The sequence below is a fragment of the Cantharellus anzutake genome, assembly GCF_015039405.1.
Source record: "Cantharellus anzutake strain C23 chromosome Unknown EI90scaffold_20, whole genome shotgun sequence".
In the NCBI taxonomy this organism is placed as follows: Eukaryota; Fungi; Basidiomycota; class Agaricomycetes; order Cantharellales; family Hydnaceae; genus Cantharellus; species Cantharellus anzutake.
In genome coordinates, this window is record NW_024066970.1 from 912,557 (window position 1) to 973,504 (window position 60,948).

The 60,948-nt window shown below is 49.7% G+C and overlaps 8 protein-coding genes across 8 annotated transcripts; 6 read left to right on the plus strand and 2 right to left on the minus strand.

The window, feature by feature from the left end:
* Positions 1-23,267: 23,267 nt before the first annotated feature.
* EI90DRAFT_3289076 (uncharacterized protein) lies at positions 23,268-24,380 on the plus strand (the record flags this gene model as incomplete). Its single annotated transcript, XM_039067146.1, has 5 exons — positions 23,268-23,309; positions 23,387-23,459; positions 23,511-23,748; positions 23,909-23,968; positions 24,112-24,380. 5 exons carry the CDS (start codon positions 23,268-23,270, stop codon positions 24,209-24,211), a joined length of 513 nt encoding a protein of 170 aa, XP_038916811.1. The 3' UTR covers positions 24,212-24,380.
* A 1,333-nt stretch (positions 24,381-25,713) lies between these two features.
* On the minus strand, positions 25,714-27,191 carry EI90DRAFT_3015957 (uncharacterized protein; the record flags this gene model as incomplete). Its single annotated transcript, XM_039056945.1, has 5 exons — positions 25,714-25,845; positions 25,951-26,082; positions 26,138-26,578; positions 26,826-26,849; positions 27,042-27,191. The coding sequence occupies 5 exons, from the start codon at positions 27,189-27,191 to the stop codon at positions 25,714-25,716; spliced, it is 879 nt and encodes a 292-aa protein (XP_038916812.1).
* An 809-nt stretch (positions 27,192-28,000) lies between these two features.
* On the plus strand, positions 28,001-29,198 carry EI90DRAFT_3055392 (uncharacterized protein). Its single transcript, XM_039060140.1, is given in 4 exon segments — positions 28,001-28,593; positions 28,613-28,788; positions 28,852-29,042; positions 29,048-29,198. The coding sequence occupies 3 exon segments, from the start codon at positions 28,457-28,459 to the stop codon at positions 29,040-29,042; spliced, it is 504 nt and encodes a 167-aa protein (XP_038916813.1). The 5' UTR covers positions 28,001-28,456; the 3' UTR covers positions 29,048-29,198.
* Positions 29,199-39,085: 9,887 nt separating this feature from the next.
* EI90DRAFT_3015958 (uncharacterized protein) lies at positions 39,086-41,132 on the plus strand (the record flags this gene model as incomplete). The annotated part of the gene is made up of 9 exons (XM_039056946.1): positions 39,086-39,148; positions 39,205-39,407; positions 39,495-39,603; positions 39,641-39,785; positions 40,203-40,284; positions 40,308-40,527; positions 40,570-40,621; positions 40,713-40,734; positions 40,910-41,132. 9 exons carry the CDS (start codon positions 39,086-39,088, stop codon positions 41,130-41,132), a joined length of 1,119 nt encoding a protein of 372 aa, XP_038916814.1.
* Positions 41,133-45,244: 4,112 nt separating this feature from the next.
* On the plus strand, positions 45,245-46,311 carry EI90DRAFT_3154232 (uncharacterized protein). Its single transcript, XM_039065919.1, has 2 exons — positions 45,245-45,675; positions 45,757-46,311. The coding sequence occupies exons 1-2, from the start codon at positions 45,598-45,600 to the stop codon at positions 45,895-45,897; spliced, it is 219 nt and encodes a 72-aa protein (XP_038916815.1). The 5' UTR covers positions 45,245-45,597; the 3' UTR covers positions 45,898-46,311.
* A 2,078-nt stretch (positions 46,312-48,389) lies between these two features.
* Positions 48,390-50,765, plus strand: EI90DRAFT_3015959 (uncharacterized protein; the record flags this gene model as incomplete). Its single annotated transcript, XM_039056947.1, has 10 exons — positions 48,390-48,627; positions 48,690-48,853; positions 48,992-49,178; positions 49,239-49,562; positions 49,727-49,827; positions 49,883-49,961; positions 50,125-50,215; positions 50,337-50,361; positions 50,607-50,621; positions 50,679-50,765. 10 exons carry the CDS (start codon positions 48,390-48,392, stop codon positions 50,763-50,765), a joined length of 1,311 nt encoding a protein of 436 aa, XP_038916816.1.
* Positions 50,766-54,703: 3,938 nt separating this feature from the next.
* On the plus strand, positions 54,704-55,786 carry EI90DRAFT_853365 (uncharacterized protein). Its single transcript, XM_039068166.1, has 4 exons — positions 54,704-54,976; positions 55,027-55,102; positions 55,163-55,293; positions 55,347-55,786. Exons 1-4 carry the CDS (start codon positions 54,860-54,862, stop codon positions 55,728-55,730), a joined length of 708 nt encoding a protein of 235 aa, XP_038916817.1. The 5' UTR covers positions 54,704-54,859; the 3' UTR covers positions 55,731-55,786.
* A 2,635-nt stretch (positions 55,787-58,421) lies between these two features.
* EI90DRAFT_3055441 (uncharacterized protein) lies at positions 58,422-60,018 on the minus strand (the record flags this gene model as incomplete). The annotated part of the gene is made up of 4 exons (XM_039060141.1): positions 59,719-60,018; positions 59,581-59,656; positions 59,396-59,526; positions 58,422-59,342 (listed from the first exon to the last, which is right to left on the minus strand). Coding segments are annotated over exons 1-4 (1,315 nt in total), but the record flags the coding sequence as incomplete, so codon positions are not given.
* Positions 60,019-60,948: the final 930 nt, after the last annotated feature.

The window sequence follows — 60,948 nt, forward strand, 5'->3', positions numbered from 1 at the left end:
TTTCTGCTCAGGGTGTGAGAGGGGGAAAGTTTTCCCTCTGGGCAGTTTGGCGTCCGGCACCAGGTCTATGGCATGGTCCCAAGGCTTCCGGGGGGGTAGTCGGTCGAAAGCCTCTTTCGAAAACACGTCCCGGAAGTCTTGGTAGTGACCTGGCACTAACTCCTCGAACGATGCGGGCTCTGCATCCGGCTCATGAGCCTCTTGGGCCATTCACTGGGAGGGCATTGTAGTCGCCCTTAAGTCATGGCCCCACCCCGAGGGGATGATTGCAGCATAGATCCCGTCCCCGGGTTCTATCAGAGGGTCCTGGTCGTCCGGCACCCGTGGTGACTGGCAGGACGATGGTGTCAGAACCATGTGAATCTTCACCGATGGTAGCCGTAGGCGACCGAGCGTTGCCTGCTAGTGGAATAGGCATCCTACACACGACCGAGCTTTAGCGAGGAATAAACCCCACCGATCTCGAGGCCGAGGCTACTTAGGCGAGTGAGCCAGGATTTCGGCTTCAACGACTCGAGGAGGAGTGTTGCGCCTCGTTCTCGATGCGGTCCCGATACTTCAGAAAGTCGGAGGTCTCACGGGGGACAGAGGTAAGCTTAGGGGGTGAATTCTAGTTGATTTCGAACTACAGTACAAGCATTAGTTACAAGCTGTATATAAGCGCTAGGGAACTGAATGGGGAATAAGTCGCCAGATCTCGCGGAGATTGCGGGCGGAGAAAAGAAAGGGGAAAACAAACAAGGAGCACGTGTCCAAGACAGCGAAGGTCAAGCGTGACCTTCGCCGCGAGGTAACAAGGTGCGGCGAAACATGGAACAACAGGTCGCGGCGCTCTGCGCCGCTAGGTCGTTCAATGACAATCAAGGGAGGGGTTGTGGAGAGGTGGCAGGAAGTGGATAGACGGCGACGGGCGGTGAGCGGAGTGTGCGGGGAGTGTTCGGGCATGGGAGAGGGTCAGGGAGGAGGTCGTCTGGCCCCGGGGAACGCCGGGTCGTGACAGATGGGCAGCGGGACATGACAACCCTCTGTCATGCCCAGTCCACTTCCGGGTTGTGATGGAGTAGCCACGAGTGCCCTATGATGAGGGATTGTTGTCCTAGGTTCGCAACAGCAAAACAGGCCCACTCTGTGTGTCTCCCAAATGTTAGGAGGGCTTCTAGCTCCTCAGTTATAGCTCCATTCTCATTTGGGGTCCCATCGACATTACGGACAGGGATGGGCTGTGGGAGTGGGGTCGTCTCGAGCTTGTGCTTCTGAATGAACTCGGGGCTCACGAAGTTCCCGGTGGCCCCGGAGTCTAGGAGGGCGGACACAGACACAGAGGCGAGGGAGGTCAGGGTGGTCAGCTTCACGGTAAGGTTGAGTGACCTGGGGGACTGCTTCAAGAGGACGTAGATAGCGGGTGGGGATACCACTACTTCGGGTGCTACCCTTGAGTCTCTCTTGCTTTTATGGGCTGAGGATGCAATAACTCGGTGGAATTTCTGCATTGGTGTTGGCTCACATGCGCTGCGGTATCTACACGAGTTGTCCGCTACAGGCGGCCAGGATGCATCCCTCACCGGTCGCCCTCCTGAAAATCCTCTTGGGGACCTTCCTCTGGCCCTCTCTGCTCCATCTCTGGCTCTCCTGTCAACTGGCTCCTCAGTCCTTCCATCAGCGCCCGGAGGTCTTCAGGGTGGAGGTGTCGTACCCGACAGACCTTGGGGTGCTGGCACTCCTGGGCAACATGCCCTGGGGCATTACAGTTGTAACACAGCCTGTTCCTCCTCTGGTTGATTCTTGAGCGATCAAGGTCCATTGGCTGCAGGCCTGCTCCACTCGCAGGGTGGGCTGTAGGAGTTGGGGGTAGGGGTGCGGGTGCGGGTGTGGGGCGTGCATGAGAGGGGGCAGTAGTTGGTAGGGGTCGTCCCAGTGGGAGTGGGGGTCTGGACAGGGGCGTGCAGGGCTGCATTGCCTGGAAACGTCGCCATTGGTTATCTAGGAGGGTGGCTTCGCATTTCCATTCAGCCCAGGTGGTGGGCATGGGGCGGAGCCGGTAAATGCTCTCACGGAGCCAGGCATTGATTGCTTGCTCGAAGCAGTCGACTAGCCCAATGTCACCCAACCACAAGGTGGGTCCCAGTATTTCAAACTCCTGGATGACTTTATCCATGGAGTCACTCCCTTGTCGGATGTTTGCCAGTTTCTGCCGGGCTGTGGCTTCCCAGTTCGGATCCTGGAACATGGCATCGAGTTCTGTGTTGAACTCGTCCATGGTGAGTGCGGGTGAGCTGGCCGTCAGCAACGTGAGGGCCCTTCTGCCAGGCGATACATCCAGACCCCCTCTACCCCGGATGCATCCCTGACAGAGAATCCGGATATCGTGATGGGACATTCGATGTGCAGGGTGAATGGTGTAAACTGGAGGACGATGCAGGAAAAGCTAGGTGGCAAGTCAAATAGGAAGCGAAGCAGACACGCCATGCAGGGACGGTTGTCGATAGCAGGTAAATATTCGAGTGACAGAGTGAGATTTCACTACACGACACTGCAACCAACCGGTGTCACATATGATGTGGAAGAAAGTCACATACTAAAACTTCGGCTAACTCCGGTACATAACTGTTAGAGATGGGCGGATTCAGACGACTCCGGAGTGGAATCGGAGACTTAGCGTGGAGGGACCTTGGCCTCAGCGACTCAAGCAGAGCGCTGTGCCATTGCTGTTTGTCCATTTGGTCCTTAATTTCACAGTAGGTGAGCAGGAAGTCTCTAGGGGGCATTTCAGGTCGATTTCGGACTGAACCCACGAGTATGTACAAACGCCGATATATATAATGGAAGGGGCGAAAGCACAAGGAAACAAAGGGGAACCGAATCGGAACGAAGACGTCCAAACGGGGACAAAGGGAAGAAGGAGCGGAGCGGTACCGAAAGGTCATAAGGAAGGACCTGTGATACGTCCGAAAGGAGGTAGGGAGGGCAAGGCCCAGAGGGGCAGGAGGATGAGGAGAAGTGGGGATGATGACTAACTGGCTAGAATGGGAAGAAGCAGTAGTCCAAATAGGGATGAGATACATTACAAGCGGCGAAAGTGCCAAAGGCGATCCATGAAGCTTGGGGGTTGCAGAGCTTACGGGGGTTACGGAGGCGGGGTTGAAAGTCCGAGGGATATTGGCAATGGTGTTTACGTAGTATGAGGTCACCAATGCAATGGACTAAGACCGAGGTGGAGTCAAAGTCCGAGGTCAGGACTAAGACGGAGGCTCGGAGCGAAGATACGATCAGCATCCGAGTAGGAAGTACGGGACAGCAGCGGAAGGTCGTAACTTGGCGGAAGGGTGGCGGAGGAGTACCGGAGGGAGGAGAGAGGGGAAAGGTAAGGGGGAAGGAGTGGTGGAGAGGAGGGTTGTCAGGTCTGAAGGCGAGTATCAGAGCGGACGGGGGAAGTGTAGGAGGATTACGGGAGGGTGGAGGCGTTGCAGAGGGGGAGTGGAGTAGGAGGAGGGTGGCGAGAGGGGCAGTGTTCGGTCTGAGGTGAGTATCGGAGCGGACGGAGATAGGGTTGGAGAGGTAAGGAGGAGTAGAGGTGGCGTGGGGGGTAAGGAGGAGGTGTGTTGCCAAGACCGAAGGTGAGTATCGGAACGGCAGCGGTAGGTTATGACTCCGGAGGTGAAGAGGGTGGAGGTCCGGAAGTCAGGTCGGGGTCGGGTATGCACGGATATGACAATAACAACCTGAATATAAGTCCCGGTATAGGGAGGGTGCGGAAAGGCACGGAGTTGCGGAACATCTAGTATTCACTGGCACTACTTAACAGCTGATTCACTATGGAACAGGGAACCCAGCATTGGACTCAGCCCCATCAGCAAAAAATTGTTATGCTCCTGAGTGCTCTGGAGTATCAAGAGCACTGGGAGAATCAGGAGGAGATTGGCTGGTCCAGGAACAGCCCATTTCCTCCGGAGTTGGCTAGGTACTCCAGGGCTGTCAGAGGCGGGATTATTGTCGGAGTCGGAATACTGTCAGAGATCTGGGATGCTGTCAGAGACTGGGAATATTGTTGGAGTCTGGCAGACTGTCAGAAGATGGATAGACGACGGATTGGGTTTCTGTCTGAGTCAAGGTCGGAGTTGATGCAGAGGTCTGTTGGAGCATGTGCGTGGATATGCGGGCGGAAATATGCGGCGCGTCCGGAAGCGCTGTTCAAGGTTAGCAGAGTGGGATCGCGGCCTCAGTGACTCAGGTGGAGCGCTGTGCCCTGAGCTTGACGTTTGGGGGAGATCCCATATTTACAAACTGACACTTACAGCGGACTTCAAACAAGACTTGCGGGTGGAGCGGACCTGTAGGAGGAGCGCGGACTCCACGAGCACGGACTCAGAGGGGGGGAAGCCCCCTTTGCAGAAGGAGGGACTCAGAACAGACAGGGGGGGTACTCTAGTTGATTTCAGACTAAGGTCCCCAAAAGTATTTACAGGATATAAATAGGCAGGAGGGAAACAGAGAAGGACCGGTCAGTCCGGTGCGGTCCGGCACGGAAATAAGCGGGGATTGTCAACTGAATGAAGGACAAGAGCCCGGGAAATGGAAGGCAATGAACTAAACAAAAGTGGATCAAGTGCCAATATTGGCAAGTTAAGCGAATGAATGGTATGTTGCCGAGTGACAAGATGGCCAGAGAAAAGCGGAGGTCAGCGCGCGGCGCCAATACAAGTCCGCAAATAAGCGGGGTCGGTGCGGTGCCGACACAAGTCCGTGGAGGGACATGGAAATCAGCGCAGTGCTGACAAGTCCGCAACAGAGGGTGGTCCGTCAGTGCCATCACAAACAAGGGCAGCATGATGGCCAGCAAGGTCGGAGGGGAGTGTTGGCCTGACCACAGGGTGTGGAGGGCAACCAGGAGTGGCAGAGGTCCAGAGGGTGTGGAGGTGGGCAGAGGTACAGATGTGGGTGGAGGTCTGGATGCAGTGCATGGTTGATAGGGCAGGGGGCCAGACATCGGATTGGGGCTGGTTAGATTGGGTTTCGGATCGGCAGATTCGCCTATCGGCATTGATTCGCCGCTGACGGAGCCCCGGGATTTGTCAGTTGTGACAAGGGCACTCCCAGGAGGGCCTGGAGCATTGCTTTGTGCACAAACATATCCAGTAAATACAATATAAATGCTTCAAAGTGTATAGGGGTGAGAAGCTTCTGGGAGCTCCTGGAGCATTTGAAAATGAAAAGGAAAAAAAGAGGGAAGATCCCCCATGAATACCTCCTACCACAAGACTAACACAACAAGACACTGCTTAACATTTAGATCAAACACTATACTATATATCAAGGACACTGAGACTCACCAATACACAATCAAAATTTATGGCCTGATAGACTAATCTGGCAACTTAATCACTTTCGGGCTGGCAGAATATGGGGGAGGGGGAAATGGGGGAGAATGAGGGGGGAAATGAGGGGGAAATGAGGAGGAGAATGAGGGGGGGGATATAGAGGGAAATGAGGAAAATTGGGACTTCTAAAAAGTTGAAAAAAATAATTAGGGAAAAAATCAAAAAAAAAAAAATCAGGAACTGTAGTGCCTTTGAAGTGCTTTCAGGATATATAATTATTTGCAAAATCGAGGAAGAAATGATGGAGAAAAATGGAAAATACTTTCGGAGACCCAAGAAATAAAGAGAACTGAATTGATGGGAAAGTCTGAAAATTGAATAGGGAAGTGAGGGGAAGCCTTGTAGCATTGTTATTTTCTGCTGTTCTGATTTTTCCTGATTCTTCTTGGTCTCATTCCCAGCTGCTCCTCAATACTCCTGGAAGCTCCTGAAAGCTGCTGGGAGGGTGTGAGGTCTTAGGGTTGCTCAGCACACAAGGCCATAAGTGATACAAGATAGTGTATTTTATGGTGGTGTGTAAGCAGTTACCCGGAGGTTCCCGCTTGCCCACGTGACTATGTGTATCTAATTTACATGTGACTCGGGGTTCGGGGCTATTGCCCTGACATTCTCCCCCTTGCGTTGCATTTGCGATGCATACAAGGTTGATAGTAAAATAAAACAGGGTTTTTTAATAGTTGATTTACATTGAGTTTGGAATTATCAATGAGTGTTTTGTTATCGCCACTTTAAAGTGGGCGATTTTGTACATGTCGGTGAAAGGAAGAGAGGGGGTTTAAGGAATGAATGAGTGTGGGCCGTTACTTTGAAGTGAACGGCGATACATTGGTATCGCAGGGAGAGAGGAAAGAAATGGTGGAGTTTGTCGAAAATGGATTTCAACCCAAAGGTTGTATGTCTTTGGTGTTCCTCACTTGTTCTGTGAGGGTTCATGTGTAAGTGGTGTTTACACACAAGCGGTGGTGGATGTGGGTCTTTTGATGGAGTTGAGATTTCCACAATTGTTACTTGCGGTTCCTCGCATACAGTATTGTGTGCGGGGCCTCGAGTTGGGGGAAGGTGTTTTCACGGGCGCCTCAATGGCATATTACCGTGTCACTTTCCCTTCTCTCAAGGGTGGGTTCATTGCCCCAGAGGAGGGTTTTCCTCTGGGTTGTTCATCTGGACATCCGATTGCTGCGTCGGATGCGATGACATAGCCTGGGCTACATTGTCGGGCTGTGGGCTCAACGAAGTGGGTGCTCCCTGGGTGGGAGCGGGCTGTTGTGTTCCTGAGCTGCTTGGCTCAGGTGTAGAGTACGGTAGGTCTACCATTCTTCCTGTGGGGAAGGATGGTTGTTGGGCTGGTTGTCCAGCACGGAGACTTGCATCTCTTTCCCGGTATTTGGAAGCTTTCGCTTCCCGTTCCGCAGTTCTTGCAGCACGTTCCTCAGGAGTCCTGAGTGGTTTGAACTGGGACTTTAAGTAGGCAGCTTTGCCTAGGCTTTCCCAGGAGATTTTCCCCTTATTCTCTGGGGAATTATATTCCTCCACAAGTCTTGTGATACTTGGGAGTCCCAAGAAGTATTTCTCGGTTTCCTTCGCTTTTTCGTGAAGGACTCTGTGTACCTTGCCGCTTTTGAAGGCGGCTTCAGCCTGTTCGTACCAGTGTACAAATTCTTTCCCACTCACGCTTGTCCACCAAGCATATGTGTTATGGAAATGGGAATTTCCCATTTTAGACTCTTATGGGCTCTGTGCACAGCCATATCACATGATTTGTAAAATAATTAGCTCTAACCAATCAATAATTAACCAAAAACCCGCTGTGCTAACATCTGTTACAACTAATGTTAAACTGCCTGTGATAACATCTGTATAACCATATGAACCCCATTTCCCAACCTTTCCCTCTTCCTGCGTTAAGGACGGACGAAAATGGGCGCCTCCGGCCCCATTTTTGTAACAGTATGCAGCGTCATGCGCCGCTTCTGACCCCACTATTCTCCTCATGGGGAAGTTGGGGTCGATTGTTATGTTGACTGGAGCTTCGACTTTGCCGAACTTGTTGAGTTTGGCGGTCTCGTATAGCATGTGGACACTTCCCTGCAGGGTAGCTTGCCCATAGGGTGCTGAGGTACTCAGCGGCCCGCCGCCTCTGGCAGTGGTCCCCGTTTTAGGGTCTGCCATCAGTTGCCTACCGCTCTCCCTCTTCCCCTCGACATGGGTTTGCCCCTCTGAGGGCGGGCCCTTATGCAACCCGGACAGGGTCGCCTGCCCATGGGGTGGCGGGATAGTCGGTGCCCCACCCCTTGATGCACTAGTCCCCATGTGGGGTCGCACCTCATGAGGCCCGGAACCGTATCCCCTCCCCCTGACCTGGGAGGCCCCTGTCATGATGGGTTTGGCAGCAAGGTCTGCCAGTGCGCGTGCCTCTCTGAGCTCGCATTTCAGTAATTCGATCTCTCTTTTTTGGAGATCAACTTCTCTCTCTGTGTCTTTCAGAGAGCCAAAGATGCCCTCAGCATCTCTTCGTGCTCTGTTGTATTCGCGCCTCCAGTGGGCGCAATGGTCGCAGGCGTCTTCTGATGCCCTCGAGTTATCAGACCGTGCCCGTTTGGACGGTCTGGACGAGGAGCCGCTGTCGCTCCCTTGTCTCCCTCCTACGAGGGACTTCATCTCTTTCAGCTCCTCACGGAGCTGACCTGTCTGAGCAGCTACCGCTGATGTGATGGCTGATTCCCAGCCTGCATTTGGCTGGGGTGTTGTTGGACCTGGGCCGAATTGGCTAATCCAGGGGTTGATCTGGCCAGGGAAGTTCCCTGGGGAGTATGCCTGGGGCTGCAGCAGCAAATGCTGCCCCTGGAATGGCGCTTGTTGCGCCATCGGTGCAGTTTGCACCGCGTATGGTTGGAAGCCTCTTTGGGGAGGCTGGGGGTATGCGGTGCCTGTTAGCAACATGGATGGTTGTTGGTTCGCAGCACTCAATTGTGCTGCGTGCATTGTGTAATCCATGGCGCTTATCTGCGCCTGGTGTTGTTGTTGTTCCGGGGAGCCTTGCTCCCCGGGTTGTCGTATTTCGATATCCGGCGGTTTGTTTGGATCGAACCGAGGGTTGCCTCCCCCAGAGAACGACATTTCGTCGTTATGTTACTCGTGGTGGTGGGAGGGGTTTTTGTTCTTGCGTGCATGGGATTCGCTGCAGTTGTGTGTTCTTTTTGCATGTGAGCCTGTGGTTCACGTGGTCTAGGTGAGTTGCTCGCCTAGCCCATGTGATCTCTAGTACATGGTGTGGCTGTCCGGGCGAGTTACTCGCCCAGAACTTTCCCACGCTCTTGGCTGTGGGCCATCGTCCCTCGGCTTTACTTCCTCCGCCTCCGTTTTTGGGGGCATAGTGATGCCGAGAGTTCCCTGTCTTCTTTGATAGGGAGTTTTTCTGGTTCCCTTACATTTTGTAAGGTGAGGTACTCGTCCAGGTGGACGAGGTCGTTGCAATTTCCTAGGGGTTCCCATGTGGTGTCCCCTAGTTCCCATTTAACCTTAAACCAGAGTTCATTGTGAACCCACACATGGTTTAGGATTTCGCAAACTACTGCTTCGCGATCGGGGTCTTCCCCAAAGTCGTAGCATATGTTTACTTCCCTATTTGGGAAGATTTCCTGGTCATTCGGCTCATGGGGTGCGAGCCGGGATACATGGAATCTTGGGTGGATTCCGCGTTGTTCAAGTTGTGGTGGCAACTTGAGGACGTAGTTTGACGTTTCTGGAAATGTTTCCAGAATTTCGTAAGGCCCTATGTATAAGGGCTTTAGTTTTCCTGCCCTGCCTTTGGGTAGGTTCAGCTTATCCATGGATAAGTATGCGAGCTCGCCTTTTTTCAAAGGCGGGTCCGGGCGTCTTTTCTTATTCGCCTGGATTGTTTGAGCAGCGCAATTATGTATTATCGCGTCGTGTGCTGCCATGAGGTTTTCCTTCGCTTTTTGAGCGAAGTCATTTACTCCTGGGTAGTCCGAGAGTGGTGCTGTTAGGCACATCTTTGGCATATGGCCGTAGATTAATTCGAACGGGGCAAATCCTGTCGATGTGTTCGAGCTCGCATTGATCACGAATTCTGCCATCAACAGTTTTGCTGCCCAGTCACGTTGGTCTGATCTAACCATCGCGCGTAGTATTTGTACTACTTTTTGTATCATTCTTTCCACTTGGCCATCGCCTTGTGGGTGGAATGCAGTTGTGAATTTCAACTGTACACCGAGTATTTGGTGTAGTTCGTGCCAGAATTTTGACGTGAATTTTGAGTCTCGATCTGATATGATCGAGTGTGGTAGACCATGGAGTCTTACAACTTCACGAAGAAATACGAATGCTAGTTCTAGTGCGTTCGTTGTTGTTTTTATTGGAATTAGGTGGACGTTAGACGTCAACCTACAGATGATTACCCAGAGGTAATCATATCCCAAGCTTGTTGGGAATGGGCCTGTGAAGTCCATGGCTATTGATGACCATGGTGTCTCCGGGGTTGGGAGTGGGTGGAGCATTCCGGGATTTCTCCTGGTGCTGTCAGAGACCAGACTCGAGACGAAGGAATGTCTCCGTAACGGAGGGCTTTGGCCTCAGCGACTTCTGCCAAGAGCGCTGTGCCTAGTGACACGTCCGTGCCCTAACTTACTGACTGGCACTTAGAACCTAGGGGGGTAACTCTAGTTGATTTTTCTGCTAGGGCGTAACCTATGTACAAGTGGGGTATATATATGGTTACAGCGGAGATGGTTCCGCAATTGGCGGAGCCGAACGGAGCGGAGCTAACGGGGTTAAGACATTAGCCGACTGAATATTACCGACGAGTCGGTTCGTGGGGTTAGCGGAAAGGCAGGCGTTAACCCAGAAACGGAAAGGAGGGATAGGCCTGAAGGTGGGCTCTGCAGGGCAGGCGAGTGTATTGCCCAGCGGAGGTGGGAGTGCGCTAGCGGACGTCAGAGCTGTCCGGAAGTCTTCGGGGCTCCATACTTGGGGAGGCGTAGGTAATAAATTGAAATGAGGGGGTGGTGACCATCAAGGGGTACCGAGAGGTTTGCGGAATACGGGGGCTCCGAGGTTGGTGAGGGGGAGCAGAGTTAGAACGGAGGGATTGGAGAGACCGGAAGTCGATGGCCGGGGATGGATATGACAGGTGCTTTTCTTTGTCATTTGACAAGTTCCACAAGACCTGCAGAACTTGTGTGTATCCTTTCTCATCGACTTCCACCAAAAGTGTCGATGGAGGGTTTCCACTGTTTTCTTGGATCCTAGGTGTCCAAGTGTTTCGTGGATGTTCTCGAGGATTATTCCCCGAATGGACTTCCTTTCGTAGTTCCCTTTCGGGACTACTATTTGGGTCGTTCCTCCTTCTCCAAGTCGGGTTATCAGCCCGTCTTTTACGGAGAAGTTTTTGAAATTCCCCAGGTTCTCTAGGATTTCCTGGTGGATCTGGCTTTTCAAGTATCCAGATTTTATTGCCTCAATGAGGTCTTCTTCTTCGAATTGTTTTCGAAGGTTCTCTTCTGGAGTTATGATTTCTTCCAGATTTTGGGCGCTCCCCCCTAGAGCTTCCTCTAGGGTATTTCTCGCACGTATTGCTGCGAGTCTCTTTTTCTCTGAGTTTTTACTCAGGGTACTGCTTAGTAGCAGTTCTTCGTATTCCTCGATTCTGTCGGGGATGATATCTTCTGCATTTTTGTCCAGGTGGATGTCCGCTGACACATAATCGTCGAAATGCAGATCCTCGTCCGTTGACGAGTCGTAGTATCATGAGAGTGCATCTGCCACTTTATTTTTGTGGCCTTCCACGTATTTTATTTCGCAATTGAAGCTTGCAAAAAAGGCTTGCCATCTCAGGTGTCTCCCTGAGTTGTGGTTTTTCGCTTTGAAATATTCCAAAGCTTTGTGGTCCGTGATTACTGTGAATTCACGGCCTCCCATGAGGTCGTCTTGCCATCTCATGAGCGCTTCGAGGACACCCAGTGCCTCGAGCTCGTAGGTGAAGTACCTACATTGTGTGTTGGTGAACTTTTTGGACATGAATGCGGCCGGGCGGCAAGTCTGCCACTTTTCGCCTTGTCCAATTAATGCACCCATGCCCGCTGGGCATGCGTCTGTTATGACCCAGACGTGGAGTTTGGTCCTCTCTTCTTCTGAGAGGCTTTCCGGTGGGTTCCACTGGACAGGCTTCAGGATCGGAGCCCTGCATGCTAGACGTTTGATTTCGTCGAAGCATTTCTGGTGGAGTGGTGTCCACCTGAATGTCTGCTTGTTTGAGCAGATTGTTTGCAGTGGTCCTGTGTAACCGCTGACGTTTGGCATGAATATCGATAGATATTCTACCATTCCCAGGAATCTTAGGACTCCTGTGTGGTCTACTGGCTCTTGCCAGTTGCGGATTTTTTCCATTTTATCCGCTTGAGCATGGATGCCCTGTTCGTCCACTCGGCTTCCTAGAACGTCTAGGATTGGGGCAAATGGCTGGAATTTTTTCTGGCTTATGTAGAATTTCGCCCCTTTTAGGCGAGTGAATAACCACAATAGTGCTTTATTGTGGTTTTCCACCGAGCTTGTGCTGGTGAATATATCGTCGAACCAGACGTGTAGGCGTCTGCCTACTTCTCCTCGTAGTTCCCAGGTCAGTGCGCGCTGGAAGGTGCAGGTGTCAGGGGACGACTCCCGGGTCCCCATGACCCTCCCCTATGGTCCACAGCCTCTGGTCTGGCCAGCCCTATCCAGGGCACAATCCTACTGTGGGTAAGGAGATGAGATAAAACAAGGGCAAGTATATACACTTGCCTACTGTAAAGGAGATGAGAAGGAAGCTAACTTCTCATCTTCCCACAGTGGCCACAATATCAGCAAAACTTCCGGGGATACCCGGAAGTCACATGAAGGGGTGGAAACCGGGTCCGGAGCATGCGGCGCACGGAGCGTGCGTGCATGTGGGAAGCGCAGCGGGTGGAAGCGGGTCCGGACATGGGTCCGGGTCCGGGCTAGTCAGGATGTGTGCCCTGACAGCAGGGAGCGTTGCAGTCTCCTTGCTGCATCGTGTTCGAGTTGTACGTCCCGTGGGGCGTGGAGAATGTCGTCCTATGGACGTCGTCTGGATCTACGCGTATTTGTTCGTACGCGTCCGACATATCGATTTTAGATCGGTATGTTGCTCTGGCGACTGATTCCTGGATCAGTCGCATGTCTGGCACTGGTGTGACGTCGAAAATCGTGTTTGAGTTACGGTTCCTCGCGTCTATTACCGTGCGCAAAGATCCATCTGCTTTGCGGATGCACAGTAGCGGGCATGCTCGCTTGCTGTTCGCAGGATACCACCATCCTGCTTTTACATAGCGATCTATTTTGGTCGCTAGTGCTTCCTGCAGTGCTGTGGGACATCTTGGGGTGTTTTCCCAAAATTTCTTGTTCGGATCCTTCAACGGGATTCGATGGTTCACTTCCCTCAGGGGAGGCATTTCTAATGGCACTGGTGCCATTACGGTTTCAAATTTTTCTCTCCACCACTCCCTGAGTATTTCGAACTCGGGGTTGTTCATGGAGAGACCTTCCAGGTGTGGTACATCTGGAAGTTCTAGTCCTTCCGGACTAGGATTGGGCCAACCTTCAGGGTATTTTCTTGTGATTACCCTGAGGTGTGTTTCACTCCCGCCTCCCTGTCAGGGGGGCTTCTTTTTTGGTTGTTCTCGGGCTCTTGCTCGAGTTTTCCATCCGTGTGATCTTGTCACATGGTCTTCGCTTATTTGTCAGGGACGGCTTGAGGAAGGCAGGGGTAGCGGCATAACGCTCAGCGCTAGCAGCCTGGACAGCGGCAGGGCGGTGAGACCATATAGTGGATAGCCCTCACTCGGGCTTACGTCCCTGTGTGGCTTCTTAGGCTGAAGTGGGAAATGTATTGTTATTAGGGTGGGAAGCTAGACTAAACTAGGGTACTTGCCTGAAGCGGGAAATGAGAAGAAGGTTACTTCTTCGGTCCTGCTTTGGCTTAGTTTATATACATGTGTGAACAGGTCATGTGGGAGTGCCATGTCACCTTCGGACGAAGCCGGGTTACCGCGGGTGGCTCCGCGGTCGATCCCGAGTGTTGGAGGGGAAATACAAGTAGGAGTGCATGGTGCGTCCGGCGTGGCGGTGCCCCTACGGGGTGCTTAGCGTCGGGCACGTCCGTGCTACAAGTGTAGGAGAGAAAGAGAGAGATCGTCTGTATAAAGATAGAAAAAAGGGAAGAGGGAAAGAAGAGAGAAAGAGAGGGTGAGACGAAAGGAAAGGAGGTGGCAGTGGCAGCGACGGCGGTGTGCCCTGACATTATTCCAAGGGTGTCTATGTTGCCCTTGTTCGCCGTTCTCACTTTGTGGGACCGGAAGTCTAAGCTTACCTGGTTTTTGTTTAACCAGGGGGCGCCGAAGATGGCGTCGTATCTGTCGATGTTTATTACATCGAAGTAGTGTTTTTCTACGTGGCCGTTGATTTCAACGTCCACATTGGTTCCGAACAGGATCTGTGATCTTGTTCCTTTCGTCCCCATTTGAAGGACAACTGGGTTCTCCAATTGGAGAATTGGGATGTGGACCGCGCGGACGAAGTCCGGCAATAAAGCGTCCGTTTCGGCTCCACTGTCGAATAGCGCATAGGCTTTTATGCCTGCTATTTTTATGTGAGCCGTTAGCGTTCTCTTCGTTGAGAGCGGTCTGTTTGCAGGGTATTTTCCTGCGTCTTTTGAGATGCGGAATTTCGCATCGAACAAGGGGGACTGGGTTTCGATGGACTTTTGGTCCTTCTTCCCTTTGTCCTTGTTTTCCTTGGGTATTTTGGTGTATTTCCCCAAGGCATCTTGGTGCTTCCACCAAGGCTTCGGCGACTTTTTCGTCTGCCGTGTTTTCTAACTGGTGTGCTACAGCCAGTTTGATTTTATAATTTATGTCATCGTGGTCAACGACTGACATTGGGCCCATTCTTATGGTCCCAACGTTGACTTCCTCACCCTCTGAGTCAGGTGAGTATTGAGGTCCTTCGTATGGGTCCTCTACTTTGAAGCTTGATGCTTCGGAGTTGCCAGAGTTGTTCTCTGGTTTCTCATCTGATGAGTCTTTCGACTCTTCATCCGTTGAGTTCGCGATTTCCATGGCAGCTATGCACCTTGGTTTTTCATCGCTCGTTATATTGTGTCTTGGGCAATCTTTCGTTTGCCCTATTTTGCCACATTTGCCGCAAATTGGAACTGACTTTTGGTCAGTTTTCCTCGAGTTTTTCGAGGGTGTATCCTCTTTCCATCTGGGTTTTGGCTCTTCCGCCTTCTTTCCTGATGGGAGGGCTCTGCTGCGGCTCATGGTTGCCATGGTAGTTGTTCGGGTATAGTAACCTGATTTGTAGGCTGAAGACATCTTCAGCCCGTCGATTATCTCGTCTACACAAGATATTGCTTTTAACATCTCCTCATTTGAGGAGAAGTCTGCTCTGATTCTATCATGAGCAATCATTTCCCTCTTCCATTCGAGGGGAATGTAGTTTAGGAACCTGGCATTGAAAGATGCCTGGTCTGGCGGCATCACCATCTGGGACGCTGCTTTTGACAGTTCTAAGTAGAACTGTTTTAGGCCTTTTTCTGCTTCGTATTTGATGTTGCGGTATTTCTTTGTCACGTTCAACACGGCAGAGGCTTTGATGAAGGTTCTCATCAATATGTTGAGAACTTCGAGGAACATGCCCTCGTCTCCTCTGAGGAGAGTTTCGTCTCGGAGTCTAATTCCGAGGTCAAACACGGGTCCCCCTAATCCACGAATCAAGCAGTCCAGGTGGACTTCGTCAAATTGGGGACCTTTGCATCCTCGCGAGGCAAGGAATCCCAGTAGTTCTGTGAACCACTGCCAGAACAATTCCATGTCGTTCTCCCCTGACCATTTCTTGTCAGGAAATGCCGGCCCATTCTTTAGGGCTTCTGGCTTCACTCCTTCTGGGTAGGGAGTGAGTATTCTCACTTCGGCCATTCTTATGGCCTTTTCGTACCATTTCTCCAGGTACTCTTCTTGCTCCCCTGCCTTTGTGGGGTTGCTATCCAATGGAGATCTCTCCTTTGGGGGGGTTTTTGCTGGGGGAAATCTTCCTCGCAGCGTTTCTTTGGTTTCAGGCGTATTCACCTGAAGTTGTATTTGTCTTCTCTCATTGTTTTGAGAGGGTGTGAATGAGTTACCTCTCTGTTCAAGAGGTCCATCATAAATGGATGTTTGGCCAAACCTTTGGTACATGCCAATTCTCCTTCTAATTTCTGAACGATGCCTTCTTTCGGCATCGTCTTCTCCTATCCTTGGGAGAAGGATCTCCTTAGGCTCTGTACGGGTTGAAGAAACGGGTTTCTTCCACCCGTTTCTTTTCGTTTCTTAATTCAAAAGATGACCGAATCATTCTCGTTTCTTCTCCCGATTTCTTTTTGCTTTCATCAAGAAACGAGAAGAAACTGGCAACTGTTCGGTACACGGTTTCTTTACTGTTCTTCACCACTTCTTTTTTTTTTATAAAACCTACATGTAAAATTAATTGCGAAATGTCATTTCGAGAATGCCTCCGAAGTGGAAGCAAGCTGATCCCGATCCTGGCACTACAGCTGACCCACCTGTCAACAACAAACGACGTCATGCTCCCAAAGGAGAACCTACACCCACTACTGCAGACCCACCTTCTTCACATGCTGTTTGGAAATCCCGTGAGGAGGCCGAACTCATCCACTTCCTTCTTGAAGTGAAGTGTGCAGGTGGCTCCTCGAACATTGGGTTCAAAGACAAAGTTTGGAACTCAGCTTCTGCGCATTTACATGAGGAATGTGGGACTGTGTTCAAGCCAACTGCTTGCAAGAATAAGTATGGCAAGGTGAGTATCCACTTAATGAGTAGTCATTGACACACGGAAGCTTGAATACTGACTATATCTTTGCAGTTAAAACAGATATACTGGGCTGTCAAACGTCTTTCAGAGCAGTCAGGATTTCCGTGGAGTAGCGAGAATGGTGCCAATCTGGGCCCTGAAGAGGAACAACTTTGGGTTGATTTCATTGTGGTACGTGCTGCACATGCTGCTGATAAACTCCTACTCATGATACTATTTACTAGGAGTGGCCCCTGGCAGCTCCTTTTCGTCATAAGGGGTGGCCACTCTTTGATGAGATGGATGAGATCAATCCCAGACATGCAAATGGACTCCAAGCATTCCGTGCCACGAGGATATCAGAGCATGATGATGCAGGTGAGCCCTCGAATGGGGAAATCAATGATGAACAAAAGGTATGGTAATTCCTCTCCTCTTCAAAGCTGCAACTCAGATTTTTGCGGGATAAGGGCAAAATTAATGACTGGACCCGTACTCCTTCTCCTGACCGGGCTCAAACTCGTCGCAATCTTGGCTTTGAGAGCAATGTTGATCCCGAGCTCATCAAATTGTCATCTCTCTCTTCTCTTTCCTCAACTCAGTCACCTCTTGAATCACCAGTGCCGCAAGTTGTCAAAGTTGAAGTATCTGAACGAAAGCGTGGAATCCCACGTTCAAATGCTGCACTTGGTTTCACAGCACTTGCGGAATCAATGAATGATTTTACCAAGGCTTTCATTGCATCATGCTCCACCTCCGAGTCCTCTCCCACAGCCCCTACAACTCCACAGCGGAAAATTCAAGCCGCCAACTATGCTCAAGAGATTGAGGATGAACTGGATGATGATGAGTTGACTTCCCTTCTCAATGTCCTTCAGGAAGAGCCTCATGCAGCAGACTTTTACCTCAGCCTCAAGCGCGATAGTTTGCGAAAGAATTGGGTCAAAAAGAAGATTGCCCCTCTGATGGCACCAAATTTTTTGGCTAACTAGGATAATATTTCATCACGATAGATGCATTAATGAAGTAGCAAGTATTGTTGGTAGCTATTCCACATTGCCTGAGCTATATTATTGCGGACCCCACCAGCGCGATTACTCTCTTGCCTGGTGATTACACCATGTTGAAGTTCCCCAAAACGATGTGAGGGAATGTTTGTGTCCATTGTGCCAAAATTGTTAATCTCATCGGCATCATGGAACCGGATGAAGTTGTGGAGACAGCAAAGTGCAGGGAGAATACGGACTTGAATGGTCATGGAATATGAAGGTGCACGCTGGAGGATTGCAAAGCACTTCTTTATGATACCAAATATGCGCTCCACAGCATTCCAGAGCTGGGCATGCCGAAGATTATACAGCTCTCGATGATTTTGTGGCCTAAGGGGACAGCAGAGGTTGAGTGTATGTGTTAGAATGGGCGGACTCGGACGACTCCGGAGTGGAATCGGAGACTTATCGTGGAAGGACCTCGGCCTCAGCGACTCATGCGGAGCGCTGTGCCATTGCTGGTTGTCCTAGGGGTCCCTAATTTCAGATCTAGCAGAGGGAAAGTCTCTTGGGGGAATTCATGTCGATTTCGGACTGAGGTTACAAGTTACTAGGTACATTGTATATAAGGAGGGGTCCGGAATCAAAAGGGACAAGGGTAGGATGAAAGGAGACAAAGGGAGATGGAAAGAGGAACAACACTGAGGGTCAAGTGTTTGACTCAATGGTGTTTCCCAAAGGAGGAATGAAGGGCCAAGGCCCAAGAAGGAAGGAAGGAGGATGGGAGTCGGGAATGGCTAGCTGACTGAATAGAAAGGAAGCAGCAGCCCAAATAGGAATGAGGGAGAATAGCGGAATTGAAATGGACAATGCAATAGTTGCAAGGTCCGGAGTAAGTCCGGAAAGTCCGAACTCGGAGGTTAAACTCCGGAATATTGGCAAAGGTAATTAAATGGAATGAGCTAACCAATACAATGGGTATAAGCGGAGGTGGGGTCAAAGTCCGAGGTCGGAGCTAAGACCGGAGGTTCCGGAGACGAGACATGAACGGGATACCGGAGCGGAGGTCCGGAGTCGGGAGCATAGGTTTTGTGTACTCGTCTGGAAGGTGTCGAGGTTGGGGTCGGACCCGGAATGTTCCGGAGTCGGACCGAAGGTGGTGTCCGAGCCGGAGGTGGGATAACCTCTTGGGAGTCGGCAAGGAGAAAGTGATGGAAGGGAAGTAGGGCTCCGGAAGTCGGAGTTCGGAGTTCCAGGAGCCTGGAGTGGAGGTCGGGATTGTATGGATATGACAGTATGAGAGAATACTTGATGGAAAATGAACTTGAACTAACCGATGTTGGCTCCGGCCAAACTCTTGCAGATGATACCTTTCCTTTCGATAAGGAACTAGGAGGGTATCGCATGCACCAAAGCCAGCATCTCCAAGATACATTTTTCCCTCTGGAATAGGGAAATCTGTTGCGCGTGCATCATGGTACATGGCCATATCGGCAGTTGACCCCTCCCATCCGCTAAGCACATATTGAAAATAGAGATCAAATGAGCAGGCTGCTAGGCAATTCTGGGATACACCACCCTTTCGGTTGCGTGATGCTTTGTGCTCTTCTGCAGATGGATTACAGGGTATGTGTGTGCCATCAATGGCACCGATGACATCCTTGAAAAAAGGAAAGAATTTAGGATTGGATGATATCTCAATTGGCGTTGGCAAGTCAGGTTTGGGTAGGTGGACACATCTCGGGTAGAAGGGGGGTGATGACAGCATGTAAAGCACTTTCTTGAAGTAGCTGATGAATCATCAGTTGTACCATATAGTCGAGACATATGGCAGGTGACACTGACGTTGAAATTGTTTCAAATGAGTGCTGGAAGCACTCTGCAATGAGTCTTACAGAGAGTCCGGTTACAGAGGAGTATAGGAAGATAGCAACATGTTCTTCAACAGCGAGATATTTTGAATTTTTCATACCAAGGGATCGAAGCTCCGCAACCAGATGACGAAAGACATGCTTGTGGACCCCAAATTGGCCATAAAACCGATCTGGGTGTCCATTTAGCAGATCACAAACCCAATCTTTGCCCCTATAGGGTGAGTCATGGTAAGGCCATCTCAGAAGATAGCGATGGTGGTACACTTCCACCGCAGAAAGTGCCCATTGAGAAATAAGCAGAGCAATAAATTTCCGTTGATACTTGGTGCGATGTTCTTTGGTATTACCAGTCTTGCGGCCAACGGCCATTATTATATTCACTTTTAAAAAAAAACAGGACAGAGAATCTACAAGCATGTGCGGGATGCCCCGGGGCATGCAGTTTCTTAAAAGAAACTGCTGAAAGAAACGAAAAGAAACGGGCGGAAGAAACCTGTTTCTTCAACCCATACAGAGCCTTAGCGTCTCTGTCAAGTTGCTGATGATATTCCAGTGTGCTTTCACTGGTAGTTCTTTTTGTGAATTTTTCACGAGTTCTATTTATGTCCTGGACCGTGGTCCAGGGGTGTTTATTTGTTTCCTCACTTTTTTGTGAGAAATTTATTTCCTTCAGCAAATCTGTTTGTTCGCTGATTTTTTCAGTCAATGCGTCGATTGCGTTGGCCATTCTTTCTAGAGTTATCTCTAGATGAGCCATGCTATTATGGTTCGTTTCCTCGATCTTTTTTTGGATCAAGTTTATCGCGTTTATTATGCGCAATTCCTGGTTTTCCAGGAGGAAGTTTGGTTGGGCAAGCAGCGACTCTCCCCAGTTGACATTTCCGCTTCTGGGGGTTCCAGAATGGGTTCTTGGAGTGAACACTCCACACTCACTTTGTTTAGGCAAGGCCGTTGCGGAGGGTGCTTCCCTTTCATAGAGGGGTCTGTTCGCTGGTTTCTCCTTACTTTTATGTAAGGCTTCCTCCACAAACTCCCTCATTTCAGTTCGCCTCCTCTTCATTATCTTGGAGACCTCCTCCGAAGTTGGCGACCTTGCCTTGTCTGGCATGGTGTGTGGGAGTGTAAACAGCGGAAGTTCTTTTGGAGCTTCTGTGCTCTGGGAGATCCTGCTCTCAGGGCGTATTTTCGCACCTTCTCGGGCTTTCAGCCTGAGAAGAAGTTGATCTTCACTTTCCGTCCTCCATTCAGACGGAACCTGGAACAAGTCCAGTAGTTTTTCGGATAGCCGACGCGGGGGCTCTTCCCTTTGTTTCCCTTTGTCTGCCTTTGGGGCTTGACTTGGGGATGTGAGGGGGGACTCCAGGGGATAGTGGGGCCCTGGAGTTTCCTGCGACTCTATCCGATCAGCTTTTTGGGCTGATCGTTCGGCGCTTACGCGTTTTTCACACAAGTCAATCACCTCGTGAGGAGGTGATGGATCTTCCCCAGCTTGGGTTAGATCAGTATGTTGTGGAGTTCTGGGGGTATTTCGCCCCGCACTTACTCCATGTAAGTTTCTAGAACCTTCAGGGACCAGCCCTGAAGTGGTTGCTAATGCCGGATCATGTTGATCCTCGTCGTCGTCTGATGATGGCTTTTGGTTTGAATCTCCCTTGATGGGAGATTGCAGTTTCTTTATAAACTGCTTGTTTCTTTTTAGTGTCGCTGCAGATGTGACCTTGCCCTTGCGGGCGTGTTTAGGCGCCATAGGCACTTCCAAGTCAGATGTTAAGATTGTGTAGTTGTGGGTTGTGTTGTAAAACACACCTCATGCACTTAAAAAAGTGTGAGGTCTTAGGGTTGCTCAGCACACAAGGCCGTAAGTGATACAAGATAGTGTATTTTACGGTGGTGTGTAAGCGGTTACCCGGAGGTTCCCGCTTGCCCACGTGACTATGTGTATCTAATTTACATGTGACTCGGGGTTCAGGGCTATTGCCCTGACAGAGGGTCCAGGAGCAGCTGGGAGTGAGACCAAGAACAATCAGGAAAAATCAGAACAGCAGAAAATAACAATGCTTACAAGGCTTCCCCTCACTTTCCTATTCAATTTTCATCAATTCAGTTCTCATTATTTCTCAGGTCTCCGAAAGTATTTTCCATTTTTCTCCATCATTTCTTCCTCAATTTTGCAAATAATTATATGTCCTGAAAGCGCTTTAAAGGCACTATAGTTCCTGATTTTTTTTTTTGATTTTTCCCTAATTTTTTTTTTTCAACTTTTTAGAGACCAAAATTTTCCTCCCACTGCTCCTGGCACATTACATACTCCTCGCCACTCCCAGCTGCTCCTGAACCCCCTCCCAGGAGAACACTATTGGCTCCAGGAGTGCCCAATCTGCTGTTTTGTCTCCCACATGCTCCAGCCACTCTTGATGCTCCGGAGCATAACAGACTTTTGCTGATGCCCATAGACAAGGACGCTCCAGATATTATATAATTTCGGATCCTCAGTCGATTTAGGTAGGACCCCCGGGCCAGCCTCTACTAAAGTAGACAGTCGATTGACAATCAATGGCGATTCTTTCAAGTCTTGTGGATATCAGCGCTTACACCTTGTCTCAGCTCTGTGGTACTCTATCTCGCTCACCACTGTGGGAGTTGTCAGGAAGGGAATGGTCTAATCTGGCATTTGGCACTTTAATCGTTAACACCCACCTTGTAAGCAGAGTGCACTGTGCACAACACCCACATCACGCTAGCAGCTCCTAGCATGAATGGTGTTGCAGATGCCCTGCACACTACAGTGGGAGTATCAGGGCCTCAGCGCTGAATTCACAAGACATGAGATGGGACAGTGTTGCAGTCGCATCTAGAAAGGAGGGAAGCATCTGTTATGGGGGACAGCAGAGGGAGGTGAGAACCTGGGCTCCCTTATATCCCAATGAGGCATGGATGATCGCTTCAGCTCGCCTTACGTTTGGAACTTTACTAACAAGATATTGCAAAAAAAGTTGAGGTAGAATTTTTGCAGAAGCATCAGGCAGAATCAATACATTTAATTCCCCCAATTGCTTGTATGCCATGAAAGGCAAGAAAGCCGTTGATCCTTGCTTATTTATTTTTCTAGTTTAATGAGAGTAAAAGAAAGTTTGTTATAGTGAGACACTAAGGGACCTTGCCTCGCCCCTCATTTATTTGTTCCCTGATGAACACGCTGAACACGTGGACCCCCTAAATCGCCCACAACGCGGTTGTTTGCCGCCTGCCGTGTGGGCCCGTGGCTGACTTTTTCAGTCACAACGAAGATAGTTTTTTTTGTAGATCCCTTGGGCCTGGGTGGCCGATGGTTTCCCGTGCGAGGGTTTGGTTCATGTTCACCTAAAAATGCATTGACCTAGACTCCCGTCAAGAAATGCGGAACCACCGAGATAGCATCTCGACTGAGAATTTTCGGAGGGTTGATACTTTCCCACAGGCCTCCCATGTTGGCGGTCCGCCTGGTAAGTCTCTCCCTTGCTTCAGTCAGCTAGCCTTGACTGCTCATATTTTCAGTTTCAATCCTGCTGTAACAGTAAACCTTGAAGAAAACAAAAGCGCGAACCCTTAAAATCATCCTGCCTCACTCTCTTTGAATATTCTCCAGAGAGTTCTTCTGTTGCGTGCCAGGAGTGACCTTTCACAATGATAGCTACTCAGGGGCCGAGAATCTTCGGTCAAAGTTGAGCGCTTTTGGGGCGTTCCATGATTTTTCTGCCATAATATCCGCGGATCATTACCCGCTCACGATGTCCCTTGATTCACGGCTAATATGTAGACATCTAGATCTGTCGATGTGGTTATATAGCTGATTTTGGTGATCGCAAACAACTTTGGTAGTTGTATCTAGGTTGGGTATCGAACGGTCCCCACTGCCGGTAGTCCGTTACAGATTCCTAGGCGAATTTCTGCGCAACAGGCTGTCTCCGTCATTACAATATCCCAATACTTTCCACCCGTTCCCTGGGAGTACTAGACATTAGGTGGAATGACGGAAAAGGCACCTCCATTTGCAGGAAAATGACGATGCGTTGTAAGAACTTATGTACACGAGCAGCTTAGGACGTGGCGACGTTTGCGATAATGCGATTCCATTGAGATCTAAATGAAAATTCGATTACAAATTGAGATATGGATGGATTAAAAACATGCTGGAGACTGGGTACCGGAGCCGAATTTCCCTTCACAGCGTGTGTCTAATAGGATAGGAGCTCAACAGGCCACGTCCCCAAGTTTTGAGGTGATATGAGAAACTAGTCTCTCGTAGCAATACACTGAGTGTTCGACAAGCTATCCTGCTTTATGGGAGTGGGGCATACGAGGAACTACGGGAAACGCAAGTACGTGGGGTCTCAATGCTCCATAGAACGGATATCCGGCCCCATTCTCAGTGTACGAGAGTATACCAATGTATGGATGTGGACCAAAATTCTCCCCGATGTCATCTAGTCAGCGGGTAAATCCAGAGCGGCGAACAGGACTGAGATACTACGTGATGAGAATGTCCTCCGTGGATCTGATAGATGGAGCGAGGGTGCGGAACACTGGCATGATTTGCAAGAGTCAAGCCCTCAAAAAAAACTTGGGCTTAGCAGGCTGTAAAGGATCACATCGCATGTGGGAGGGAATGTATGCATTCAGGCAGTCATTGGCAGTCGTGTTATAGGTCGACCACAGCACATCGTAGATAGTTGAATTGGGAACATGCAAGGAAGCCAACGCTCCGTTGGGAAATGCAGCAGTCAAGGATTATTAATATGCAGCGGTGGAAATCAATGCCACTCAATAGATTTGCGTACGTGCTCGCGAAACTCCGCCCAGTACTCCACAGGTATGGCGGCGGTGGCAGGTAAGTATCTTTCCTATGATAGAGCAGGATCAGACGATGTCCGCGACCTCCATTCAAGAAACCAACCGAAAAGGTGGTCGCAATCCGTATTTTGTGCTGGAACATTGACGAGGGAGATCACGCTCTCACACCCAATTTTACAGATTCCAGCCGATCCCCGTTGATAGGGTTTCTGGTGCTACAGAAATTCGGCCAACCCAACCATGGAATCCTGCGGCACGGAAGTTAGATGCCATGCAATGAGAAGGTCTTCTACGAATCTGGTAGACGGGGTGGGGGTCCATAACAAATGATAAGATAGCCAGCGGACTACGATGAATTTGAAGGAGTCAATCCCCCAAGAGCCTCGAGCCAGTCGAGTACAATTGGTCAGCGGCATGGGACGCATGTGTTTAGTGTCGAGCAGAGCACGTCACAGGCAGTTGAATCGCGATCAAATACATAACGGAACCATGGCTGGATGGGAGAATCCAGATATCATGATGAAAAATTCAATGTGCAGGGTGATGGGTGCAAACGGGACGCTATTTGCAAGTACGACAATGCCTGAATGGTGTAAAATAGAGACCGATACGTGAATATTTTGGAAAAGCCAAGTAATCCATCAAGATGGCACGCCACGCCACAGGGATGGGCGTCGATAACGGGTAAGTATTTGAGTGGTGGAGCGAGGCTTCACTGAACGACACCCTGGAGCCTACAAGAAATCAGAGCCGCAAGCTATGATTTGCGTCAAAATCAGTGTCGAAGAACCTCCGAGGTCACGCCTCCACATTTGGTTTCACTGAGGTTCCCGACCGCGGCTGGTGAAGAATTCTGATGCTATCCAAGAGTAGCGAGCAAGACTGAAAGAGTATGTGATGAGAATTTCCTCTGTAGATCTGGCAAATGAAGTAAGATGGCCAGCACGCAGAAGTTAAACGCTCGAGCCTGGCCAGTGGCACGGAACGCACGCACTCAAGCAGTAAGTCGTGTTCTGGGTCTACTGCAGTACCTTGCAGCTGACTTAGCTGGGAATGTACAAAGCAACCAACGTTGCGTCGGGGATGTAATAGAACCTCGATGTGCAGGGTGACAAATTATAAATCAAACACTGCATACAAATAAGACAATGCTTGAATGCTGTGGGCCAGAGAAGGACACGAGAGTGTATAGATGTTATTCAATAGAATGTTTATACTCGCGAAACTCCAGTGAGTACTGGTACTCCACATGTACTATGGCAGCGACAAGAGGCGAGAAACCGTATGACAGAGGATGGACTGGACGACCAGCTGTCCAAAAATCAGGAGCCAGCACCAAAAGGTGGTCGCGAGCTGTACTTTGTGATGGTTCTGTCTCAATGGCACCCGCGGCCTCGTGATATACGTGGCAGTGCGGCTACCCACCCGGCGCCGCGCACACGAAGACCACACGGCACCTAGGGAACAGTGGTTGGTGCTGGAATCCTCCGCCTCCTCGGGGTTTGTAGGGGTTATATCGTGATGTTAGAATCGGTATTAGAAGATCCTACCTTCGCATTCAACCTTGAACCGATCCCCTACTGGTGAAGGATCCCGGTGTCACAGACATTCAAGAGCACTGTCGCCAACGAGTGAGTAGGCTTCTGGGATGTCATGGTAGGGTTATTGCAGCTGAGGGTGCGGTTCTTCGGTGATGTGGCGAGTCTCTGTTATCCCAGGCATCGATCTAGCGATATTGTACTGTTAACATTCACGTTTATTATGGGTAGATGACATACCTCCCTACCGAGCAAGATCTGTACAGATCACCACTCTTGCCAATGGATCATCGGTCGAACCGGTGGCACCGCAGATGAGCAGACTCTTGACAGTGGCTGGATCGTGCCCTATGCCACTGTCGCGGTTTGACATCTGCTGTGATCATTGACGATATGGCAGTCAACAGTTTGTTCGCAGATCGGAGTGTGTGTCCATGTAGCAAAAAAGTCCCTTACACATTCATCCGCCATGCCCACATACCAGCATTGGAAAAGCACATACGGGCCAGATGATTGCCTCTAGTATGGGCGAGCAACTGGGTAGCCCTAAGTTCGCGTTGGCTGGTAGAGGTCCACAACTTCTCTCTTGTCGATTGTTCCCATCGATGTAAGTCTTCAGGGAGGCACGCATATGGGTTGTATAATGAAGAGATATTCCTTGAGCGGACCTTCTCCTTGTGGTACCAGCTGGGCGAGGGTCTATCTGCAATGTTGTGGTGGCTCGACATGATGTCGCTAGTGAATTGTTGCGTATTCTCACCTTGAGGCATGTTGGTGGTCTGCTTTAGCACCTCAGCCATACAGTGTTTCCGCTCCAGAAAGCATGGTAGAGCCCACATCAAGCGGAATTGCGTGCCTTGCACAGAGAAGGGATAGGAGGGGACACTTAAGTCAGCCTCTTCCGGCTTGCGTGGCGAGATAGACGGGGGAGATGAGTGAGTGAGTGCCAGGAAAGGGGGAATGAGTGGGGGCCTCGCAACACGGGGAAAGCGAGAATATGGGCTAGGCCCCTGTCCTGAGGCAGTGCGTCCGGGCGTGAAACAAGGTGAAAGGCCTTCCACTGCGCACGGCTTGTAAACATTACTGACAGTCGCGAAGGCTTTCTTCAGCTATACATCCGGGAACAGTCTGATCGTTAGAGCAACAACGGTAGGCACGAACTAGTGCCGGCAATTTGTGTTAAGTCTCCTGCTTAGACTGATATCACTGGCGGCGAAGCCCAACATAGTGATTGCTCAACGAAGAACGAGGGACCCGCAAGCTGGGTCTTTGTCTGGACTATCCTTCACGCGATGAACCCAAAAATTGTATGTATGGTTTCCATCCATTCTTTGTCTTCATGCAGTTCGGACTGACCCTGCCTTCGTGAACAACAAAGTCCTATTCAAGTCATATTAGGGGAAAAATTGTTAAGTCAAATTAGCTCATAATATTAGCGGACGACCCTTAAAGGTGTGTCAAGACACTGCTCTTTTAGGAGTCAGCCGTCTTTACTGGACTATTTAATACAGATCTGCTTTTTTTGCTGGCGAGAAATAATCTTCGCCACAAAAAAGGCATATTGTCACCCACAATCAAACATTTTGTCTCACTTTTTCTGAACCTAGAATTAACCCATCCACTCCGGTCATCGTTGCGCCACTGTCCAAGGATTGTACAGATATTGGCCACCTCGTGTCCACCAGCTTGAGCGCTAATCATTGGCCCCGAATCACTGGCCATTTTAAGAGGGATTTAGAATTGCTGAGTATCTTTTCCTGTATCGTACCACTTCGATAGGACGTGTGCGCTAAACCTGTTCGGTCATGGGGTGCCGCAATATTGACTACGACATGCTCATTTGCAGCCGGAAAATATCACGGAGAAAAACAACCAGAAGCGATCCATACGTCCCTGTCCCTAGGCAATCTTTTCACAGGAGAGCGCCGGGAAAGCCCTTGCAATGTATCAGATCCATATTATGTACTCAATGCGATTGCCCGCATCAACACTCCCATAGAGCTCGGACGCATCTGGAAAATGCGTCCGTTTGTTCCATCAACCAAAAGCGATCCCATTCAATACTTGCCTGTCGCCACGGGGGTAGCGGTTGGTGCGGATCACATCGTAGGCAGTGTTCTATCCTTTCCTGGGTTTTCTTTCATCTTTAGCCAAGATTTACAGAGCGTGTAGCTTCTCGTCGGAAGCGCCGCCTCGCTGCCTTGACTTCTGCTCTCCAGGGAAACGGATGATCCCTCACATGGTTCATTCCGGTTGTTTCTCGCAAACCTACATTCCAAACACCCGGAAAATGGGCGCGTGCAGGCCCTTACTAGGGTTGACCATACTTCGATACCCAGCTGCACCACCCGTTAGCTCGGAAAGCCCCTGCCCACTTTCCCACTCTCAGTAGACTGGGACGGGAAACCTAATCCCGTTCCGATGCCATACCATTCCACTTCCAGCTCTCTGTCTGGTTTTCTCTGTTTCTTTTACTTTCCCGTCACCGGCAACGCGAGCTAACATGTTTTCCAGGCGGACCCAAACCTCATCATTACATTGTGCTATTTTGCAAGGATTCTACAAACACTGGCCGCCTCGTTATTCCATAACTTGGACGCCAATCATCTTCCCTGAGTCGCTGGCTATTTCGAGAGAGATTTGGACCCTTCCCCTATCCCAATAGAGGCTGGTAACCTGCTAGACTCTGCCCAGACTTGCCAAACCTTTTCCTTGTGTCATGCTATCTTGACAGGGGGTGTCCACTAAACCGCCCTCCCGCGTGGGGAGATTATTCTGTGCCGTAGCTCCCGCCGAACGGGCCACGTATCCTGCAGCGATTGCCCTATTCGACACAATATTAGATGACTATTCGCCGCTGGAATATCGTCTCGGAGAAAAGCAACCAGAAGTAATCGGTGCGTTTCGGCCCCCACACGATTTCGCCACTAGTACATCCGAAGCTCTGTGTGAATCCATTCGAGAGCTTCCCTCCCCTCTCCTGGAACATGCGTTCGTTTGTTCCATCAGCCCACGCGGAGCGTGTAGCTTCTCGACAGAAGGGCCACTTCGCACCCCTGACCTGTGTCCCCGGAAGGTGCGACCTTCCACAAGTACCATTTGGGTTCCCGTCCGGTCCACTCCGGTTCCCCCCCCCCACGAAGCCGCATCTCAGGACCTTCCTTCGTTGAGCTTCCTTTGTTACCATCGTGCGCGGGTGGAAAAGTCCAACACAGTGATTACTCGACGAAGAACGGGGATTCCACAAGCTGGGTGTTTATTTGCACTATCATTTGCGCGACTCGTGGAGATGAATGCACCAATCGTATGGCTTCCATCCGTTCTTTCTCTTCGTACCGTTCGGACTGACCCTGTCTTTGTGGACAACAGATCCCTATTCGAGTTATATTCGCGGAGAACGCAGTAGCCATGATCCAGATCTGCTTTTTCTGTCGACGAGGAATAACGGTCTTTGCCAGATATTGCCACCCGCAACCCGATCAAATATTTTCTCTAGCGCTTGTCCTGAACTTTAGATCACTTCGAGTACTTGGGTCATTGTTGCGCCTTGATTTTCGCTCTCGAGGGACATAAGCCCTCATCTGGTTCACCCCGGTTCCCGCACAGGAAGCCACACCCCTAGTTTATCCATTCTCGGTGGACTTGCATGGAGGCCTTAACTTGCGTTCCATACCACATCTGGCTCTTCGTCCGATTTCTTTTTTACTTAGGAAACCAACTACATGCAGTGTAAGCAAATCTCAAACTTCCACTTCTGTATTATTTCCTTGGGGGAGTAGGGGAAATTCGAATGTACGAAAACCCATCTATAAACAAACGGCCGTGGCGAAGAAATTGGGTTTAGCCCCCATCAAGCCGGTTGCACAATAAGCAGCCTCAGTAGTGTACGTGGTATTTAAGGCTATGACTTCGCTTGACGTGTCTTGCAGTTCGCATCCGGCACTATTGTGCACATTCATTTTCATGTAACATACATAGCGATCAATTTCCTGTTGGAATGCAAGTCAAGCGCGCGACACCCCACTAACCCGACACCCCCTGACGCGTCATGCCCCTGCCGATCGATATAACGCGAGTGTGGCCGCCAAGAGCCAACAACATTTTATAAATTCAATTCACAGCTAGTGTGTCGCCAACTTAAGAGGTGTGCCCCAATTACACGAATGCCTCTACTCGCCAACTCCTTGTTCCTGGAATTCCTGAAATGAATGAACATTCCAGATACCGATTAATAGGAGAGCTAACGCGGGAACTCAGTCTCCGTAAATGAAGAACTTGGGATTGAGAGTGAGTGTAGCGCTACGCGAGCATGGCCCTAGCTTTCAAGCGACAATACACTGAATAAACAATGCTCAGCAGCTCCCACTTTGTGAGCAGGGTGCACTTGCACAACACCCACATCACACCAGTAGCTTCTGGTGTGAATGTACGTTGTGACAGTCACCCCGCACACCACTGCGGGAGCCGTCACGACGGACAATGCATGAGAACCCTAGCGCCAGGTTAGAAAGATATAAATGGGAGCTACAATGCTGCAGTTGTGGTTAGAAGAGGGAGGGAATTACTGCAGTGCACAGGACAGGGAGGCGCAGACCCGGGCTCCCTTATAGCCCACCTAGGTATAAGTGGCCGTGTTAGCCTTTTCCCTGGGCACTCTATATGGCGGAAAAGATTTTGATGGAATTTTTGCAGAAGCATATATCCGAGAAGGCTAGATACAATGGCAACGGGTTCGTTGCGGGCTCAATATTGCTAATTTCTTGAATGATAATGAAGATAATTTCCTTTGCAAGCGCTGATCCTTGTGGGTAGGGTTGCTGGTGATTTCCCATGCTAGGGATCTGTTTCGCATTAGCTAGCATATGCAAACATCTGGGATGCACTTCGAAAAATACAATTGCCAAGTTTGAATTTCAAATCAAGTCGTGGTTTGTTATCCGATGGGGCTCTTCGTGTTGGGGGTCTGCTCAGTAAGTTATTCATGTTCGCTTCCCAATCGGCCTTGCTGTTCATTCCCGCTCGTGACAATAAATCTTGGGGGAAATCGTAAATTCTCAAAAATATCCCTGTCGTCCCGAATTCCCTATTGAATATTCTCCAAAGAAATTTCTATCAGTCAGACCCTCACTCCATCCACCAAAGAAGACCCTCTAATTGCGTGGTCTCTCGGTCTCGCTCTCTACTCCGCGCCGTTATGTAAAGCTAAATTCATTTACTAATTGGATGAAGTCGGGGAGGAGACTTCGACTCGTTGCATACCTAGCTACGTTTGCGAATATTATACTACAGCGCGCTGAAAATAAGGACTGGCCCCCATCGGGAGTTCATGTACGAATGGCAGTGAGTTCTTTGGAGTCCATGTACTACGCATTTCGAAGCACACTGCCCCTCCCATACTCAACTTGATACCTTTTCGAACGTCCGACACACTGTATGAAAATTTCTCTTAAAATGGAACTTCATCAAATACACGTTATGATAGGAATTTATTCCATAATCAAATTTTCATTTGGATTTCAATGGATTCGCGTTGTCTCGAACGTCCAGAACCACACGTGCACATGAGTTCCTGACAATGCATGGTCCGTTAATATATGCTTCCAGAATCGAGATGCTTTTTTCATCATTCTACTGCCTGGTCACCCACAGGGATCAGATCTAAGATTTTGGGACATAATGACATGCGGAAAAAGATTCCTAAGGCTCAACAAATAAATACGTTAACGCCGCCACGAAGCCAAAACCGACGCGTGTTGAATGGACAAAAGAGAGGAATTTACTTCGGTGGACCAACAGGAGTACGGGAATGTTCCGCACACAAAACAACCACCTCGAATGCATGGCGATGTTATCCAATAGAATGTGTATACATTCGCAAAACTCTATGTGAGTACCCGTAATCCACATGGCAGGGTGACAGGTGAAGGTTCGTTTAACAGAGTAAAAGTCTATCTAATATTACGAAGTCATAGAGGCTGGAGTTTTGCCTAGAATAAAAGGTGGTTGCGGAGCTGAATGAGAACCCGAGGTCACGCCCCCCCGCATTCAATTCTAAGGTTCCCAACCGAAAAGATTGTGGTGCTACGGACATCCAAGAGCACCATGATTGATGGGTGAACGGGTTTCTGCGATGTCGTGATAGGATTTTTGAACGATTCATTGACTGTGGTAGGAATTCGCGGTGTAACCTGTTATCCCTCAGCGACATCGTGTGATCAATGTCCGTGCGTCATCTCAAGGAGATTGCATTACACAGTACTCGATTTGAAATTCGTCACCCTGTGCGCACGTCGAGGGTCCCATAACTACTGCATCTCCGACGCAACGTTGGTCGCTGGCCGCGTTGTACGATGTCAGCCAAACCGCCTCAATGTGCTCCAGGTCGACCAGAGCACGTCAAAGGCAGTTGTGTTAAGAACGCATAAAGAAGCCAACGCCGCGTTGGGGAATGCAGAAGTCAGGGACCATTGATATGCAGCGGTGGAAACCGACGCCACTCAATAGCTATGTGTAAGTGCTTGTGAAACTCCGAGTACTCCACAGGTGTGGCAACGGTGACAGGTGATAAAATATCTAAACGGCTAATCTCAAGGTAAGTTAGGAGGCGAATTATACGAAAGGAACTAACGCCAGTCTCGAGAACGAGAATTGAGGGAAAAAAGAGGGGAATTCAAATGAACGATGATACAATAACAATTAGATCACGTGTCCCGAATCACCGATTGATTACTGCAACTGCGACGACGTTCATAAGTCGTCACTATGGTGGCAATTGCCGAATGTGGCAGTGCAGGTCACGAGCGGCCAATATTTCCGTGGCAAGCTGGACCATGTGTTAAATGTACTATTTATGTATTCCTTTCAATATTCCTAGGGGTTGCATTGCCTCAGGTAGGAGTCTATGACACCCTTTATATTTTTGATGCCCATCAGAATTTGACTAAATAGCACATCACCTCCTCTCCATTATTTGCACAACAGCGCTTTGCATGCAGAGGGAAAAGGGAATGAAGAATGAATAAAATAGTTTCCTTTTTTGTATTCGGCAGTCTCCTCAATTCAATTATACTCAGCATAACCGGCCAACTTGAAACCCGTTCATTTTTTTTGATCGCAAAATCATGTCGGGGTTGAAAGATATTCTTGATTCTGATGTCCAGAAGTATTTTGCTTCTCATTTGATGATAACGATAGATACTGAAGTTTGGGCACCAAGAAGTCATAAAGTGGTATCATTCCTACAACTTCTCAGTTCTACATTTGCATCAAAAGTGCAGTGTCAGGGATGAGGTGAGGTGCAAGTTGTGCCGTGATTTGCTTCCGGATAGTGACGACTTATGAACGTCGTCTATCTTATGACAGAGAAGGATTAGATGACGCCCGGGACCTCCGTAAGAAATAACTCCAAAACGTGGTCGCAAGCCGTGCAAATGTCGACGAGGGAGGTTGTTGTACTCTATTTTGTTGCCCCGCGGGTTTGTACGTGGCAGTTGCGGCTAGCCCGACTCGTTACATCTGACTGTACATGAGGGGCTCGTCAATACAAGGCAGGGTTGTCTGATTGGTGTGGTCGGGTTGACGGGGTTTTCTAAGTTGTGGTGTCTGGTTTTTAGTAGTGTCTCGGTGTGCGTGGCGGTGCAGTGCCCACGCCATTCCTCTCTATACGTGGGGTTCCTGGGTACTCCTGTTCCCTGTTCCCCCGCTTTGCGTCGGTCTCCGTCCGCCCATTTTATCGATGGCCCACCACTTCTTGATGAAGTCTGCTAGTCCAAGGATGCCTTTGGGCTTCCCCATGAGGGTCGGAAACCTGCTCTGACGACTGAGGCCCAGTACGTGTCCATGTTTCTTAAACTATGGGCATACCTAGAGGATATGCTCTTTCATCTGGTTGGCTGCTCTGTATGCGCGCTCTCTGCTTTCTGTGTGGATATCGAACCCGTGGTAGTATTCGCCTGGTGTGCTGGCCGGTGCGGGACTGGACCAGCCTGCTAAAGGTTGTCCAGTCTAGCGAACTGAACCTGGCGGTGGGTTCAATTAATGGGGGGTTCTGGTTCGCTGCGTGAGACCCTGATCGGATCGGGTTGGGCGTGCTTGCTCAACGTTCCTTCCATTCTTCCATGTCCTGCTTGCCGTAGGATAGTGAATGATAGTGGGATCTCTGTCTGGGCTGATGTGAGCTCGTCTGCTGCCCCTTGATGTCACTGTGGCCGGGGCACCACCTTTTTGCCGTCCAGAAGCCTTCCGGGCGTGTTCTTGGGCTTCCCTTGGAAGATGCGACCGATCGCATTCGTATTTTCTGAGTAGAATACTATGTTTGACGGCCTGTGGGTGCGTGAGTCGTTTTCGATGATTGACGAGAGAGGTTACGCTTCCACATTCAATTCTAAAGATTCCGGCCGATCCCCGTCGGTGAAGAGTAACTTCTGTGGGTGATCATCACCTCTGAAGTCCACTTCTTCGCCGTTGCAGCTTGAATCTCTCTGTTGTCCTGGCATCGATATCGTGCTGTTGTGCCGTTGGCGGTTACGAGGGAGGTTGCATATTTTGACCTACCAAGTGGGGTCGCTTGGTCCCCCGAGTCCTGTCGAGACGTTCTCGAGCTTTGGACAGTCTCCATACTCTCGCCGATGGATGATCAGTTGAACCGGTGGCGCCGCACCCTTTGGCAGTGGCTTGAACCACGCCTTGGTGTCACTCTGTTCCACTATTATAGGGTTAGGGCTTACCTGTTGTGGTCATTCACAATATTTTCTCACATGGCAGCCATCAGTCACCAGAGTGTATCGGACATTTCATGTAGCAAAAAAGGGCTTCATTCGTTCGTCACGCGCATGCTTTTAGCGTTGGAGAAGTAGATATGGGCCGAATGATCGCCTCTGCCGCGGAGAGCAACCGGGTCACCCCAAGTTCGCAATTAGTTATGCCAGAAGAAAACTGGGAGTAGGGGGAACATTTCATCAACCGCTTGTGATTACTTTCAAAGAACGTATCGAGGTTGCGGCAGAGACAGCTTCTTTCTTGTCGACAGTGTGCTCATCGATCGAAGCAGGATCATGCCAGTCTTCAGCGAAGCAGAACTATATCCAAGTTGTAGCGACTGTCGATCTTGAATATTCCCCAAAGGATCTTTCTGTTAGTTACAATGAACGACTTTCTCACAACGCCTATAAGTCAGGGGTTGAATGGTAAAAGACGAGGGCTTTTGGGCAATCCGAAGTTAATTTTGACCGCATTCAATATTAGTTTACACCTGGTTTTGGTGATCGTAGACAGCCTTCGAGGTGGCTGTATTTAGGATGAGTGTGAAATATTTCCGCACTGCCAGTAGTCCACCAATGGAAAATCCCCTCTTTTTTCCTATGCTCAACTCTACGGCAACAGACTTCCGAGTTTTGCAAGCCTTGAGGGAAGATGGGCTTGTCGTTCAACCATTCCACGCGCGTACGTCGGTTCGGCTTCGTGGCGGCGTTAACGTATTATATAGATGGTTATCCTAGGAATTATCATTGCCGTCATTATGCTGCCCAAGAATTTTAGATCTATTCCCTGTGGTTGACCAGGCGCGAGGTAGACTGATGAAAAGGGCATCGCGATTCCTGGGAAATGACGACGCGTACATTAATGGATCATGTAGGGCATGTGCACGTGTAGTTCAGGACATCGAGGCCTTCGAGACAACGCGATCCCATTGAAATCCAAATGAAGATTTGATTATGGAATAGTGACATGAGAAGCTGGAATGAAGTCATGCTAGTGGCGGGATGTGACCGAAATCCTCATCATAACGTGTGCCCGATAGGGCCTCAGGAAGTTCCATCTCAAGAAAAATTTTTACAGTGTGTCGGGTGTTCGAAAATGTATGTATACTTTGAGGCTAAGTATGGGAGGGGCAGTGCACTTCGAAATGCACAGTACATGGGGATGAGACGGAAAGAGATGCTTCAAAGAACTCGCTACCATTCGTACATGAATTGATTCTCTCTTTCGATGGGGACCGGTCCTTATTTTCAGCACGCTATAATATACTGTAGGCGTGGGACGAGTCGAAGTCTCCCTGACTTCATCCAGCCAGCAAATGAATCTAGATTCAAAAGGGCGGCGTAGAGAGTGATACTGAGAGGCCATGTAATTAGAGGGTAACTTGAAAATCTAGTGGATGAAGTGGGCCTGTGGCGCATGATAAGATGGCTAGCAGACTACGATGAATTTGAAGGGACCAATCCCCAAGGAGCTTCGAGCCTGGTTGGGCCACAGTTGGTCAGCAGCATGTGTCGCATGTGTTCGGGAGAATCCAGATAGCGTGATGGGACATTCAATGTGCAGTGTGAAAGGCTAGGTGATGGGAGCCAAACGGACACGCCGCGCTGCAGGGATGTTGTCGGTAAATGTTCGAGTGACAGAGTAAGGTTTCACTAGACGACACCTGGGAGCCCAACCCATCGCAAATTGCGTCAAATTGGCATCAAATATGACGTGGAAGAAAGACCTCTAAAGTCACGCCTCGACATTCAATTACACGTACTAGGACTTCGGCTAACTCCGGGACATAACAGCCCGAATATGAAGGGACTACGGAAAGGCACGGAGTTGCGGAACATCTAGTGTTCGCTGGGCAGTGGTAAGCTCAGCAGTACTATTTGACAGCTAATTCCCGCTCCTATATAAAGGGACTTGAGGTTGCACGATGCTACAGTACCGCGGAACAGGGACACTAGTATCGGACTTCAGTGTGGCCTTAGCCCCATAGACAACTGGCGATCTTGCGCACCTGATTGTGACGCTCCCGGAAGATGCTCATCTCAAGTTCTCAGTCGATATGACAATCGATCTTTCAAGCCCTGTGACTATAGTGCTTACACCTCGTCGTCTCGGCTCTGTGGTGTTCCCAGAACTTGGCTAAGCACCTTGACCTTGACAAGTGAATCTCCGATGCTCCCACGCAGTGCGCAAGTCGACTGTGCACAACACCCACACCGCACCACACCGCACCAACTTGGTGGCACGGCTCCTGGTGCGATGGTGTGCTAGTCGTCTTGCTCACCACATCGGACGTCATCGGGAAGGAGAATACTCTAGCGCTATTTAAGTGTTCATCGCCTGAGCTGTTGATTTGGCACTCAAGAAAGAACTTGGATCGGTGAATCATTAGCACCCACCTTGTGAGCAGAGCACATCGTGCACAACACCCACATCACGCTAGCAGCTCCTAGCGTGAGCGGTGTTGCAGGTGCCCTGCACACTAAAGTGAGACTCACAAGACACGAGATGGGACAATGCTGTAGTCGCGTCTAGAAAGGAGGGATGCATCTGTGGGGAACGGCAGAGGGGACTTGAGCTCCTTTATAGCCCAATCAGGTACGGATGATCGCTTCAGCCTGCATCTCACCTTCGGGACTTACTGACAAAATATTGTAAAAAAAGAAATTTGCAGAAGCATCAGAAACGAAACCGATAAATTTAATTACTTGTAGCCTTCAAGAAAGGCGAGAAAGCCGTTGATCCATACTTTTTTTTTTTTTCATTTTCCCAGTGAAAAGAAAGTTTATTGTAGTGAGACGCTGCGGACTAAGGGACCCTGCCTCGCCTCTCATTGATTTGTCCCTCGCTGAACACGCTGAACACGTGGGCCCCCTAAATCACCCACAACGCGTTTGTTTGTCGCCTGCCGTATGGGCCCACGGCTAACTTTTTCAATCACAACGAAGATAATTTTGTTGTAGATGCGGTGGCCGATGCTTTCCCGTGCGGGGGTTTGGTCCGCGTTCACCGGGAAACGCATTGATCTAGACTCTCCTATGATGTAGTCAAGAAATGTGGAACCACCGAAATAGAATCTCGACTGGGAACGGGTTGGTACTTTCCAACAGGCCTCCCATGTTGGCGATCCGCCCGGTAAGTCTCCGATCCCTTGCTTCAGTCAGCTAGCCTTGACGGCTCATGTTTTCAGTCCCAAACATTCATTCCCGCTTGTGACAGTAAACCTTGAAGAAAACAAAAGCGCAAACCCTTAAAATCATCTTGCCTCGCGCTCTTTAAATATTCTCCAGAGAATTCTTCTGTTGCGTGCCAGGAGTGACCTTCACAATGATAGCTACTCAGGGGTCGAGAATCTTCGGTCAAAGTTGAGCGCTTTTGGGGCGTTCCATGATTTTTCTGCCGTCAATATCCGCGGATCATTACCCGCTCACGATGTTCCTTGATTCACGGCTAATATGGAGTATTACGTTGACATCCAGATCTGTAAAGACTCAATGTGGTATTATATAGCTGGTTTTGGTGATTGTAAACAACTTTGGCAATTGTATCTAGGTTGGGTATTGAACGGTTCCCTCCGTCATGGATTCCTAGGCGAATTTCTGCGCAACAGGCTGTCTCCGTCATTATACTATCCAAAACTTTCCACCCGTTCCCTGGCAGTACTACACATTAGATGGAATGACGGAAAAGGCACCTCCATTCCAGGAAAATGACGACGCACATGTTGTGGGACTTATGTACACGAGCAGTTTAAGTTGCGACGTTTGCGACAATGCGATTCCATTGAGATCTAAATGAAAATTCGATTACGAAATAGTAACATGAGATATGGCTGGAGTGAGAACACGCTGGAGACTAGGTATGGGAGCCGAATTCCCTCTATAGCGTGTGTCTGATAGGAGCTCAAGTCCCAAGTTTTGAGGTGATAAGAGAAACTAGTCTCGTGGCGATACACGGGTGTTCGACAAGCTATCCTGTTTTATGGGGGTGGACTACGAAGCGCAAATACGTGGGGTCGAAATGCTTCATAAAACTCGTGTGAATGGATGTCCGGCCCCATTCTCAGTGTATGAGTATACCAATGTATGGATGGGTTGGATCAAAATTCTCCCCGATTCCATCTAGTCAGCGGGTAAATCCAGAGTGGCGAGATCAACACATGAGACAACGAGCATGTTTTGCAAGAGTCAAGCCCTCAAAAAGCCTCGGGCTTCGCAGGCTGTAAAGTTAGGATCGCATCGCATGTGGGAGGGAATGCATGCATTCAACAGTCGTGTTCTAGGTCGACCAGAGCACGTCGTAGGTAGTTGAATTGGGAACATACAAGGAAGCCAACGCTGCGTTGGGAAATGCAGAAGTCAAGGATTATTAATATGCAGCGGTGGAAATCGATGCCACTCAATAGATATGCGTACGTGCTCGCGAAACTCCGCCCAGGGTATGGCAGCGGTGGCAATGTAAAGTATTGTTCCTATGACGACCTCCATTCAAGAAACAGTGGTCGCAAGCCGTATTTTGTGCTGGAATGTTGACGAGGGAGGCCACGCTCCAACATCCAGTTCTAAAGATTCCGGCCGATCCCCGTTCTGGTGTTAACCAACCCAACCCGGAATCCTGCAGCACCGAAGTTAGATGTCATACAATGAAAAATCTTCTACGAATCTGGTGGACAGGGGAGGGGCTGTAACGCATGATAAGATGGCTAGCAGGTTACGATGGATTTGGAGTCAATTCCCCAAGAGCCTCGAGCCTGGTTGGGTACAATTGGTCAGCGGCATGCGACACATGTGTTCAGGCAGTCAGTGTCAAGCAGAGCACGTCGCAGGCAGTTGAATCGCGATCACATACATAACGGAACCATGGCTGGATGGGGAATCCAAATATCAATGTGCAAGGTGATGGGTGCAAACGGGACGTTATCTGTGAGTGTGGCAATGCCTGAATAGCGTAAAATAGGGACCGATGCGTGAAAAGCAAGGTAATCCAACAGGATGAGAAAGTGGCACGCCACGCTGTAGGGATGGGATCGATAGCGGATAAATATTTGTGTGGCGGAGTGAGACGACACCCGGGAGCCTACAAAAAATCAGAGCCGCAAGCCATGAAAAACAGTGTCGAAGAACGAGACCTCCGAGGTCATGCCTCCACATTCAATTGCACTGAGGTTCCCGACCGCGGCTGGTGAGGAGTTCTGATGCTACCCAAGAGTAGCGAGCAGGACTGAAATAGTACGTGATGGAATTTCTTCTGTAGATCTGGCAGATGAAGTAAGAATCAGGAAGAAATAACGAGATGGCAGCACGCAGAAGTCAAACGCTCAAAGAGCCTCGAGCCTGGCAGGCATTGGCCAGTAGGATGGAATGAATGCATTCAAGCAGTAAGTCGTGTTCTAGCTCTACTAGAGTACGTTGCAGGCGGCTCAGCTGCGAACGTACAAAGCAACCAACGTCGCGTCGGGGGTGCACTGTATACAAATACGAGAATGCTTGAATGCTGTGGGCCAGAGAAGGATGCGACAGTGTGGTGATGATATAATGTGTATACACTCGCGAAACTCTAGTGAGTACGGCACACATGCACTATGACAGCAACAAGAGGTAAGGATCCGTATGACAGAGGATGGACTGACGACTCCCAGCTGTCCAGAAACCAGAAACCAGCACCAAAAGGTGGTCGCAAGCCGTACTATACGTCGGAATCGGCATTGGCCGATATACGTGGCAGTGTGGCTACCGCAACGTCGCGCACATGAAGGGATCGCTTCCACATGGCACCTAGGGGACAGTGGTTGGTGCTGTCGGGTTAAGGAACCCTCCGCCTTCTCGGGGTTTGTAATGTCAGGGGGTTATGTCATAATGTCAGAATCGGCATTAGAGGATCGTGCCTCCGCATTCAACTTTTAAGTACTGGGAAGGCCACAGACATTCAAGAGCACTGTAGTTGGTGAATGAGTAGGTTTCTGGGATGTCATGATAGGATGGTTGGGGGTCCAGTTCTTCGGTGGTGTAGCTCGGATCGGCAAGACTCTGTTATCCAGGCATCGATCTAGCGATATAGTGTTAATTCACGTTCTTGTGGTAGATACATACCTCCTACCGAGCAAGAGTTCACAATCACCACTATCGCTGGATCACCGGTCGAACCGGTGGCACCGCAGATGAGCGGACTCTTGACAGTGGCTGGATCGTGCCTAGTGCTCCCCTATGCCACTACTTTGGGTTTGACAGCTGTGGTCATTGATGATATGTGGTCACAGTCGTTCACTGCTTGTCATCTAGAGCGCCCGGCAGATCGGAGTGTGGTAGAAAAACACCCCTCACACATCATCACATGCCCGTATTAGCGTTGCAAGCCCATACAGGCTGGAACAGGCTGGATGATTGCCTCTGGTACGGGTGAGCAACCGGATGGCCCCAAGTTCGCGTTTGGGCCACCACACAGACAACTTCTCTCCTGTCGACAGTTCTCATCGATGTAGGTCTTCAGGAAGCAAAACCGTATATGAGTTGTAAGTAGTATAATGAAAGATATTCTTGAGTGAACCTTCTCTTTGGGTACCAGCCAGACGAAGGCCTATCTATAATGTTGTGGTGGTTCAACATGGTGTCGCCATGGCTGAGTAGATTCTTGCGTGTTACTCATTGAAGCATGTTGGTCTTCTAGTGCTTGCTTCAGTGCCACAGTCGTACAGCGGTTCCGCTCCAGAAAGCGTGGCAGAGCCCACGTCAAGCGGAAGTGTGTGCCTTGCGCAGAGGGATAGGAGGGGACACGCAGGCCAGCCTCTTCCGGCTTGGGCGGCGCGTTAAACGGGGAATGAGCGGGCCTTCGCAACGCGGCGAGAATATGGGCTCACAGGCGGGACAGGAGGGACAGAAGAGTGAAAGAAGTGGTCTGGCCCTGTCCTGAAGCAGTGTGTCCGGGCGAAACAAGGTGGAAGGACTTCCGCTGCGCACGGCTCGTAAACATTACTGACAGTCACGAACGCTATACATCCGGGAACGGTCTGATCATTAGAGCAACCACGGTAGGCACGAACTAGTACCGGCAACTTGTGCTAAGTCTCTTGCTTAGACTGATATCGCTGGTGGCGGAGCCCAACATAGTGATTGCTAACGAAGAACGAGGGACCCGCAAGCTGGGTCTCTGTCTGGACTATCCTTCATGCGATTCGCGGAGATGAACCCAACAATTGTATGTATGGTTTCCATCCCTTCTTTGTCTTCGTGCAATTCGGACTAACCCTGCCCTCGTGAACAACAAAATCCTATTCAAGTTATATTAGGGGAAAAATTGTTAAGTCAAATTAGCTCATGATATTAGCGGACGACCCTTAAAGGTGTGTCAAGACACTGCTCTTTTAGGAGTTTCCAGCCGTCTTTACTGGACTGTATTCGATACAGATCTTCTTTTTTGTTGGCGAGAAATAATCTTCGCCACAAAAAAGGCATATTGTTGCCCACAATCAAACATTTTGTCTCGCTTTTTCTGAACCCAAAATTAACCCAGCCACTCCGGTCATCGTTGCGCCACTTTCCAGGATTGTACAGATATTGGCTACCTCGTGTCCACCAGCTTGAGCGCTAATCACTGGCCTCGAATCACCGGCCATTTTAAGAGGGATTTAGAATTGCTGGGTATCTTTTCCTGTATCGTACCACTTCGATAGGACGTGTGCGCTAAACCTCTCTATACCTTCCTGTCATCTGAGGAGACTATCTGGGCTGTCCCCCGAACGGCGGGAAACTTGACCTGTTCGGTCATGGGGTGCCGCAATATTGACTACGACATGCTCATTTGCAGCCGGAAAATATCACGGAGAAAAACAACCTGAAGCGATCCATACGTCCCTGTCCCTAGGCAATCTTTTCACAGGAGAGCGCCGGGAAAGTCCTTTCAATGCATCAGATCCATATTATGTACTCAATGCGATTGCCCGCATCAACACTCCCAAAGAGCTCGGACGCATCTGGAAAATGCGTCCGTTTGTTCCATCAACCAACATCGCAATCCCATTCAATACTTGCCTGTCGCCACGGGGGTAGCGGTTATAGAACATCGTTGCGGATCACATCGTGGGCAGTGCTCTATCCTTTCTGGTTTTCTTTCATCTTTAGTAGATCTACAGAGCGTGTAGCTTCTCGTCGGAAGCGCCGCCTCGCTGCCTTGACTTCTGCTCTCCAGGGAAACGGGTTATCCCTCACATGGTTCTTCCGGTTGTTTCTCGCCTACATTCCAAACACCCGGAAATGGGCGCGTGCAGGCCCTTACTAGGGTTGATCATACTTCGATACCCCCCTCAGCTCGGAAAGCCCCTGCCCACTTTTCCACTGTAGACTGGGACGGGAACCTAATCCCGTTCCAATACCATACCATTCCACTTCCAGCTCTCTGTCTGGTTTCCCTGTTTCTTTTACTTTCCCTCTGTTATTGTCACCGGCAACACGAGCTAACATGTTGTCCAGGCGGACCTAAACCTCATCATTACATTGTGCCATTTTGCAAGGATTCTACAAACACCGGCCGCCTCGTTATTCCATAACTTGGACGCCAATCATCTGCCCTGAGTCGCTGGCTATTTCGAGAGAGATTTGGACTCTTCCCTTATCCAAATGGAGGCTGGTAACCTGCTAGACTCTGCCCAGACTTTTCCTTGTGTCGTGCTATTCTGACAGAACCACCCTCCCGCGTGGGGAGATTATTCTGGGCCGTAGCTCTCGCCCAACGGGCCACGTACCTGCAGCGATTGCCTTATTCGACAATATTAACCATGAGATGACTATTCGCCGCTGAATATCGTCTCGGAGAAAAGCAACCAGAATAATCGGTGCGTTTGGGTCCCCACACGATTTCGCCACCAGTACATCCGAAGCTCTGTGTGAATCCATCATTATTAAATACGTAGTCCATTGCAAGAGCTTCCCGACCCTCTCCTGGAAAATGCGTTCGTTTGTTCCATCAGCCCACGCGGAGCGTGTAGCTTCTCGACAGAAGGGCCATTTCACTACCCTGACCTGTGCCCCCGAAAGGTGCGACCTTCCACAAGTTCCATTTGGGTTCCTGTCCAGTTCACTCTGGTTCCCCCCCACGAAGCCACATCTCAGGACCATCTTTCGTTGAGCTCCTTCGCTGCCATCGTGCGCCGGTGGCAAAGCCCAACACAGTGATTACTCGACGAAGAACGGGATTCCACAAGCTGGGGTTTATTTGCACCATCCTTTGCGCGACTCGTGGAGATGAATGCACCAATCGTATGGCTTCCATCGGTTCTTTCTCTTCGTACCGTTCGGACTGACTCTGTCTTTGTGGACAACAAATCCCTATTTGAGTTATATCATGACTCTTAGAGGTGCGTCAGGACATTGCAGTTTCTAATCGCCCTTACTAGACTGTATTTGATCCAGATCTGCTTTTTCTGTGGCGAGGAATAACGGTCTTTGCCAATATTGCCACCTGCAACCCGATCAAATATTGACTAGTGCTTGTCCTGAACTTTAGATACTCGGGTATCGTTGCATTGATTTTCGCTCTCGAGCGACATAATTCCATTTGAGCCCTCATCTGGTTCACCCCGGCTCCCGCCCAGGAAGCCACACCCCTAGTTTATTCGTTCCGGCGGACTGGCATGGAAGCCTTATCTGGCGTCTGGTAATGTTCCATCCACATCTGGCTCTCTGTCCGATTTCTTCTTTACCCATCAGAGAACCAATTGCATGCAGTGTAAGCACAATCTCCCGAGCCAACTATCGCTGGAGGCTGCTGACTGAGTCTCCATATTACATCCCCAATCCTCGTTGAATATTGATCCCAAACTTCCACCTCTATAATATTTCCTTGGGGGAGTAGGGGAAGTTCGAATGTACGAAAACCCATCTATAAACAAACGGCCGTGGCGAAGAAATTGGGTTTAGCCCCCATCAGGCCGAGTCCGGAGAGTTGCACAATAGGCAGCCTCTGTAGTGTATGTGGTATGTAAGGCTAGGACTTCGCTTGACGCTTCCAGTTCGCATCCGGCACTATTGTCTACATTCGTTTTCATGTAACATACATAGGAATCAGTTTCCTGGCAAGTCAAGCGCGCGACACCCCACTCCTGACGCGTCGTGCCTCTGCCGATCGATGCATGTACTATAAAGCCCATTAGCCGCAGGAAGAATGGTCTTCTATCTCATAAACCTCTCGTTATAATGCGAGTGTAGCCGCCAAGAATCAACAACCATAAATTCAATTCACAGTGTGTGGCCAAGATATATTAAGAGGTGTACCTCAGTTACACAAATGCCTCTACCCACCAACTCCCTGTTCCTGAAATGAATGAACATTCCAGATACCGATCTCCAATATGCACGCTGCCGGGCATCACAAATGGCGGCTGCGGGTAGAGGCGGTAATTCATAAGGAACTGTATAGTAGTATACTGGTAGAAACGCGGCGCCGCCCCGGAACGCTCATGCGGAGACGATCTTTCTAGAAAAGCCTGGATAGAAACAGGGTTTGTAAGGTTCCTTTTCATTCGCGCGTCTGTGAGGCAAAATTTCCATCAATCAACTTGCAAAATAGAACTGTACAGTTTCACCCGGATTCTCTGCTGGTTTACGGCCGGCCTTAGGTTACTCCAAGCCTAGGAAAGCTTACGGAAGCGTTTATGAATTGCAACGTCGGCCCATGTAAAGACGGTACGTGTCTACTAATGATTGTTCTGGTACACCCCACACGTTTATCGAAGACTGCCTTCATTGTTGCAACGCATCGGGCGCGACGCGTGGTATCAGCTCAGCTCGCGCTATGGCAAGCGAATAAGATCCGTAATCATTGTTCTTGCGAGAAGCCAAAAGGATTTTCCTTCCTGGCTCGGGAACGTGAGGTCCCCCAGTGCAAGGCCAGGCCAGCCACCACTCTCACGATCAGTGAAACTTCTCAGATCGGTAGGACAATTATACGCAAACGGTTCCCCTCGAGGCACTTGTCACGAGCTGACAAAGCGTGGTAATACTGAGATTTCGGCTGACTCCGGTAAATTACAACCACGGAGGCACGCCCCACTCGGCGTCTCGCTTCTAGCTCTCTCATCGGCTCGCCAGACATAAGTTTCGGAAGGAATGTATGCTTACGGAAGGGTACGGAATGTCTGGAAGATTGCGGGATATCCACTTCTGGGGAGCCAGCGTTTGCCGAACACACTGTTTCTGCCGTGATGCGCTCAGTTGTACTTGCGCTCACGCCGTGTTACTTATTTGTGGACTTGGAAAGGGTGTTGAGGTGTGCGCAGCTGCGCAACCTGCTGTGGAGCGGCCCTGACCTACTCCTTCTTCATTGCAATTTTCCCATGGAGAACAGCTAATGATCCCACTTACCTGATCGGGGACGCTCTATCATGAAGGCTTTCAATGGGTGCAACAAGCCTGTGGGCGACCTTTCAAGTCTTGCGAAAAGAGCGTTTGGACCTGGTTTCGTGTGTTCCCAGAACAAGTGAGCTGGCTAAGCGCCTTTATTATTGAATCTTCGAGAGACATGCTCCTGCGTAGTGAACAAGGCGACTGTGCCACCCACACCGCACCAACCGCCCCAACTTTCTGGCGCGACTCTTGGTGCGGGGGTTGTGACAGAAGTCTCGCTCATCCAACGGGAGTTGTCGGAAGAAGGGTATGGTACTACACAAGTGTCCGTTGTCTGAACTTTCAATATAGGATTTGGCGCCGAAGAAATTTGTGGATCGTTAGCACCCACCCTATGAGCAGAGCGTACCGTGCACAACACCCACATCACACTAGCAGCTCATAGTATGAACATTGTGACAGTTCGCCCTGCACACTACAGCGGAACCATCGTGGTGGAGAATGTATAAGAACCTCAGCGCTAGATTAGCAAGGCATAAGATGGAGTTATAATGTTGTAGTTGTGTCTAAAAAGGAGGAAGGAATTGCTGTTGGGACCTGCAGAGGGAGCTGCAAACTGGGCCCTTAGAGCCCATGGGGTATTTCAGCTCACATTGAGCATTCTACTGACGAGATATGTGCAGAAAACCTGGGATGAAATTTTTGCAGAAGCATCAATACATTTAATCCTCCCTAGTCTTCCCAATTGCCCGCGGCCCGCATTTTCTTAGGGAACTGACTTTAACGGAAGTTCGCTGAGACGCTGCGGATTGAGGGTCCCTGTCTCACCTCTTCCTCGCTGACCGCGTGGTTCCCTACAACGTGTTTGTTTGTCATCGTGTGGGCACATTGTTAATTTCTTCAATGACGATGAAGGAAAATTTCTTTGCAAATGATCGGGGCCAGGTGACCGATGATATCCCGTATCCGGGGTTGTCTCACGTTCGCTAGCACATGCATATCTGGGATGCAGGTCCAGGGATGCAAAATTGCCGAGATAGAATCTCAAATCAGAGAGCGTCGTCGTTTGCTATCCAACGGGCCTCCCGTATTTCGAGAAAACTCGCGGACCGGAGATTCCTCTTGCCTCGCATCCCTCTTTGAATATTCTCCAAGAATCTTTCTGTTACGTGGCTTTTCCACAATCACAGCGACTCAGGGGTTGAATCTTCGGTTCCGTGATTTATCCGCGGATCATGGCTCCGATGTCCCTTGGTCCACTGCCAACGTACATGGGATATTACGTAGACGTCAGTTTGTAAAGACTCGATGCGGCATACACTCAGCTGACCTTGGCGACCACAGACAACTTTGGCAATGTATAAGACTGTGCCTCGCTGCCAGTAGTCCGCCACGGGATTTCCACCCAAAAATCCGAGTTATGCAAGCGCGAATACCGGTTATTCTAGAGTTTGGCTCCGTGGGGATATCAACTCGGAGATGGTGATCTGGTGAGCATGGAGCCTGTGCAACAAGGTATTTTTGTCATCGTGTGGGTGTATCAGACGTGAGGTGGGATGACGGGAAAGGCATCTCCCTTCCCAGAAAAATGGTTTGGGTGCAGGGATTTGTGTACATGAACAGTTCAGGACATTGCGACGTTCGAGTTCATTGGCATGTCTAAGCGAAAACTTAATTACGAAATAGTGACATGAGATATGACTGGAATGAAAACAGGAGACTAGGTATGGGGCCGAATTTCCCTTCACAGCGCGTCTGATGGGACTTCAAGAGACCACATTTAGGGTTAGTAAGATGGCGATACACGGGAGTTCGACAAACCATCCTACTTTATAGGAGGGGGAACCATGTATTTCGAAGAGCGCAAGGTGAAATACTTCATAGAACTTGCTACCGCTCACATATAAATGAAATCCCGACGTCGGCTCGCATTCTCGGTGCGCGAGAGCATGCTATTCATGGAAATGTATAGATGGGATAGGTAAAAATCCTCCCCAACTTCATCCAGTCAACAGGCGAATCTCGAGTAGCGAACAAGATTGAAAAACCAAGCGATGAGAAGGTCCTCTGTCGATCTGGTGGATGGAACGAGGGTGCGGAACGGATGAGATGCCTAGCATGATTTGCAGGTGCCAAGCCCTTGGCCCTTGGGTCTGCTCAGCCTGGCAGGTTAGGACTACATCAGGCCGGTGGGATGAAATTCATATTCAGGCAGTCGGTGTTTAGGTTGAGTAGGGCACGTTCTGGATAGCTGCGATGGGAACATACAAGGAAACGAACGCTGATGCAGAAGTCATGGGACCCAGTAAGTTGTAAGCCGAGGGCTGTGTAGGAATGTGCAAATGCTGGGAGTCGGGGAAGGATACGGGTGCGAGATCGAAATCGATACACTCAATGGATATCTGTACACTCTCGGGAGTACTTACTCGTGAACTCTGTGTCCGCAAGTATGGCGGCGTGGGGCGGTACTGTTCCTATGATAGAGGAGGTCAGATTAGATGACGCCCGCAATCTGTAATCGAGCTCCAAAAGGTCATTGTTGGTCACGCCTCCGGCCGTTCCCGTTGGTGGGGATTTCCGGTGCCACAGACATTCAGGAGCGGCGAGTGGGTTCTGAGGTGCTGTAAGAATCGTTGTCGCTGTTGAACTCCAGTGCTACTCGGATCTCTCCGTCATCCCTGCAACTCCCAGTGGTAATGATTTGTGCTTGTGTACGGCCACAATATACCTACAATCACCACTCTCGCCAATAGAGCGTGAAAAAGGAAGGCATAGGTGATCAGCCGAAGTGGTGACACCGCAGGTGCGCGGCGGACTCTTGGCAGCAATCATGCCCGAGTGTCCCCATGCCACCATTGTGGAGTCTAATGGCAGATTGCCGGAGCGTGTGTCAGACATCTCATGTGGCAAAAAGGGCTTTCACGTTCCTCCGCCATACTCACTCTTTAGTGTTGGAAAAGCAGAAATAATCGCCTATGGGGCGGGACTACAACTGGATAGCCCCAAGCCCGTGATTAGTTGTGCCCAAGACGACGACCGGTGGTTAGGAGAGTACTCCATCAAACGCTGTTATTACCGTCAAGGAACGTATAGACATTTAGCGGACGGGCAACTTCTTTTACGTCCACAGTTCTCATCGATCAAAACAAGATCATGTCAGTCTTCAGGGAAGCAGGAATGTATACGAGTCGGAGTGGTGCCCCAAAGGATACTCCTTTCCAGGAGATGAAGCATGTCGTAATCCCCGGCCACGACTTCCACAAGAGACGACTCCGGCGCTTGATGAAGACTCTGGTATGGATTGTTACACATCCGTTCCGGGTTTTACGCTCGTTGCGCTCACACATTTCGCCATCTATGATCTTGGCTCAAACATTTTCAAGAATTTATTCCACTGAATATGATTTGAGCCAAGTTTGCCGTATTTTACAGAGTGGGCTTGGCTTCTTGACGAGTCACTTGTCGGTGGAAAACGCAGAGTGGAACCCGCTTCCAAAAAGAGAAAAACGCATCCTCCCCGGAAGCACTTGGTACACATCCTTCGTCCTATTCCCTTGGAAAGACGTACTCCGTTACGGATATACTATTGCCGTCCAACCCCGATCAGAACGCTGGGAGAGTTATTGCCATGGTTTGATAGTTCCCCTTCGATAAGGCTAGGTACTCTCCGGTTGACCAGCACGGACAAGTTCTACTCGTGGTACCGGTGTCTATTCCATTCTGAAGCAGAACAAGGAAACTAGCATCTATGTCGACATAAGGGCACCTGCTTGCTTCTCGGATGGCTTCAAATCCGTCACGCCTAGATCTAACGCTGCGGGGAAAGTTGGGCAAGGGTCTCAATGGAGCATGTGTTGCAACACATTCCACTATGTGGCCAGACCCGGACACCATAGACATTTCCACTCCTGCTCTGGATTTGCCAAGAACTCTATCCGGGAGCGTGGTGTCGGGCTGATTGTTGAGATGACGCTCGTCCCTGATTTCCCCGAACGACGACAAAGTTAGCCCCGTTGGATGCATCCAGCATTCGTTTTTCAATATGGAGGAGGCGGTTCCGTTTGTCGACTACAATGCTATAAAAAATTGATCAAGAGCATTTCAGTTCTATTGCAATCCATGTACTTTCAACTGTCGTGTCGCTGTAGGCATTGTCATGTCTCCCAGGGAAGGCTAAGGGCCAGGTTGGTCTCGAGAACGAGAAACGGATTTTCGGTCGCGAGGACGTCTCCATGGACAATTTCCTCTACGACCCAAAAATTGAGTGGGTCTAGATGATCGTCGTTTTTAAGTTTCCACCTCCATCCTGGCGAGTACTCGTAGGCGGTAGCAGATAAGGTCAAATTTTCTCCTTGGCAGTTGAGCCCGCTTCGGTCTGCTGCCCATCTTGTATGGATGTACAGTTAGCACCGACGTCGAGTTGTCCCCTTCCGACCCGTCCGTAAGTGCATGCACGAGCACGAAACACGAGCCATACTTATGGCCCTTTGTTAACGGCCCCTTGTTAACATCCAGACTTTTGCTGCGTGCCCTCTTCACCGATACTTTATGACGCCATGGCATAGTTTCTTATGCCAAAAACATCGGGTTTAACGTACACAACTGGTGGAGATCTTGGGTATATATTGTGATATACGTGAGCTTTATTCTAGACAGGTTAGTTAAGGGAAGCCAGTGGCCACTCTTATTGTTAGCAGTATCGAGACTCTTAAGATTGGTCAGGGGTGGAATGTGGACCGTCTCTTGTGTGATAACTAGATACAATTTCTTTCTTTAGTGATACCTCAAACGACGGGAGCAGGGTGAGTCGCTCGATAACAAAGCGTTAGGCAGAACTCCAGCCTCAATGACTTAGTAATATTAGAACAAAGCGTGGTACAAACTAGAATTTCGGCTAACTCCGTTCATACAATTGTTGACATGGGGCGGCGGAACGGTACAGGATAATCTGGGGATCCACTTGTATAGAGGCCGGGGCTTTTTGTCTGTCAGTAGTGGTGCCGCTGAGTGCCATCTGTCGACTTTATTTACATCGTTTTCCTCGTAGCCATCGCGAAGGAAGGTGTGTACGCCCCATGAACTTACCAGGCACACATGCCCTAGAAGAATCCTTCTTTAGATGCGCGATCGATACGGCAAGCTACCTGGGGATTATCCCAGTATTCCTCTCGTCCCGCCAATGACCATCCCGTCGAACGCATGGTGAGACCTCTCCGTTGCAGCTCCACGGCTAGTCATTGGATGGACCTCCATCTCATGTCTTCATGGCCTTGGAGGTAATCGAACGATGGGCTCGGCACCCGCACAATAAACGAGGCGACTGTGCACAACACTCGCATCGCACTATACCGCCCTAACTTTCTTGGCGCGGTTCCTAGTCCAATGTTTGTGCCAGAGCGCCCCATGCATCATGGCGGGAGTCGTCTGACTCGTCAGGAGGAGGATCCGACAAGGGTCCAGCGCTACACGAGTGGTCCGTCGCCCGAGGTTTCAAACGAGTATTCGACCCCGAAGAAAGGGATTTTTGTCAGTGAATCACCGAGCGTATCAGCTCCAACCCTGTGAGCAGGGTGCACTGTGCACAACACCCACATCACACTATTGCTAGATTCTGGCACAGCTCTTAGTGTGAGGGTCGTGGCAGGCACCCCGCGCACTGCGGTGCAAGTTGTCACGAGGGGGAATACACTTGAAGGGCCTTAGCGCTAGGTTGGCAAGAGATATGTTGTAGCCGGTTATAGAGGGGGGTTGGTGTGGGGGCAAAGTACAAACTGGGCCTTCTTATAGCCCACTGAGGTATAGTTGGCCACTTTCGGCTCGCATTACACTTCGGACATTTTTTGACTGGATACGATAGGGAAATTGTGGCGGAATCTTAGCGGAAGCATCGGGAATATAATCAATGTACATATGTTAATTTCCCTCTCGCTCGCGTGCCACGGCACAAAGGAAGACGATGATCCCTTTCCCAGGAAACTGACTTTAAAGGAAGTTGGTTTGTCGAGTGGCGAGGGGCCGGAGAAACGCCGCGGACTATGAGTTCTGACTACCTTTGATTGATTTGTTCAACGCTAAAAACTTGTGCTTTCCCTGAGTTGGCCATAACTTTGTTTACCGTCGTGTGGGCTCATTGATAACTTTTCAAGGGTAAAGAAACTTTTTGTACAAGTGTTGATCCCTTGGAGCTGACTATCCGGTGAATTCCTACCCCGAGGCTTGTTCATGTTCGGTGGCACAACGCATAATCACGAGATAGAATTTCAAAATAACCTCAAAGTTGGCTCCCATTCCATGTTCGTGCACCGCTCTGTAAGCCGTTCGGTGTTTCCTCCATTCGGCGATCCTATTTCAAACAATGGACCCTTGTGCAGGAAACTTAGCTTGAAGGAAATCCTGAACCCTTGATTTCCTGTGGTCCCGCAGAATAAGGACTTTTCTGCTCTGTTAGAGAGTGATTTTTCCACGACAGACAGCCTGAATTTGAATTTTTGATTAAGTGTTGCCGAGCTCCAATATAACTTCGGGAAGGTAATCTGTTGAACGCTCAGGAGTTCTGTTTCGCATGTTGTCTCCATGATTGTCCTGCCCGAAAAAAATTTCAGGGCGACTGAACGCGAGGCGGCTGGATAATGGAAAAGAATTTTGTATTCCCGGAAAATGACAGCACATTCGTGGATCATGCAGGGGCTCATGTACACGGGTAGCTCAAGACGTTCGAGACAACGCAATTTAAATTGGGATCTAAATGAAAATCAGATTACGCAATAGTAACATGAGGTATGGCTAGAACGAAAACATGCTGGAGGCTGGGTGTGGCGGCCGAACTCCCCCACGACGTGTCTGATAGGGCGATACGACTGTTGTGGAGATGTATCGAACGCTCAATGAATTATAACTTTATGGGGCTAGGACATGTACTTTACAGTGCACAGTACATGGGAACAAAGCTGGAATAGATGCTTCAGAGAATTGGCTGTCATTCATGCGTGGACGAAATGCCTATTTCAGCTGGATAACAGTCCCTATTTTCAGCATAAGATAGTGTGCACTTCATGCAAACGCATCGATGATCTGAGCCTCCTCTCTGATCCCCGGATGGGTCTAAGTCCAGAAGAGTGGCGACGAGACGAGACCGCGATGAATGGTGTGGCCGACAAGAGTTCGAAACACCTGATTAGTTATCATAGTGCTGCTAGTGTGGGTTTGCAAGGGTCGAGCCCTCAAAGAGGCTAGGCAGTGAGGTCGGGGCTAGGTCGGACGGATTTGGCCAGTGCAATTGTTCAGGCAGACAGTCGTGTTCTAGGTCGATCGAGCACGTCATAGGGAGTTAAATGAATTAGGACCATATTAGGAAATCAACGCAGCGTCGGAACTGGGGACTTTCAAGTACTATGTATAAGTACACAAAAGTCTCTTTGGGGAAGTGCACCACATAGACTGAGGCTCAGAGGATAAGATTTTGTTTGACGAAGTCCTGACTAGCATTTGCGATGTCATTATGTCGAGCTACCCGCAAAAGTACAAGCATGTGTGACGAGGCTGCTAGTTCCGATTCTGTGCCGACGATCTCCCAACACTGTATGATGTCGTCGACACACATCGAGTCCGTGGGGACGGAATTTCAGGGTAGACCCCGGATATACTTGGGGTGGACATAGCAATGCTCAAAGATTGAGATCCGAGCCTACAGTAAGTAATTGCCTTGGTACAGCTTTAAGGAATAATTCACTCACTTATGCATACAGCAGTTGCACCGCAGCTCGCAAGTATCCACCCGCACGAACGTCAATATGCAACATTGGTTTCGGAGCACGTAGAGGCGTACGCCGGGCAAGGCGAGAGATAATCTAAAAGCACCCAAGCCAGCATTCACAGCTGCTCGGAGCCCAGCGAGCTTCACACATCTTGCAGTGGCAGGCCACGCAGCGCGTCCGATTGGACATCAAAGGGAAATTTGGCGTACCGATTATGCGTGTGCGAGTAAGCCTTGGAAATATGGCGTTGTGCGGAGTTTGCATGATTGGAGCTTTGCGGTGCAATCCGGCGCCGCGTGATCATGCTCACTCGGCGGCGAGCAGGCAGGACTCCGGCCTCCGCAGGAGGTACGTATACATAGGCAAGACTTATTAGTTGGGATCTTGTTCGGTGTCTGATAACGCTCGCTGTGGCCATCCTTGGATTCCATGCTTGCTGTGGGCGCCGGGGCGCTACGCTCATGAAGCGAAAATTTCCGTTTTACATCTTTCCTCAGTTTATGTACAACAGGACTGAGCGTTATACGCCAGTATTGACACTCTCACTCTCACCGCGAAAATGCTAGACAGCAAGTTCCTACGTGATCTTGTCACTGGTGCGTCCAAAGTTCCATGTGAATGGTGAGCCATCATTATTGGATATGTATGGATCTGGTGCGTTGCAAGGGATCTCTTCCCACTCTCCCGGAAGATGTGTCTGTTTTTCGTCAACGACGTCACGATCCCAATTATCATCCGTCTTCAATTCCTCGCAAATTACATTGTGGGCAGCACACCAGTATCCTTTCAGGGGCTTTCGTTCATTTCTCGATCAAGAAGTATCCACAGAGCGCGTAGCCTCCCGACCAGGACTGAAGGATAGGGTTATAATTTGAGCCCTCATACAGTTCGCTCTGGTTGCTGCATCGCTCTATTCGGGGGCACGGCCTTCACCCGGCCAACCCCCCAATCCCCCCAACCACGGCCAGGCTGATCACACTTCGGGCCTTTGGTCCCGTCACTTCTTGTGCCCTCCCAGTTTTCCATCCTCAGTGCCTCGCCTTCAATCTGGCACCGTCCCCCCATCGGTTCTAGCTCGTTGTCAGATGTTGCTTATTCCTTTTTCTTGTCTAGCCTCTTCTTCATTACGTGTTGATCACGGACTTCGACTTTTTTGGGCCTGCTGAAAGGGTACCCAATATAATAGAGCTAAGCAGGGTAAAGAGAAAAACAGTTCAATATTAATGTACGAAAAACCACATAACCATAACAGTTGGGTCCGACCTCCGCCGGGGACAGGGGAATCCTCACTGCATTGGAAACGGTGTGCATGGAGTGATGCAATGCTTTTGAAAGGCGGATAGGGTTATCGAGACCGAGTTTGAGTTTGTTTGAACCAACCGCCTCGGTGCTCCCACGTGATCACGTTTGGTCAGATTTTGGTCTTGTTGATCAGTAATATTCATAAGTTCAAGAGGCCAGCAGTTTCGATTCCTGCCTTGGACATTTTAGGGATATCAGTTTTTTGGAGAACATTTTATCACCCTTGTATCATCCCCCCCCTTGCATGGAACCACCCGCTCCCAAGGTCGACCCCACTCACGGCCGTTGCTTGATCACTCGTCAACATGGTCGTAGTGTTCAGAGATGCCATATTATCCGTCAATCAGAACCGTCGGACGCAGTGAGTGTCATGCGTGCCTAAACATCTTTTGGTATCTGAAGACTTGGAAGATATTCAGACTTGAACTTTGGTGGGGAATGAGCTTTCGTTCTCTAGACTTATCCTCCACGAAAAACACCATATTGCGTAAGCTCTTTTGTACGTCATACACTTTACCCACTCCTCACTCTTGCATCTTTGCCACAGTACGGGCAGATCTTCACTGGCTGTTTGAATGTGGTCGATTTGGTTTGCTGCCCTCCAAAGATATTATTGACAAAGTTAGTGATCATGTCAAAAGCATCAGAGGCAGACGATGTGTCTCACCCATCCTTGATGTAAGCACTGCTATGTCGGCCTCTTTCCACACTTTACTGATTCGTTAGGCCAGATTTATTCAGGTGCTGAAGTTTTTGATTATATCCTTGTGCCATTCCAGGAGATGAAGCATGTTGCAATCCCTCGGCTCCGACTAGCACAAGGAACGACCCCGATTCTTAGTAAAAACGACGTCTCTGGCGTAGATTGTTATACATATCCGTTCCGGGATTTAGGCCCGTTGCGCTCGCACATTCTTCCTCATTTCGCCATCTATGATCTTGGCTCAAAGATTCTCAGGATCGATTCATCGGAATTCTATCGCACTGGATATGACTTGAGCCAAATTCGCCATATCTTTAGAGAGTGGGTTTGCGACCTTGAGGAGTCACTTGTCGGCGGAAAACGCGAAGTGGAACCCGTTTCCAACAAGAGAAAAAGGCGTCGTGCCCCATGATGTCTGATTCGGAGTATTTAATGCACATCTTTCATCCCATTCCCTTGATACCCTGCCTTCTCTCTTGTCTACTTCATCGGCCCCCTTCACGAGCCTGTTCTTTGGTTCCCTCTAGCTGACCAGCGCGGCCAACTGTTGCTCGTGGTACAAAGCTTGTATTTCATTGCAAAGAGCAAAGAAACTTGTGACCATGCCGATATGGTGGCACTTGCACATTGCTCGGGTAGCTTCGAATCCGTCACCTCTGGATCTACGCCGAGGGGTTGGCTTACTGTTGCGCAAGCGACTCAAACACAGCATGGTTGGCGACGTACCCACTAGTTGAACCAGGTGGATAGATATTTGCACTGAGGCGTTAATTCCGCGGTTTGATATATGCTTGCAGAATTGATGGAGATGTGCACCTGCTTCTTAGGCCTCCTGTGCTGATGTCATTGGGAATCCCTATCTCGCACTGTTGTTTTCGCTAATTGGGATGTCGCACACGGCAACACTGACATTCAAATTACACTGGACTCATTTCCGGCTAGACTCTGGCCGGTCAATGCGTGGCCTCGGGAATTGAGGCCCGAGTTTTGTCTGTTTCGAGCACACAATACTGCAGCGAGTATCAATCAAACCCTCTTCCGCAAGAAAGTGATGCGTGCGTCCAGCTATACGGCGGCTCGCGGCCCCTACACCTGATTTGCTAATAATTGTACCGGAAAGCCCTCCTTTCTAATACTCCAGGGATAGACAAGGGACAGCCCTAATGCGGATTTGTCAAATTAACTAATACTTGCCCGTGTCGACCTCCATCTGTTGAATCTTGTCATTTGTCTCCCCAATCGAGCATGCCCCCCCTCGTCGACCTGTCTCCAGCTCTCAAAATCCCCAAATGAGCATGTCAAACCAATGAGCTCACGTAACGCCGGAAGGCGATAAACTACGGTGGGACGTTGTTTGATCAGCACCCATGCCATCGGGATGTGTCACATCATCCCCCGCGCGACACCTTTCGCTACAGTAATTCTCCTTGTGTCCCATCACACCAGTTCTGATGCCAGCAAGTACCACAGGCTCCCAAACTGGAGGAACTGTTCGGCATGGGCATCTCTTCCTCGATACTCACAAAAATCTTATTCCGCGCTTGTAGCCTCCAACTGCGCACCCCGCTGATTCGCCATACCCTTGGTCGGGATCACCACAATGTTCTTGACAACACCCTTTCCAAAAATCTAAAGCCAATCACTTCAGCACATTATTCCCAGTTCCTAGAGCAATTCTTATGGATCTCTTCGTATAAAGCTGTACAGAGGGAAACGCCACTTCTTATACACATTGATGCCTTCTAATACCATGATGCTGCTCACTATCCACAGGCGCATGAGATTCGAAACAATTTCTGCATTGAAAGCTGCGGACACATCGCCTGGTTTCGCTTAAATATCCGTTCGGAACGCCTCACTCCCACGCATTCCCTCGTTTATAACTTGGGATGAAAATCCACGAACAGAGGACGAATCGTCGTTTGGAGGTATTTTACAATAGATACGAGGCGGAGATAGGTATGGCGTTCCAGATCTAGGACATGAGTCTGGTGCGAACAACTGGAGGAATTAAGCAAGTGAGGAATCACCTTACCGGCCGATCTCACGCCGTCCCCGCGTTGACTCCACCACTTCCCTCCTGGAGTGGAGCAACGAAGATGTTTTTGTAGTGATTAAAAGAGAGGGGGGTTGCGTCCTTTGGTTCGATACTTCTTTGGATCCCGCAATCCTTATGTACTAATAAAAGTTGGCCTCATTAGATGCTGTGACATACGAAAGCTTGCTCATAAATCATGCTCAGAGTTGCCGAATCACTTCTAGCTCGCTCAGCGTAACTGAATTTGTGGTGGTCTGTTAGTCAGCGCTCCGTGACATCAAGTGCAAGGACAGCCAGATATACTGTAGGCCAGGCTTTCAGAATACAGAAAACTAGTTGGATTACGTTGGAAGGTGTTTGGATGAACACAAGCTGAACCTGTGCGCAATTCGCGTACATGATGCATAATTCACAGCGTTCGTTTCGCCCAACTGGGGCTCTATATAGTCCCTAACAGATCGAAAATCATGTAGGAGCCGCGGTAAGCGATAATGGCGGAGGTGAAGGCATCGCTGTGCACACCACGGACACTTACAGAGAGTCAGGGCCCAGAATCATTTGTGATACAACAGCAGCAATAGAGCTGTCAAGATAGTGTCACAAGGGGCGCCAAAGCAGATTTGTTCAGCGTATAACTGTTCGGTATCAGGAACAGAGCCAGTGGTCGAGTCGACAGAGCTGGTCAACTTGTGCTCAGTTAACGGCACAATTTCGTAAATCAATCAGGGATACTGTACATAGATATGGCAGTGTAACGACAACTATAAACAGGCAATGTCATCGGCCCAGAATTTCCAAGAGGCCAAACCGTCAATGCTCAGGATGTGACGAAGCTATAGCCACAGTTCACCTGTGCCGTCAGTATTCGAGAGCTGCATCCGAACATGAGTCGAGTTCACATTTAACTATTTGCTTTCACAATGTAAGTCCTGCTAATACGCATCTTTCATGGAAAAATAGCTTGGCAGGCCCAAGCGGTACTGGACGGTGATATTTGCTTGTGGGATCATCGTGACCCGTCCTAATGTGCTGAACTGTGAAATTGTAGAGCCTGGCTATCCATGAGGACATATCACGGCAACAGCAGCCTGGATTGCTATCGCCAAGAACAACGACAAGATCAGAGGCACCATGGCCGAAAGGGAGACCTAGTATTGCGTTCACGCCTCGGTACCCAGCGTGCGGGGGGGCGGAACACACCCACTTCAGGGTCCCACTCCAGTTTCCAACGTTTGGCCACCGAATTGCACGGCACGTAAATATTGTGCAGATCGAGTTCTGTGATTGATGGTGGGGCTTGTTGCGACGCTTGCCCCGGCGGTTATCCCAGTGAGGAAGGCAGTCTTTAACGTCTACCAGACGATCGGCACTATTGACGTTCTCCAACCATTTGTGCAGCCCTAACCAATGGCTGAAGTGAAGAGTCTTCGGGGCGAACGTCACTTCCCTCGGTGCAGCCTCTTCGTGCATATCATCCGCAACTTGAATTTTGTGAGCCTCCGTGAGCCGCATGAGGGCAGAAGTTGTAAGTCTCTCAGAAGGGCGCTGGAGTGGAGGACTCGGTCCTCTCTTGAATTCGCCACACCAAAGGGGCACTCTCCATGAGAAGTGACAAGTAGATCTCGACGTTGTTGTACATCCTCCTAGACTTCTCTCGGAGGGAGTTCCGGGCGGGATTCGCGCAGACATCCATATATCGTAAATTGCGTTCACCAACTTCAAGTCATTCTCGTAGAGTCCTGGGTCGCAAGATTCGTGTGCCTCTAGTTTACGGGCAAGGTCGAAAACCGCAACCTGAGGCTGTAGATGGGATTCTAAAGCTCCAAGTGAAGTATAGGGGTACATGTGGACGGATAGAGATGGTGCTTGATCGTTGCTCACATATGAAGTATTGTCGCCATCGCGTTCAAACCGGTGTATGTAGAGTGACTTCATACTTTTGAAAGGGAGGATGCGGTAGCGGAATGACGTGGTTGATGCTAGAATCTGAATGGCAATTAGTTCGATGTGCGGATGGCTCGGGTTATGGATCGACATACATTCCTGAGAGCCTGAGAGTTTCCAGAGTCCCGCAACAACAAAGAGGCGACATGGATCTCTTCAAGGATGCAAGTTTCGGGGAGCATTCCCCATTCACCTTCTTCAAACATAGTTTCCCAATCGAGACGCACTGTTAGGTAAGAGCCGTCAGTCAGTTGTAAACAGGCTTGTGAGTGAGATTTACGCGGTAGACAAGCCCATGATAAATGTATTTTCAGACTACCAAACTCCATCCCCCATGCACATTCGAGCCGGGTTAGCTGGTGGGGTACTGTGAATGGAAAGTCGAAGCGAAATGCTCACGCCGCCGAATCGTACTGACTGTAGTATCTGCGCAGGATCCCAGCAGTCTGCAAAATGCAATCCCGCCACGGACATGAAACCGCTGCATGGTGAGGAAGCAGCTACCGTTGTTCGGGTCAACGTTCTTAACCTCAGCCTCGAGGGCAGAATCGGGCAGTGGTGTATCCAGGAGCCTTCCCAACCATGAACGAACTGAGGAATTGAGTGTCCTCAGAGAGGCATGGCGGTTTGGAGTACGGTCTGTGGCATATACGGATTCACGAAAACTAGAACCGTTTGTCTGAAGATCAGTTTTCGCCATGGCGGCCAGAGAGGTATGTCACGCGACCAGATCTGAGCCAGGGCTTGCACCTTATTCACTCCAAAAGATCCACTGCAGCCCTTTCCAGTGTTTCCAACAGCAGAAATGACAGGGAAAGCATGTGTCCATAATTTCCTTCACCTAATCCTCTCACTTTCTGTTAGATCCTGACTACATATTTCATTCGTCTTTCCGTGAATCAGTGCCATCATGTCTGACACAACGGAGTAAGCAGGGTGTTATATAATTATAAAATGCAATGCTATGAACATAAGATGCATGAGCCCCAACATCCAGTTCTTCTTATTGCTCCAAGACGGAATATCCATTCTCTAAATATATGGCGGATTCCGTCCAAACCCATCAAGACAACCAGTGTTAAGATTTAAAGGGATGGCGTTTCTTCCCCGAGCCGGTAGCCAAATCCCAGCTCATTACTGTATCCACTAGGCGTCGCAGGGGTGGCGTCGTCCAATAAACTCATGGGACCGCTGCACAATGAGACAGCATCTATCACCGATCGGGTCGGGGTCACTAGATCATCTAGGAGAATCCACGCATTCATCTGTAATTAGGGCCTGCAGTGAGGATTTGAGGTTTACATTGGCGCCTCAGGAATAAACGACTGCGCGGAAATGTCATGCCGTCTGCGTGGGTTATGATTGGATACAGGGGTGGTGGATTGTAGCAGTGCCATAAGGTTGCGCTGCGGAGGGGGACGAAGGAGCTAAGTACTAGGGGCTGGTGACACTCGTATAGAATACGCAGGTGTGGAATCACGGCCCCTGGGGTTATTTCGCCCTGAGCTTTCGATCTTCCGATACAAGCGACACTAGATCTTAGATTCAGGCGCTTCCTGCTAAGAGAGTGACTGACACAGAGGAGAAAGCAGGCGAATCAGAGAAAAGTTCCCAATTATCACGTAAGCTGCATGCACACTGGGGTTCA

What these genes read in the sequence shown, in the direction of transcription:
- EI90DRAFT_3154232 (XM_039065919.1), top strand. Translation starts at nt 45,598, where the DNA reads ATGAAGGCTTTCAATGGGTGCAACAAGCCTGTGGGCGACCTTTCAAGT. An exon ending in GAGCGTTTGGACCTGGTTTC is followed by an intron (nt 45,676 to 45,756) that starts GTGTGTTCCCAG and finishes GTAGTGAACAAG; the next exon opens with GCGACTGTGCCACCCACACC.
- EI90DRAFT_853365 (XM_039068166.1), top strand. Translation starts at nt 54,860, where the DNA reads ATGGAACCACCCGCTCCCAAGGTCGACCCCACTCACGGCCGTTGCTTG. An exon ending in AATCAGAACCGTCGGACGCA is followed by an intron (nt 54,977 to 55,026) that starts GTGAGTGTCATG and finishes AAGACTTGGAAG; the next exon opens with ATATTCAGACTTGAACTTTG. An exon ending in CACGAAAAACACCATATTGC is followed by an intron (nt 55,103 to 55,162) that starts GTAAGCTCTTTT and finishes TCTTTGCCACAG; the next exon opens with TACGGGCAGATCTTCACTGG.
- EI90DRAFT_3055392 (XM_039060140.1), top strand. Translation starts at nt 28,457, where the DNA reads ATGCGTTCGTTTGTTCCATCAGCCCACGCGGAGCGTGTAGCTTCTCGA. An exon ending in CAATCGTATGGCTTCCATCC is followed by an intron (nt 28,789 to 28,851) that starts GTTCTTTCTCTT and finishes TCCCTATTCGAG; the next exon opens with TTATATTCGCGGAGAACGCA.